At 33.8% G+C, this 60,948-nt stretch overlaps 4 protein-coding genes and 2 long non-coding RNA genes across 7 annotated transcripts; 3 read left to right on the forward strand and 3 right to left on the reverse strand.

Moving 5' to 3' along the window:
• The first annotated feature begins 22,640 nt into the window (after window positions 1–22,640).
• On the forward strand, window positions 22,641–30,695 carry LOC107944104 (disease resistance protein RPV1). Its single transcript, XM_041088965.1, has 5 exons — window positions 22,641–23,324; window positions 26,344–27,487; window positions 27,562–27,852; window positions 27,951–29,522; window positions 29,836–30,695. The coding sequence occupies exons 1-5, from the start codon at window positions 22,840–22,842 to the stop codon at window positions 30,469–30,471; spliced, it is 4,128 nt and encodes a 1,375-aa protein (XP_040944899.1). The 5' UTR covers window positions 22,641–22,839; the 3' UTR covers window positions 30,472–30,695.
• A 3,350-nt stretch (window positions 30,696–34,045) lies between these two features.
• Window positions 34,046–37,725, reverse strand: LOC107944102 (uncharacterized). Its single transcript, XM_016835159.2, has 7 exons — window positions 37,370–37,725; window positions 36,888–37,003; window positions 35,607–36,815; window positions 35,235–35,499; window positions 34,569–35,153; window positions 34,434–34,458; window positions 34,046–34,321 (listed from the first exon to the last, which is right to left on the reverse strand). Exons 1-7 carry the CDS (start codon window positions 37,723–37,725, stop codon window positions 34,046–34,048), a joined length of 2,832 nt encoding a protein of 943 aa, XP_016690648.1.
• Window positions 37,726–38,578: 853 nt separating this feature from the next.
• Window positions 38,579–39,211, reverse strand: LOC107909601 (uncharacterized). The gene is made up of 3 exons (XR_001687282.2): window positions 39,159–39,211; window positions 38,987–39,058; window positions 38,579–38,683 (listed from the first exon to the last, which is right to left on the reverse strand). It is a non-coding gene; the product is annotated as an uncharacterized lncRNA (long non-coding RNA).
• A 5,783-nt stretch (window positions 39,212–44,994) lies between these two features.
• On the reverse strand, window positions 44,995–46,215 carry LOC121214578 (uncharacterized). The gene is made up of 2 exons (XM_041088354.1): window positions 46,092–46,215; window positions 44,995–45,989 (listed from the first exon to the last, which is right to left on the reverse strand). The coding sequence occupies exons 1-2, from the start codon at window positions 46,213–46,215 to the stop codon at window positions 44,995–44,997; spliced, it is 1,119 nt and encodes a 372-aa protein (XP_040944288.1).
• Window positions 46,216–52,661: 6,446 nt separating this feature from the next.
• LOC121214761 (uncharacterized) lies at window positions 52,662–55,497 on the forward strand. 2 transcript variants are annotated; one of them, XR_005910500.1, is made up of 2 exons: window positions 52,662–54,479; window positions 54,790–54,929. XR_005910500.1 is itself a non-coding variant. In XM_041088969.1 (2 exons), the coding sequence occupies exons 1-2, from the start codon at window positions 54,429–54,431 to the stop codon at window positions 55,339–55,341; spliced, it is 603 nt and encodes a 200-aa protein (XP_040944903.1). In that variant the 5' UTR covers window positions 53,484–54,428; the 3' UTR covers window positions 55,342–55,497. The 2 variants fall into 2 exon arrangements, 1 of the variants encoding a protein (XP_040944903.1); XM_041088969.1 differs by having other exon boundaries at window positions 53,484–54,479; window positions 54,790–55,497.
• A 976-nt stretch (window positions 55,498–56,473) lies between these two features.
• On the forward strand, window positions 56,474–58,942 carry LOC121214762 (uncharacterized). Its single transcript, XR_005910501.1, has 3 exons — window positions 56,474–56,829; window positions 56,995–57,183; window positions 58,362–58,942. It is a non-coding gene; the product is annotated as an uncharacterized lncRNA (long non-coding RNA).
• The last annotated feature ends 2,006 nt before the right edge of the window (window positions 58,943–60,948 follow it).

The raw sequence follows: 60,948 nt of genomic DNA on the forward strand, positions 1-60,948 counted from the left end.
GGCTCTTGTATTTGGGTTTGACCATTTGAATATTGACTTGTGTTATAATAAAACTAGAGGAGTATATGTGTTTTAAGTAAATTGGTTTTGTTATTTGGATTTTAATGACTAAGTTGTATATAGAAATATAGTGATAAGTATATTAAATTCGGTCAATGTAAGTTATTGAATGTAAATGCATGATGTGCCGATTATGAAAAAGTGAATTTTAATTTATTTGATATTTTTGCTTATGATTTATGTGGCTACATATATGTTCGTTTTAAAATATGGAATAATTCATAAAGAGTTTATGTTAGCTTTATGATTTAAAATTTGATTGATTTAAGAGACTTGTTTATGTGTACTTGTAAATTGTTCGAATATGTGCTTCGTTTAGTAATGCATCGTAACCCCATTTCGGCGACGAATACGAGTTAGGGGTGTTATAGAATTAACAAAAGAGAGAAAGAATCAAATAATTGGGCATTAAAGCATCAACAATATCTTGTATTGTGGAATGTCTGGATGGAGTAGAAACCTCGGATGAATTTTGATCTTAATTTGTGGCCTTTGGTCGAATACCAAAATTGGTACTTCAAGAATGGGAAATTGTTTTTATATGGTGGGCAATTGATGATATCCCTTCACACATGCATTGACGAGGGCACCAATACCATCGACGGGGTCATCCGCCTTCTTCATTGAAACCCAAGCGATCTTATATACAGTTTGGGGGTAGTTCTCATCACCCAAATTTGGAGTTAGATAATTATGTTTCGGGGTTGTCTAGCTACGCATATGGGTCGAAGATTCTCGATTCCAATTCTAATCATCCGAATCTGAGATCATCAATGATGTTTGATATCTCTAGCCTATTACCATCTTAGTACTCAACCCCTCTTGGGTAAACCTTTCGGACATTTGATTTTTCGAATATGTTTAGAACACCTCAAGGTTCATCGATGGATGATGTGAATGATGTGCCGGGTTAGGGAACGCCAACGCTAGGCACCAAAATGATTTACCCTATGGACAATACCGTCGAACCATCAATTTTAGCCTACATAACATTATCTTTATTGCATGTGTTTTGTAGTTGTAATTCAAATTTTCAAGTTTGTATAATATATAGCTCAGACATTTTCTCTGTATTCCAAATGTAATATTCATTGAAGTGCAATCTTTTTAGTTTATAGTTGAACCTGTTTAAGCAATATCAAAATTTCATCATAATCAAATAAATTTTAATAAAACTAAAAGCATAACAAATTCTATGTCAAATGAAATATTACTTCAATTGATAATATTTCACATACATTTGAACATGGAGTACATTAATTCATATTCCACTCGATCAAGACGATTGTCCAATATGATAGGTTCGATACGGGTATTTAGTCTAATTATTACCAACTATTCTGCACACACCACAAAACTTGGCATTTGTTTTTTTTGTAACAACTCGTTTTTAGGAAAATTAGAACAGTGGTTTCGGGGCCACAAATCTAAGGTCGAGAAAAATTATTTTAATATTATTTTGTAATCTACAGCATGATATTATTGTTGTATAAAAATTTCGTTAAGAAATTTTACCGTTTATATGCTCAATTTGATGAAAAGGACTAAATTGCGTAAAGTGCAAAAATTGTGTTCTAATAGATAAAGGTATTAAATAGCTATATAAATTTAAAGTGGAGGTCCTTATGTAGTAATTAGACCATTAAAAGTGATAGTGGATCTTGGCAATATTGTTATTTTTAAAGTTAGGTAGGGTTAAAATGGTAATTAGGTAATAAATGAATAAATTAAATAAAACAAAATTTCCATCATCATTAGTCATCTTCTTCTACTGATTTTTCACAAAGAATGGGCTTGGGAGAACTTGAAATTTTCATCCAAGAAAACCCTTCATGTAAGTGATATTTTGTCCTATTTTTATTGATTTTTATGTTTTCGGGATCGTTAGCTTAACCTAGCTAACTAGGGGACTAATTTGAAAAATGGTTGAAATTCTAGGGTTTAACCATGAGAGAATTTTAGTTGTTTTGAAGTTTAATGGAGGAAAATGAATCTTTGATGTGAGTTAAACAACTTTTGTTAAGTGATTTTTGATGAAATTGTCAATTAGGGGTTAAATTGAGAAAATATGAAAATTGTGTGGTGAATGTGTAAAATTGTGAAATGTATCGACTGCTATAAGCATGTAAAGAATTCGGCTAGGCTTAGGTGTGGATGAAAAAGCATGAATTTCATTTTACGGGCCTAGGGACTAAATTGTAAATAAATAAAAAATATAGGGGCAAAATTGTAATTTTACCATAACATGATTTTTGGATTGAATTGTATAAATTGAGGTTTAAATTAATTAAATTTGATTATATAGATCAGGAAAAGAAATAGACAGAATTAAATTGGGGAAAGACAAAATAGTGGACTAATCGGTCGTTTTTCTCCATATGAATTTAAGGTAAGTTCGTACGTTTAATAAGCATTAAATTATATTTGATTTAAATGCTTTATTATTATATTCGTGATGATACGACTCCATGAAAATACTCAACAAAGTTTCAACGACTTATGGATCCCAGTTGAACCCTAGGAATAGATAGGATACAAATGACATGTCATTAGGGGTTACCGTGTTTTGGGTGTTGGTCTTGTACGTCCTACCGGTGGCTGAGTTTTTGGCATGTGTTGCAGTTAATTTACAGCTTGTGTGAGCAGACCGTGTAACTACGTCTTGACTGATAGCTTGTATGAGCAAACCCAGTTATGGCTCGAGAAAGAGCATTGATATGAGATATGAGATAGTAGTGGTTTTGACCACGTGTTGGCACACAATGTGCGAGATACCCGCGTATCCGATATTATTCCAACTGGTTCAACGGGCACAGTGTTGTTACGAGGATTATACGAGTTCGATACGAACTAGTACAGGTATTTATGTAAAATACAGGAAGTGATATATATTTGACATATGAATATATGGCTGACATGGTTGATGATATTGTGTTAGGCTTTTGGGCCAAAATGGAGTTGTTTTATACCTAAATTTTACTTACCTATGGTAAGTTTTATTTTTAGTTATACGAACTTATTAAGCTTAATTGCCTACTCTGTTTATTTTTCCATGCTTTAAAGTGTTTAAGAAGCTCGTACAGATTGGAAGTTGTCGGAGATCTCATCAAAATATCAAATGCTATTTTGGTACTTTCGACTATATATTTTGGTTAAATGGCATGTATAGGTCATTTTGGCTAATGGTAGCTTATATGTTTTATTGTGTTTTAGCCATTTGAATTGGCTTGTATTGTAGACATACTTTTTGTTATGTACATATGTAAATAGTCTTATTGTATGTGGTGTAATGGCTGCCATGTGAATGCCATGGTTGTGGATTGGTATTTTAGGTACCAAATAGTTGAGATTCATAAGTGGCATACATGTTAAGTTTTAGGCACAATGATGCATATATGTGTTTGACCATTAGGTAGATTTGGAGACATTTTTGACATGTTTTGGATGGCCAATTAAGGTGCCTATAAGTATCATGGTTGTATGTGATGTTATAACATGTTATATGCTTGATGTTGGTTGGTTTTGAATGCCTAATTATGTCATGGATATATACAAATTGTTGTGTTTAGGTTGGTACCAATTTGGGAGAGAAATATGGTTTGGAAAATGGCCTCTTTTTGTCCACACGGGTAGAGACACGGGCGTGTGTCTCAGCCGTGTGTAACACATGGCAAGGTGACACGGCCGTGTGTCCTCTGTAACTTCTATGAAAATAAGTCAGTAGCTTCACACAGTGTAGCGCACAGGTGTGTGGCTTGGTCGTGTGGCACAAGCCAGTATACCCTCCAGTTTTCACATGGCCTGACACACAGGCGTGTGGTCTGGCCGTGTGACCCAAGTCAACATGCTCACTAGTTTGGACACGGGTGTGGGTCGTCATTTTGAATGTCCACACAGCCTGGCCACACAGGCGTGTGACCCCCTACACCTTTGAAAATTTTCCACGTTTTTTGAAAAATTCATTGAGTACTCGATTTAGTCCCGAGCTATTTTTAATGTCTATATTGGGCCTGGAGGGCTCGTTTTAGGGACTATATGAATGTTTATAAATGGGTTTTGATTTGAATGTGAAATGAACATGAAATGTATACTTGTTTGATTGTAAGTTCGATAATGCTCCGTGTAACACCACTAACCTGTATTCGTCGCCGGGAAAAGGTTTAAGAGCATTTATAGGGTTTACCAATCTGACTCAAATATTTCATATTACTTCATATTGATATCAGAAATTAGTCATAAATTTATCATACCGTCCCTTATATGAGCCATCGAGGCCCAAAACATACATTAGAAACAAGTCGAGACTAAATCGAAAACTCAGAGAATTTTTCGTAAAATCTCAAAATTTTTTCTAAGGTATAGGAGCCACATGCCCATGTGGTCAGACCGTGTCACTCACACGGCCAAGTGACACACCTGTGTCTTAGGCCGTATGATATTTGAAGTAGGGCACACGGTCGTGTCCCCAACCCATGTAAGTCTCTCACTTGCAATACATTTAAGTGCAGGGGTCACAAGGCCAAGTCACATGCCTGTGTAAAAATTTCTAAGCATTCTGTTTTAAACTTTTAAGTTCCAGGGGACACACGGCCAGAACACACACCCATGTGTTTGGCTATGTGTCACACACGGGTGAGAGACACGCTCGTGTCGCTGCCCGTGTAGACAAAATAAGACCATTTCCAAGCCTTATTTTTCACCCAATTTCACCTTCCACCTATATAAACATTTAAACACATTCAAGAGTCAATTCAAAACATATAAACCTAGCCAAATTCAAGTCTTATGCATGACATTTTAATACCTATGATCAAATTTCCAACTTACCAAGATAGTCTAATGCTTATAAACATGTTTTACCAAATAAACTATCATAAACTAATATCCAATATACTTATTGATTTTCCTCATTCACCCCTTTAAACATATTCATCAAGCATATTAAGACTATTTACATATCAAAACATATAACTTAATGGTCATTCCAATGGCTAATTTCAACCAACATTACATTGTCATCAATGGTAACATTTAACCTACACATGCTATTATTGCAAAAATTAGTTTACTATTTATATATATACCGAAAAGTTTAGGGGATAGTGTAATGTAGCTCCGACCAGCTTCCAACCTTTATGAGCCTTATATAATAATGGGAAATTAACGGGAAATAAGACAGAGTAAGCACTTAATGCTTAGTAAGTTTGTATAACGGGAAATTAACTTGCCATTCATTTACTTATATAATAAACATGCATAATACATCCAAAGTAATTTTGGCAATTAGCCTAACACATATAACCTCAACAAACATGTTAGTCATGTATTTCATGTGAATAACAAGAATAAGGATGAGCTCATCAGGTATCGAGTTTCCAAGTATTTCATACGTATACAGATAATAGTTTCATTTTGATTTCACATGTTCTCATGTCAGAATTTCACCCGTTGAATCATTTGAAATCTGATGGATACTTTGGTAGTACACCTGAAGTGTACAATACCATAAATTCGTCAATTCATATTCGGGAGTGCATTTATGATCACTTAAACAGAAAGCTCTCAAGCACTATAACGGGAAGCTCATTGAGCCTTGTGACAGTAAGCTTATCCAGACAATATAACAGGAAGCTCACAAAGAGCCTATAACGGGTAGCTCCAAAGAATAATTAATGGGTAGCTCCGAATAGCAATTAATGGGAAGTACCTGATAGCCATATAACGGGAAGTTCAAGTGAGCACTAATCAGAAGCTGACAGAGAGCCTTTAATCAGAAAGCTCACGAAGATCCATATAACGGGACGCTCATAAGAGCTACGGTGTGCCCACAACACATGTAAGGTCACAACCGATCGGGATGCTCCGAAGAGCATTTAATGGAAAGCTCGCAAGAACACTATAATAGAAAGATTGATAGGGCTTATAATGGGACGCTCTTTTGAGCTACGGTACATCCGCAACATATGCAAAAACACTACCATTTTGGGAAACAGAACTACAAATATATGAGATCAATTATCTAAACGAGACTTATTTATTTATTAGAGATTTTTAGTTATGAGATCAATTACATACACATATATGAAATTTACACAATTTACATATTCAACAGTCAATATAAGCATATAAATATTCACAATTAAGTTACAAAAACTTACCTCTACAATTGTTCGTGACTTGTAAACTACAAATCCGACACTTTGTCTTTTCCATGATCTAACTCTGTTTCTAATATATCCAGATCTATACAAGTAAATTTAACGTAAATTTAATACAATTTGCATTCAATTCAATCCAAGTCACATCTTAGGCAAAATTACTGTTTTGCCCTTATACTTTTAATTAATGACGATTTCATCCCAATGCTCGGAAAATGAAATTCAAGCAATTTAATCCTTATCTCAAGCCTATATATTTTCATATATATATCAATAGCAGCCCATGAATTCAACAAATTTTCAATTTAATCCTGAATCATGATTTCATCCAAAATCATTTAATAAAATGCCTTTAAATATCCATAAACATCTCAATTTCATCATCTAATAACTAAAATCATATAAACTTATCAATGGTATCTTCCAAAAATTTCAAAAAATAAAAAACTAATGAAATGGTTAGTTGGACCTAATTGTAAAAGTCCCAAAACATTAAAAATTCAAGGAAAGAGCAAGAATTAAACTTACATGAAGAAAATATTGAAAAACTAGTTTAAAACCTTTTCAATGGCTATTTTAGAACTGAAAAATGATGATGAAAATGTTTAGAATTTTAACTTCCAATTTATTTCACTTATATTTGGCAAAATTTACAATTTTACCCTTATTTCACATCAATTTCTTGATTTTTCCATGCTTATGCTGCCTCAGCCATCTCATGTGGGTCTAATTTCCCTTTTAGTCTTCCTTGATTTACTATTTAGGCTATTTAATCATTATTTCTTTAATTAGTAAGTTTTGTACCTTTTTCAATTTAGTCCTTTTTAATTAATTAACTACCAAAACGTTAAAATTTTGTAATGAAACTTTAATACTACCTTAATGACACTCCGTAAATATTTGTAAAAATATTTATGACTCGGTTTATAAGACTAAGATCTTGATACCTCTTTTCTAAATCACTTAACCTAATAAAGCCTTATAAAACACAAATTACTAATTCAAAAATCTTTTAAAAACCACATTTAGCTCGTAAGTATTAATACTAAAAATTTATGAGCTTGTTTGCATGATTAGGTGGTCTAGAACCATTATTTTCGACATCACTAAAAATCAGGTTGTTACACCCCGTAACCCTGTTTTGACATCGAATACGAGTTAGGGGTGTTACATTTATTAGTATCAGAGCTACGGTTTAGTCAATTCTTAGAAAGTTTAAATCATGTTTTCATATAGTAATGGATTCTAACTGAACAGACTCTGATGATGTAGAAAGTAACATGCCGGCCTCCGTTCACGGAGTAGCGTCGTTTGGATTGAGACCCATATCTGAGGGTTGTGGAAGAAAGGCTAAGGAAGCTTTCTTTCAAATGATGAACGAGTGATTCACTAAGTTTATCTGAACTAATCCGACTGCTCAGCAACCTTCACCCCCACATTTTCCCCATTCTTATGTTTGTACGAATTTAGTGTCTAGTAAGAGTTTACCTGTTGAGTCCATTGAATTCGTGGTTAAAGTATCAAACCCCTAGGTCAGTATGTCTTAATTGATAAAGTTTGCAAGAATTGTCCTTTGATGACTCGGGGTTACAGTTTTTTAGCTGATTGGATGCTTTTACCGTTTGATGAATTCGATGTGATTTTGAGTATGGATTGGCTGACTTTGCATGGTTCTGTTGCACACTGTAGACGAAAGATTATTATGTTAAAATGTCAGAACGGTGAGACTTTTCGTATTGAATCTGATGATTCGAGTGGGTTCCCTATATTGACATCAGCTATGCTAGCCCAGAAATATGTGAGAAAAGGTTGCGATGCTTACCTTACATATGAACTAGATACTAAAGTTTCTAAATCGAATATTGAATCATGCCAGTAGTTTGTGAATATCCAAATGTGTTTCCAAAAGAATTACCCGGGTTGCCACCGATCAAAGAGGTTGAGTTTACTATTAAGTTAATACCGGGAACATCACCGATATCGATAGATCTGTATAGAATGGCTCCTACAGAGTTGAAAGATTTGAAAACTCAATTGCAAGAGTTAACAGATAGAAGTTTTGCATGACTTAGTTTCTCACTCTAGGGTGCACCAGCTTTGTTCGTAAAAAAGAAATATGGGTCAATGAGATTGTGTATTGATTATCGTCAGCTCAACAAAGTTACGATCAAGAATAAGTACCCATTGCAGCAAATCGATGATTTTTTTGATCAGTTGAAAGGTGCAACGGTATTTTCAAAAATTGATTTACGTTTCGATTATTATCAATTGCGGGTTAAAGATTCGGATGTACTGAAAATTACGATCAGGACTAGGTACGGGCTCTATGAATTTCTTGTTATGCCATTTGGGTTAACTACCGCTCCTGCAGTATTTATGAACTTGATGAATAGAATCTTCAGACCGTATTTAGACAGATTTGTTATTGTATTCATTGATGATATATTGATATATTCCTAAGGCGGGTCTGAACATGTCGAGTATTTGAGAATTGTGTTACAAACTTTACGAGATGAACAATTGTTTGCTAAGTTCAACAAATGCGAGTTTTGGCTCCGAGAAGTTAGGTTTTTAGGACACACTGTATCGGCGGATGGCATCAGAGTTGATCCGAGCAAGATTTCAGTGGTTATTGATTGGAAACCACCAATAAACATATCTGAGGTTAGAAGTTCTTTGAGATTAGTGGGATATTATCGGAGATTTGTAAAAGGGTTCTCAATATTATCTACACCGACGAAAGCATTTGAATTTGTTTGCTACAAAAAGATGTGAAGCATGAGTGGTTTGATAAATGCCAATAAAGTTTTAAGTAATTAAAAGCACTTTAACCGAATCACGAGTTTTAGTTCAGCCTGAGTCGGGTAAATAATTTGTAATTTTCAGTGATGCATCATTGAACAGTTTAGGATGTGTTTTAATGCAAGAAGAAAAAGTGATAGCTTATGCTTTCAAACAGTTAAAGTCGCATAAGAAGAATTATCCGACACACAACTTAGAGTTGGTCGCTATTGTGTTTGCATTGAAATGTTGGCGACAGTATTTTTTGGTGACAAATGCCACATATTTACCGATCACAAGAGTTTAAAGTTTCTGATGTCACAGAAAGATCTGAATCTAAGACAGCGTAGATGGCTTGAACTGTTAAAAGATTATGAGTTAGTCATTGATTACCATCTGGGGAAAGTGAATGTAGTCGCGGATGCTTTGAGTAGAAAATATTTATTTACCTTGAGAGCGATGAATACGTGATGGAATTTGTCTAATGATGGCTCGATATTAGCTGAATTAGAAGTTAAACCAATGTTTCTACAGCAAATCTACGAAACTAAAAAATGTGATAATGATTTGCAAGCTAAACGAGTACAGTGTGAGTCAACTTCTGATTCTGAATTTCAGGTCAGATTCGATGGCTGTTTATTGTTCCGAGGTAGAGTTTGTGTACCGAAGAATCCAGAGCTTATATGGAAAAATTTTGCGCGAAGCTCACAGTGGTAGCTTGTTTGTTAACCCAGGGAGTAATAAAATGTACAATGATTTGATACAGATGAACTGGTGGTTGGGTATGAAACTCGACATTTTGGACTTTGTGTCTAGATGTTTGATTTGTCAATAGGTTAAAGCTGAACATCAAGTATCGTCAGGACTACTACAACTAGCGATAATACCGAAGTGGAAATGGGATAGAGTTACGATGGATTTCGTATCGAAGTTACCCCTATCTTCAAAAAAGAAAGATGCTATCTAGGTTATTGTTGATCATTTGATGAAGTCTGCACATTTTATTCTAGTACGTACAGACTTCTCATTTTACAGATTAGCCGAGTTGTATATTTTTTATGTTGTCAGATTTCATGGAGTGCCAGTCTCCATTATTTTGGATAGAGATTCGCGACTTACCTCACGATTTTAGAAGAAGTTACAATAGGCTTTGGGTACGCGGTTGCATTTTAGCACTGCCTTTCACCCTCAAATCGATGTTCAGTATGAGAGAGTGATTCAGATTCTTGAAGATATATTTCGTTGCTATGTGTTAGAGTTTGAAGGCAACGGGGGAAATATTTACCATCGGTGGAATTTGTGTATAATAATAGTTTTCATTCGAGCATAAAGATGGCACCGTATGAAGCTTTATATGGTCATAAATGTCGAACTTTGTTGTACTAGACAGAGCTTAGCGAGAAAAAGATACAGTTGGTTGATTTGTTCAGAGACACTGAAGAGAAAGTGGAAGTGATTCGTGACAGTTTGAAAGCAGCTTTAGATTAACATAAATCGTATGAGGATTTGAAGCGTAAGGATATTGAATTCCAGGTTGGCGATAAAGTGTTTTTGAAAGTATTGCATTGGAAAAGAATTCTTCAATTTAGTCGCAAAGGAAATTTGAGTCCGCGATTTATCGGACCATATGAGATTATCAAAAGAATAGGGCTAGTGGCATATCGACTTGAATTACCGTAAGAATTGAAAGAGGTTCGTAATGTGTTTCATGTATCTATGTTACGACGGTAACAATTAGACCCTTCACATATAATTTCTCTGACAGAGGTTGATATTCAGCCCGACATATCGTATAACGAAGAACTAATCAGAATTATCATACGAGAGATTAAAGAGTTAAAAAACAAAAGTATAGCCTTAGTAAAGGTTCTTTAGCAATGTCATGGGATTGAAGAGGCTACTTGGGAACTCGAGGAAACTATGAGAAAACAATACCCTAACCTATTTTCTAGTAAGATTTTCGAGGACGAAAATTCCTAAGGGGGGAGAGTTGTAATTAGCCCGTTTTTAGTAAAATCAAAATAGTAGTTTCGGGACCACAAATCTGAGGTAAAAAAAATTATTTTAATATTATTTTGTGATCTACAGCATGATAGTATTATTTTTTAAAATTTTTATTAAGAAATTTTACCGTTTGTATGCTCAATTTGATGAAAAGGACTAAATCGCGTAAAGTGAAAAAAATTGTGTTCTAATACCTAAAGGTATTAAATAGCTATAGAACTTTAAAGTGGAGGTCCTTATGTGGTAATTAGATCATTAAATGTGATAGTGGATGTGCATGGCTTGGCAATATTGCTATTTTTAAAGTTAGGTAGGGTTAAAATGGTAATTAAGTAATAAATGAATAAATTAAATAAAACAAAATTTCCATCATCCTTAGTCATCTTCTTCCACCAATTTTTCACAAAGAATAGGCTTAGGAGAGTTTGAAATTTTCATCCAAGAAAACACTTTGCATGTAAGTGATATCTTGTCCCGTTTTTGTTGATTTTTATGTTTTCGAGATTGTTGTAGCTTACCCTAGCTAACTAGGGGACTAATTTGCAAAATGGTTGAAAGTATAGAGTTTTACCATGAGATAATTTTAGTCTTTTTTGAAGTTTAATGGAAGAAAATAAATCTTTGATCTGAGTTAAACAACTTTTGTTAAGTGATTTTTAATAAAATCATCAATTAGGGGTTAAATAGAGAAAATGTGAAAATTGTGTGGTGAATGTGTGTGATTGTGAAATGTATGGGCTGCTATAAGCATGTAAAGAATTCGGCTAGGCTTAGGTGTGGGTGAAATTGCATGAATTTCATTTTACAAGTCAAGGGACCAAATAGTAAAGAAATCAAAAGTATATGGGCAAAATGGTAATTTTGCCATAACATGATTTTTGGATTGAATTGTATATATTGAGGTTTAAATTAGTTAAATTTGATTATATAGATAAAAAAAGTAACAGACGGAATTAAATCGGGGAAAAGACAAAGTAATGGACTAACCGGTCGTTTTTCTCTGTACGAATTCGAGATAAGTTCATACGTTTAATAAGCATTAAATTATATTTAATTTAAATGTTTTATTATTATATTCGTGATGATACGACTCCATGAAAATCTCGACAAAGTTTCGGTGACCTATGGATCCTTGATGAACTTTAGGAATAGATAGGATACAAATGACATGTCATTAAGGGTTACCATGTTTTGGGTGATCCAATTCTTTGGACGTTTTTATTTTAATCACTCAAATTAAGCAAAAAACTTATAATTTAATCACTACCCATTAAAATTTTTTGGCAAACTTTTCCACCAATCAAATTTCTCCTTTATTCTTCTTTTTCTTTTTTGGTCATATTACTTTCTCTTCCTCCTTCCCTAACCCAACTTTGTTCCCTTCCCATGCCCCTGCTTCCAACACCCGACTCGGCCATATCACCCCACACCAATTCCTGATAACTAGAGACGCCTTCCCCTACTCTAGAACTACCCTCTGTTATGTTATATACATCTCATCATTGTTTGAATTATCTCCTTGAGGTTGTGCTGGTGGAGGCTTCATTTCTATTTTTGGTCCCTTTTTTTGCTTTGAACTTGATGGGCGTTGAAACCACCAAACATAATTCCTACAATTAAAATAACTCTAAATAGTAGTAATGAGTGGTAGTAGGGTCGAGTCCATAAAATATTGGTATTATAATCAACTTTCACGTTTAACTTGTGATCAGAATTTCTATCGTGTCGATAACCATGCCAATAATCGTGCCCACGACTCCAAACAAACTTGTTGAAAATTAAACAAATAAATCAAGAGAGTTTTGAAATGTTTAGAAATTAAATAATTGAAATAACATAAATAAACAATTAAATAAATTAGAAATAAAATTAAATTGGGAATTAAATTCGGATTTTGTAAACAGAGACAATAAGCTTTAGCCCTAGACTCGGTGGATTCCAGATTTTGAATTGATCCTCGAAAATTAATTTTCTCCTCCAAATAATAAGTTGGTTATAGTAGTTAAGAACGTCATAACCACCAATTCTTTCTCTCGTAGTTGATCTCGGTATGACCTGCAAACCAACCCTTACCGATTATCTAACCGAGATACGTGTGTTTCTGATTCAAGATTTTGATAGTCTTGCGTTCTGAAGAACCTAACTCGGATTAACGGCCTCAACCACGTGGGTTGTTTAAACCCGATCACTTCTCTCTTGATTTTTTCTCGGAGATACGAATACACCACGGCCGACTCATTTCCCCAATTGTCGGCAAACATGACTCCAACCCAACACACTTTTTGATTTAAAATCGAGTTAACTTTAAGGGATGAATTTGTCAATCTAGATACTTAGAAAAATAGTGAATATTGATTGAAAGGGTTTTTAGTATGGATAGGTATCTCACGATTCCTGACTGGAAAGAAAGCCAACCTAAAGCTAAATTAGATTTTAGTGAAGCATGGATTTAATCATGCTTTGGTTGGCTATGGAGTGGATTTGAATAAAAATAGTGAAAGTTGAGAAGGGAAGGGACTTGGAAAGTAATTAAACAAATTTTGCAAAAACAAGGAAATGGAAATGAAAGTAGCACTAGCTACCGACACTTGAATTTGGAAGGAAAATAATAATTCTTATTTAATTCCAAGTGAAATCAAGTGTCTTTTCAAGCTACTGTAAAGGCCCTATTTATATATATAATTTACTAAATTTGACCAAACTAACCACTACACATAATTAAAATTAAATAAAATTAAAATCAGATTTTCTTCTTATTTTAGTTTTCACAAAGTCAAAAGAAATCTGACGAGTCTTTGATTATTTCTAAGTTTTTGATTTGGTACCACTTTATTGACTGTGCTACAAATTGGTCCTTTTTTGCTTATTTTTTGACTCATAACATTCAAATTGCATTCCTGATAGAATTAAAACATAAAATCACTAATTTAACAAGGATCAATTCAAGAATTAACCGATTTAAACACAAAAAATAATACAAATTTAACATGTTATAAGAACTTTCATGGGAAAACAACCTCATTGTATTCCCTAGTCAAAACCCAAAATATAGGTGCCATCATTAAGGACAACAAGTTATTCTACAACACAAACTCCCAAGTGATCAACCCAAGGTTCATCACTATATGCTTTATGTAAACCGTTTCTGTAGCGATTGTAGCGAAATACGCAAATGCCCATAATATGCAATAAAAGTAAAAGCGGAATCACTAGCTACATACTCAATAGTACCACCCAAAATGATCAAAAGAGACATAAATGTGAGCTTTAAAGGACAAGGCTGCGTTCTAAAGGTTGTATAAGCCAAGGCAACCAAAAGAGGTTTCAATTATCTAAACACTATGAAAGTCTCCACATTGGCATGGTTCATGAAAGTTTTGGTAAATGATTTACATGTTGTGTGTTAATGCAATTATACATAAAAGTTGGTTGATTTCTTAGTTACATGGATTACATGGTTAAACATGTTTATAATTGTCATTTGAGGTGCCTAAGGGCATATTGGTTGTATGTGAATATACTACATGTTTAAGACCTGAAATTGCTTGTTTTAGATGCCATAATATGGCTTGTTTATATGCATAATGTTGATTGTAGGTTGACACCAAATTGAGTGAGAAATATGGGTTGTAAAATGGCCTATTTTCGTCCACACGGGCAAAGACACGAGCGTGTGTTTCAGCTATGTGTGATACATGGCCAGTTGACACGGCCGTGTGTCCCCTTTATCTTTTAAAGAGTGGAAGTTAATATATTCATACGGCTTGGCACACAGGCGTGTGGCCAAGCCTGAGAGTTACATGGGCACGGGCACGGGCTGAGACACGATCGTGTGTCCCTAATTCGAATATCCACATAGCCTGAGACACGTGCATGTCTATTGACCGTGTGAGTCACACGACCGTGTGAACCCTGCAGCTTTGAAAATTTTTAAGTGTTTCCGAAAAATTTTCTAAGTTTCTAATTTATTCTCGATTTGTTTTTAATATATATTTTGGGCCTCGAGGGCTCGTATAAGAGACAATATGTATGATTTTGATCGGTTTTTGACATGAATGTTATGTTATATGAAATGTTGAAATTTCTATCTGTTTGATCTGTAAACTCCGGTAATGTTTCGTAACCCGGTTCCGGTGAAGGATACGTGTTGGGGGTGTTACAGGCCCTCCTTTTGATGCCACTTGACACGTGCCCTCCAAGCATGGTGCCGCCAGTGAGTGCCCATCCACCCTTTTTTACCGGTAAAAACTCGTATTTTACCCGGTATAGGTGCTTGATACCGGCATCGCCATATATGACCCTTCCACCATTTAAATATTCTTTTAAAACAAATTATGGGCTAATGATGGAAATGATAAGGCAAAAAAAAATGTGTGGTGTCGCCACCCTTTCGAGCACCACCTCTCAGCACTGTTCATTTCATACTATTTTTGTAAATAATGCCATGAGGATACTATTTTGGTATTAAATTTTTTGTTTGTATTATCAGAGTAAAAAAGTCTATTATTTTGCTATTATAATATTACTATTTTGTTGATATTTTTTGATACTGTATAACTCCTATTTTATTATTAATTTTACTACTATTTTAAAAGTATTTACTTGCTAAGTTGCATCTATTTTAGTATTATTTAAGTTTTTTTAATATTCTCTATTTATTGGGAAATATTTATTTTAATGGTTAAAAGCAAGTCAATGAAGATTGTATCAATTTTAGGATTAAATTATAATATTATCATATACTAATTTATTTATTTTATAAAATTTATAGCACCAAACATGCCATTTTTCATGGATGGAGAAAAGTGAGATATGGGAAGACAGTTGCAAAATTTCTGGGAAGATATCCCTTTTTAAAAATATATTAATTGATAATGAAATAAAAAATATTTGGATAAATTATCTAATTGGTGATCCAATTCTTTGGACGTTTTTATTTTAATTACTCAAATTTAAAAAAAACTTATAATTTAATCACTACCCATTAAAATTTTTCGACAAACTTTTCCACCAATCAAAATTCTCCTTCATTCTTCTTTTTCTTTTTTGGTCATATTTCTTTGTCCTCCTCTTTTTCTAACCCAACTTTGTTCCCTTCCCATGCCCCTGTTTCCAACACCCGACTCGACCATATCACCCCACACCAATTCCTGATAACTAGAGACGTCTTCCCCTGCTCTAAAACTACCCTCTATTGTGTTATATACATCTCATCATTGTTTGAATTATCTCATTGAAGTTGTGCTGGTGGAGGCTGCATTTCCATTTTTGGTTCTTGTTCTTGCTTTGAACTTGATGGACATTGAAACCACCAAAAATAATTTCTACAATTAAAATAACTATAAATAGTAGTAAATAGTGGTAGTAGGGTCGAGTCCACAGGGATTGATATTATAATCAACTTTTGCATTTAACTTGTGATCAAAATTTCTGTTATGTCGATAATCGGGGCAATAGTCATGCCCACAACTCCAAACGAACCTGCTGAAAAATAAACAAATAAATCAAGAGAGTTTTGAAATGTTTAGAAATTAAATAATTGAAATAGCATAAATAAACAATTAAATAAATTGGAAATAAAATTAAATTGGGAATTAAATTCAGATTTTGTAAACAGAGATAATAATCTTTAGCCCTAGACTCGGTGGAGTCTGAATTTTGAATCGATCCTCGAAAATTAATTTTTTCCTCCAAACAATAAGCTGGTTATAACAGTTAAGAACGCCAAAACTGCCAATTCTTTCTCTTGTAGTTGATTCTGATACAACCTGCAAACCAACCATTACCGATTATCTAACCGAGATACACGCATTTTCGATTCAAATTCTGACAGCCTTGTGTTTTGAAGAACCTAACTTGGATTAACGGCATCAACTGCACGGGTCGTTTAAACCCGATCACTTCTCCCATGATTTGTTCTCGACGATCCGAATACAGCATGGCTAACTCATTTCCCCAACTGTCCACAAACATGACTCCAACCCAACGCCCTTTTTTATTTGAAATTGAGTTAAATTTAAAAAATGAATTTGTTAATTTCGATACTTAAGAAAATAGTGAATATCGATTGAAAGGATTTTTAGTATGGATACGTATCTCACGATTCCTAACCGGAAAGAATGCCAACCTAAAGTTAAATTACAATTTAGTGAAGCATGGATTTAATCATGCTTGGGTTGGCTATAGAGTGGATTTGAATGAAAATAGTGGAAGTTGGGAAGGGAAGAGACTTGGAAAGCAATTAAAAAAATTTTGCAAAAATAAAGAAATGGAAATGAAAGTAGCACTAGCTTTCGTCGCATGAATTTGGAAGGAAAATAATAATTCTTATTTAATTCCAAGTGAAATTAAGTGTCTTTTCAAGGTACCACAAATGCCCTATATATATATACAATTTATTAAATTTGACCTAACTACTCAGTATACATAATTAAAATTAAATAAAAATAAAATTAGATTTTCTTCTTATTTTAGCTTTCATTAAGTCAAAAGAAATCTAATGAGTCTTTGATTATTTTCAAGTTTTTGATTTGGTCCCACTTTATTGACTGTGCTGCAAATGGATCCTTTTTTGCCCTTTTTTGACTCAGCCTTCCAATTGCATTCCCATCAAGATTAAAACATAAAATCACTAATTGAGCAAGGATCAATTCAAGACTTCACCTATTTAATCACAGAAAATAATACAAATTTAACATGTTATAAGAACTTTCATGGGAAAACAACCTCATTGTATTATCCGGTCAAAACCCAAAATATAGGTGCCATCATTAAGGACAACAAGTTATTCTACAACACAAAACCCCAAGTGCTCAACCCAAGGTTCTTCACCTAATATAAACCGTTTCAGTAGCGATGGTAGCCAAATACGCAAATGCCCATTGTAACAGGTCAATTTTGACCTGGGTCTAAAGACCCAAAACTAATAAAAACAAATCCAATCCAGATACACAGCCTAAATTTTAAAACCATAACGGCCCAATATGGCCCAAAATCCAAATTAGCCCTAACCCAAAAATTAAACACAATCAGAGAAACCTTAGGGTTTCACTAAACCTTTTGGCACCGCATCCGAGCCCTGCCGCCGTACATCTTCTGCAGCCTTCCCCATGTGAGCCCTCGGCGCGCACACCGCCCAAAGCCTGGCAGCCTTGCACCAAAAAGAAAAAAGCCATGAACTTCGCCCTCGTCAACGTCTCCAGCTGGCCGAACCTGCAAGAAAAAGAAAGAAAGGACCACAAAAGCAAAAAAACAGCAACAGAGAACAAAAAACAGTAGTGTTTAATCGGCTATAAGAGCCGAATGAAATGTAATGAAAAGGGGGATTTTTGGTATCGAAAGATTCAGAAAATAAAAATGAAAAAAACTTTGAGGTGATTCCGATTTTTTTATTTCTGTGATTGTGTTGTTTTTTTTATTTTTATTTTTCGGTTTGTTTCTAAATACAAAAAATAAAAAGGGAAAAGGAAAAGCACCTAGGTTCGCCCGTGGGTCTTGTCGCCGGAATCCTCTTCCTCGTCGCTGAGGTTGGGCCGCGTGAGGGCGTGAGGTTTTCTTTTCTTTCGGCCGTTGAGGCCTAAGAGGCTTGACCTTCTATTTTAAAAAAAAAGATTAAAAAAGGGGTAGATTTCGCGTGGCTTCGACTGCCGCTTACGGCGACACTTTGATGGCAACATGCCGGAGCCGGCCGCACTAGGGTCTGAAACCCAGAGGAAAAATGAAAGGAAGAAATTAAAAAAAGGGGAGGGCGGCTGAAAAATGATTTTTAGGTTAAAGTTTTGTCATTTATATCAGTGCTCATATGACGTCGTTTGGGGCCTAAGGTTTAGGCGCCAAAACGGCGTCGTTTTAACGTTGACCCATGACCCGACCCGACGGCACCGAAGACCCGCGTGTTTTATAGCGCGTGGGAAATTTACGCATTTGGTCCCTTTTGTTTTATAGTGTTTTTCAAATCAGCTTTTATTTATTTTGAATTTGAACATACATTTTTGTTTTGTTTCATGTAGGTCCTGAACAATACGCAACGTTTTGGGGGCGAGGAAATATTTCCAATATGCCCCAATATAATCCGCATATTGCACTTTAAACCCCTCGTTTTGTTTATAATTCTATTATTTTCTTGTTAATTCAGATTTGATTGCGATTTAGTCTTTTTTTCCTAAAAAAATTTGTTTTTTTAATTAACTAATTTATTACTATTGCTTTAGTGGTATATTCAGTCATATTTTCTTATCTTACTATATATTATCACTTTGGGTTTTTATTCATATTATTATTATAATTTTATAACTTTTAATATACTTACTTATTTTTTATATACTTTATAATTTATATATACATACATACATTTTATAATATATATACATATATGTGTACATATTTTTATAATTTATTTATATATATGTATATATGCATGATTATATTTCTTTATATAATTTATACACACCCATGTATCTACATACATATGTAACTTCCATAAATATATATACCTATATATATTCTTTATATTTTAAAACATACCCCTTTTTTACATATATAGTTTTTATATTTTATAATTCGTATATACATACATATTTTTCGTATATTTTACAATTCGTATACATATATATATCCACATATATTTTTCTTTATACTTTATAATTTTAATATACATATATATACATACTAATATATCTTTTTATATTTTTATAATTTTATTCATTTTCTCTATTCATTTATTTATTTACGTTTTCATTAATATTTTAAAAGAATGTTTTAATTTCATTTGGTTATATACTTGTTATTTTGTATGTTATTGAATTGTCCTTTTTATTTATCTTATTTTTGTTGCTCTCGCTTGTATTATTTTTATACCATCGTATTCAATATTGTTTTGTAAGCATATTGACATCGTGTTTCATTTATATTATTTCGTAATTTTATTCAATGTATAAATTATGATTTTTTGAATAAGCAAAATCTCGTGTTTAGATTCGAGAAGGTCGTACTCTAACTTACGGGGTTTCGATTTTCACAATAAATCTAAATACCCGAATCTTTTTCTCAAGTTTTAAACGATTTCGGGAATTAAGAAAAGATCGTGTCCTAACTTACTGGGCATGATCCCTTTTTTAAATCCGAGATAGTTAAATATCTTTTAAATAAATTTTTTTTTGGCATTTATTCACATATCGGGAATTCAATACGTTGTGTCCTAACGCATTGGATATGATATGTTTTCTCGAGATGTGGATTTTTCTAAAAAATAATAAAGGCAAGATTCAATGTTTAGAATTTTGAGAAATTGTGTCCTAACGTATTGGGTTGCGATTTCTTCATCTGACTTAAACAATTGAATATCCTTTTAAATTTTATTGCTTGAGTTTTTTTGGAGAAGCTCATTTTTTGAGGAGGTGAAATATCATGCCCTAACTCATTGGGTATGGCATTTTCTCTCTCCAAAATGAGAGGGTCTTAACGTGTAATTTGATTTATACAAGTTTTATTTCAATAAAGAATCGTATTTTAAATCTCTTTAAAGTTTTTAATTCTCGACACTAAGACACTAAATAATCAACTAGGTACTAATTTTGGGCGTATCGAGGGTGCTAATCCTTCCTCGTGTGTAACCGACTCCCGAACCTGTTTTTCTGAATTTCATGGACCAAAATCGTTGTTTTAACAAAATCAAATCATTTATTAAAAACAACCACTTTTCGAGGTGAACCGATCACACCTCATCAAAAAGGATTGGTGGCGACTCACATATTCGTTTTCATTTTCAAAATCCAAGTCGACCTCATTTTATCAAAAAAATGGTGTCAACACCAATAATATGCAATAAAAGTAAAAGCGGAATCACTAGCTACATTCTCAATAGTACCACCCAAAATTATCAAAAAGAGACATAAATGTGAGCTTTGAAGGACAAGGCTGCCTCCTAAAGGTTGTATAAGCCAAGGCAACCAAAAGGGGTGTCAATGATCTAAACACTAGGAAAGTCTCCACATTGGCATGGTTCATGACGTAAAAATCCAAACTTGCCCAAAACCCACCCTAAAGCAAAAGTTAAGTAATGTAATGCAGTCAATAAACCTGGGTAATTGAATTTGGTAATTGCAACTTTGTTTATAACAGCGCGTAAGCTTGAACAAAATGCATAACCAATTACAAAACTGCTTGTAGCATTGAAGTTTTTTAATGGATTCAAATCTAATGGTTGACATCTAATGGTTGACATTTTGGTAACCCGGAAAGAGATTATAAATTTATTCTCAAAAAATAACTAACACCCAAAGTTAGGGTTTTTTACAAAATTATTATAAAAAATAAAAAATAATCAAAATCTTATAATTTTTTTTATTTACCAAAATATTATAATTTTTTTTATTTACCAAAATATACAAAAAAAACAGAAAAAAAAACCTGACAACAGCCTGATCAGGCCAATCACATTGGTGGCACCAAAGGTGCCAAAGAGATTGGCGGCACCAATGGTGCCAAAGGACTAAAATGTAACTTTCTGCAGTTTTAAGGACCTGACATGTAAAATTACCATTTTAATTTTTAAAAGTGAGTTGCTGCTTGCGCACTGAAATTAAAATGTAGCTAATTGCCTTCTAAGCCCTGCTTATTTATTATTTTTTATATTCCCCTTTAACTCACTTTTTTATTTAATAAACAAACCCTCAACCTATTTTTGTAGTTAAATAAGCTCTTAATCTATGATTTTTACTTGTAAAAGCCCTTTATTTTATTATTAAAGTAAATATATTTTACCTAAAGTAAAACTATTTAAAAAAGTAAAAACTAATTCGCATTTTATGTATTATTTTAATTTAAAATAGAGTTATTAAATGGGAATAGTTTATTAAATTAAAATAGAGTTATTACTTAATTAGAATTCTAAGCATCTTAATTATCATTTAACTAATATTAGATTTAATTAAAAAAATTAATAGAATACCAGGCATGCCTTATTGAAAAACCAGAAGTAATAATAAAACTGATCACCCATAAATGTAACTCAAATAGAAAAAATAAATTATAATTATAAACTATTCTCATCAAATTTAGTAAAATTTTTAAATAAACTATTCTCATCAAATTACCAAAATAATACATAAAATGTGAATTAGTTTTTACTTTTTTAAATAGTTTTACTTTAGGTAAAATATATTTACTTTAATAATAAAATAAAAGGTTTTTACGAATAAAAATCATAAATTAATAGCTTATTTAACTACAAAAATAGGTTGAGGGCTTGTTTATTAAATAAAAAAGTGAGTTAAAAAGGAATAAAAAGAAAATAATAAATATGGAGGGTTTAGAAGATAATTAGCCACATTTTAATTTTAGTGCGCACGCAATTCACTTTCAAAATTCAAAATAGTAAATTTGCATATCAGGTCCTTAAAACTGTAGAAAGTTACATTTTAGTCCTTTGGCACCATTGGTGCCGCCAATCTCTTTGTCACCTTTGGTACCGCCAATGTGATTGACCTGATCAGGCTATTGTCAGATTTTTTTTCTATATATTTTTTTAGTATATTTTAATAAATAAAAAAATTATAATATTTTAGTAAATAAAAAAATATAATATTTTAATTATTTTTTATTTTTTTTATAATAATTTTGTAAAAAACCCGAAACGTGTTCCTCACTTGGCCTCGTATTCCGAGTGTCAGTGTCACCAGTAAAAGGAGCGAATGTAATACTTTTCGTCTCATGGCTGCTTCAAATGAATCTGACCACCTTCTTTTTGCACGCACCGACATAGGTAATTAATGTTACTTAAGTGACACGGGTATTGAGTGGGATCGAAAAGCTAAAGAGGAGAGAGAGAAGAAATAAAATGGAGAGCGCCGGTGTAGTTTCAACCACAACTCCGACGTCTTTCAGGCTCCGATGGGACGTGTTCCTCAGTTTCAGAGGCGAAGATACTCGTCACGGTATCACCAACACCCTGTATTGCTCGCTTGTGGGAGAAGGCTTGCGAGTCTTTCGAGATGATGACGCTTTGAGACGTGGAGACGAGATCGCACCGAGTTTGGTGGAAGCCATCGAAGACTCGGCTTCTTTCGTTGTCATTCTCTCTGAAAATTACGCTACCTCCCGTTGGTGCCTTCAAGAATTGGCGAGGATCTGCGAGTTGCATAGCTGGAGCCGGAGACTGGTTCTGCCTGTGTTCTATGGGGTTGACCCCTCTGATGTTCGAAAACAGGGGGGACCTTTTAAGGAAGCCTTCTTTAGCCACGAAAACAGATTCGGAGAACAAGAGGCCAAGAAATGGAGGGAAGCCATGGCCAAAGTTGGCTCCCTTGCTGGTTTCGTTAAAAAGTAAGCGTTTCCCCTTCCATCTACTAATTACCTCAAATCTCTCGTGTTTCTGCAATTATTTTAATTAAATATTAAAGTAGATTACATTAGGGCTTTTGATATAAATTTAAGAAATTAAAAATCACACTACCATGCGAGTGAGGAAAGACTTATAATTTTAAAAAAATTAAGATAAAATTATAAAAAACTTAGGTTTTAAATAATTTTATTGAGATTTAAGAAGTTACAAAGATGAATTTAAATTTAGTGTTAATGATTGTTTTAGGTTTTTATTTAGTTAACAATCTATATTTCAAATTAATTCGCTTAACTGCCTTTCATACTCACAAATTGAAATTAATTGCAAATTTTAGCTTATAATTTAAAAAAAATTAGAAATTTTTGTTTATTATTAAGTAATTTATTGCATGATTATAAAATGAATTTAGTTAATATAAAGTGTTTATGAGCCGTGTTTGGCTGGATTCAGGAAGGACCTATGCATGGTATTAACTATTAATATAATGTATAGTTGCTTAAGTCTAACCCTCAAAAAATTTGAAATGATTGAAGTTTTTTTATTTGGAATTATCTTAAGTCTAATTTTTATCACTTTGCCTGGGTTATTCGTAACCGCATATTTACTATACAAACGTGGTGATCAGTTGGACCTTTGATTAATTAATTTACCTTACTTTTTTTAATTGACCCCTTTAATTCTTTAATTTTAATATAATCTAAGGAGGTCAAATTCGAATTGCTGTTCAATTTTTTTTTTTCAGTTTGGTGTAATTTTCGACCTAACAAGAGCGAAATCACGCTCTTTAGGATTTGAACTTATGACATTGGGTTTTGGTCCTAATCTATGAACATTAAATTTTGTTCAAAACCATTTATATTTATAAACGACTAACTAGATTCATTTAAGCCTATCTATATATTTTTTATTAAATAAAATATAGTTATTTTTAATTAATATTTAGTAATTATATATATATTGTCATCTTTTACTATCAATATTTTTTCCTTTTATTAAATCTAAACGTATACAATTAAAAAATTTTTAACATTTACATTATAGTATAATATATTTAAATTTTATATGATATATAAATTACTTAATATACTCATGGCCAATGTTTACCCCTTTAATAAGCCTACAAAACGTGGATGGTTTATAACTGGACTTGCTTCAGTAGATATCTTAGAAAATCAAAAGAAAATTTTATTTAATACATAAACTAAACTAAAATAAATAACATATCATTATCATAAACTTGAAAATATTCAAGTTGAGTCAGACTCTAGCTTTGAATGTTAGAGCTTGAGTTCGACCTATATTTTGAACAAATTTAATTTTTTTGCTCAAGCTCATTTTCAAGTTTAATATTTTTGTTCTAACCCTGTTCAAGTTTCGAGTGCACCTTTAAGCTTAGGTAGGTAGCTTGACCCTCAAATAGGTCTACTTAATAGTTTTAAAAGTTATTATCAATGATAATTATATTTTACTTTTGTTTTGTTTTTACTTTCTATTTCTTTTTAAATTATTTTATGCAGATGTATGTTAAATATTTAAAACTTCAATTTAATTTAATTTAATTATATATTAACATTGAAATTATTTTAGTTAATTTCTTTTCCATTAAAACTTTCTAAATAAAGATAACTAAATTAATTTTACATGAAAATTTAATAAATTAATATATAACTGATTTAAATATAAATTTAAAATATTTAATTTTTAAAATTAAATATATCTTAATGCCATTAATTTTTCATTATTTTATAATTAAAAATAGACAGAAAAAATTAGAACAAAACTAAATAATAAAAAGAATATAATCATTTTTTTATTTTAAACTTAAAGAGGGATAAGTGGGTGTTCTTTACACTAAATTCAAGAGGATAAGTGTCCTTTACCTATTTATTTAAAAAATAAATAACGATGTTATGTGTATTTATTATGATGTCATAATTATAATCTACATTTTAGCTTCAATTTGATGGGTTTTTTTTTTTATAAATTTATTAATAGAGATGATGAGAGTATAAATTTTATATGAAAAGGGTAACAAAACTTAAGTTGTTAGCTGATAGGTTGTTGAGACCTACAAAAATAAAATCTACTTAAATAAATGAAATTTTGTAGTTAATTGTGAGTAGGGTTGAATCCTCGGTAATAATTTTATTTATTTAATAAACAAGTAAAATAAAAATTAAATACAGATATTTGAAATTAAAAACTAAAATTAAAAAAAAGTAAAAAGAAATCGAAAAATAAAATATAAAACAATCTCTGTTTCATTCAAAGGTTTAATACTTGATACAAAAATGATTTCAATGCTTTTTAATAAATTGGTTATTGTTGCTGACGACTGTCTAGCAAGTTAATCTCTTTTTACCTTCTCGATAACCAAGACAATTATCATTAATTACTTTCCTTATTGACAAATAATCCTATAACAATCGTTTAGGATTTAATCTATCAATAGCATTGAGAACAAAATAAAAATCCAATTCTGACCAACAAACGTACAATCAAGGTTTATTTAAGTTAGATCGCACGCTCACACTACACGAACAAAGATGTAGTTCGTGACAAATATTAGAAATCAATCAATTGATTAAATACTTAATTGATAAGGCAATCATTTTAAGCTATCAAATACTGGTAAAATATTTAACAAACTTGAACAATTGTAATTAAACTAGAAGACATGCAAATACCAAACAACAAGGAAAAGATTAAGAATAACTCGAACTCACAAACTTTATAGAATCAAACTTCAAATAATTCTTTGACTAAAAAGGAAAAGTTTAGCAACCCATGAAGGCAATAAAACACAAAATCAAAATAAAATTAAGGGTGGTTCTGTTTCCATCTCCCAAACAAAAGTGCCATTGAAACCCCAGATTTTTTAAAAAAAGAAAGAAAGGCTCGACACATTTATCTGAGATGTCCCAAGTTTTCATTGCTGCAATAGTTTGATGCAACTCTTCTTTACGAAGTAGGTTCTTCTAACTTTTACGGTGCATTCAGGTTGGTTGGCAGAGATGAAAGGGAATTGATTCGGGTTCTGCTGAGAGAAGTTCTGCAACACGTGAAAAATACTCCTTTGGAAGTAGCAACCTGCGCAGTTGGACTGGATACGCGGGTGACAGAGCTAATAAATCTCTTAGGCGTGAAGTCCAGTGGCATTAAAGTTGTGGGGCTTCATGGGATTGGCGGGATTGGGAAGACAACCCTTGCCAAGGCCGTCTTTAACAAGATACTCGTACACTTTGACCACCACAGCTTTATCTCAAATGTCAGAGAACTTTCAAAACGAGGAGATGGTTTAGTATCTCTCCAGAAAAAACTCATTGGTGATCTCGGTCCCACTGGTAATTTTCATCTTCCTGCGGATGAAGTCGATGCTAATGCCTCGAGAATCAGAAAGATTATTAATGAAAATTTTAATGAAAAAAGGGTTCTAATTGTCCTGGATGATGTCGACCAAGAAAACCAACTGAATGCACTAGGACTAGGTGCAAGAGTCAAATGGATAAATGATGTCAGTATTCGGATCATTATTACAACAAGAAATAAAGGAGTTTTAAATGAATGTTATGTAAATTGGACTTACGAGGTCAGGGAATTGCACTTTGATCAAGCACTAGAACTTTTCAGCTATCATGCGCTCAGAAGAGAGAAACCAACAAAAGAGTTTGAGCAATTGTCCAAGCAACTTGTAGCTCTCACTGGGAATTTACCTTTGGCTTTGGAAGTGTTCGGTTCGTTTTTGTTGGACAAGAGGAAGGTAACAGAATGGGAAGATGCTTTGAACAAGTTGAGAGATGTTCGTCCACACAAGCTTCAAGATGTGTTGAAGATAAGCTTCGATGCGCTAGACAGAGAAAATCAACGCATATTCCTAGATGTAGCCTGCTGTTTTCTCGATTTGCATACCAAGAGAGAGGACATAACTGATGTATTGAGAGGATGTGGTTTCAATGCTGAAATAGGGTTAAGAGTTCTTGAGGAAAAATCACTGATTAAGTTCACTGAGGGCGATGGTCTTTGGATGCATGATCAACTTAGGGACATGGGAAAAGAGATTGTGCAAAATGAAAACGACGATCCTGGAATGCGCAGCAGGCTCTGGGATCGAAACCAAATCATGACTGTCCTGCAAAATCACAAGGTATATTATATATAAGAAATGTCTTGCATATTTGATACTGTCGATACATTACTTCGTTATACTATTGACAATAGGGAACAAGAAGCATTGAGGGTATTGTAATGGACATGAAGAAAGTCGAGAATGGGAATCAGGTGGTAGTCCATACAGAACCATTTAAATCAATGGTTAATCTAAGATTGCTTCAGGTGAATCATGTGAAACTGGAAGGAAAGTTCAAATTTGTTCCTCATGAACTCAAGTGGCTTCAGTGGCAAGGATGTGCATTGAAAACTCTTCCTTCTGATTTTTGTCCTCAAAAGCTTGCTGTCCTTGATCTCTCAGAAAGCAAAATCGAAAAGCTATGGAGCTCTTACTCTAACAATGTAATGAAATATCGTTATATATATACACACTGTCTACTTTCTTCTGCTTGTAACTAGCTAGTTTGTGGAAATATATAAGCAATATTTGTTTGTTTCAGGTTGCTGAAAACTTGATGGTCATAAACCTGCGTGGTTGCCCTCATTTGGCTTCTCTTCCTGATTTATCAGGACACAAAAACCTGCGAAAGATTGTTCTTGCGTATTGTGTAAAACTGATAAACATTGACAAGTCAGTTGGTACTTTAATTTCCTTGCGCCACTTGGATATGACAGGCTGTTTAAACCTTGTTGAATTTCCAAGTGATGCCTCAGGGATGAAAAACCTTCAAACCCTTGTCCTCACCGATTGCTCCAATTTGAAGGAATTACCGGAGGACATAGGCAGCATGAGGTCACTCAAAGAACTATATGTTAATCGAACTGGCATCGAGAAGCTGCCAGAATCTATTTACCGTCTCGAGAAACTTGAAAAACTGAGCCTAAATCGTTGCATACATATCAAACAGTTGCCAAGATGTGTAGGAAAGCTAGCTTCTCTGAAGGAACTTCATCTTGATGGATCTGGATTACAAGAATTGCCTGATTCTGTTGGATCTTTGGAGAGCCTGGAGAAATTAAGTTTAATATCTTGCGAATCATTGACTGCAATTCCTGATACTGTTGGCAATCTCAACTTATTGAAAGAGTTGTTCATAAAGGGTAAAGCAATCACAGAGTTGCCAAATTCTATCGGTTCTTTATCATATCTCAAGTGCTTGAATGTTGGAGGCATACAGATGCGGAAATTGCCAGACTCAATTCGAGGACTGGTTTCTTCAGTGGAACTTGAAATAGAAGGCACATCAATTACGTGTCTCCCAAGTCAGATTGGTGATTTGAGATTACTTGAGAGGCTTGAGATATTGAATTGCACTTCACTTGAATCTCTGCCAGATTCAACTGGGGGCTTGTTGGCTCTCACTTTTATCAAAATATCCAATGCCAGTATTACTGAGTTGCCAGAGTCTTTTGGGAAGTTGGAAAATCTCATCGAGTTAAGATTGAACAAGTGTAGAAAGCTTCATAAACTTCCATCCTCAATGGGAAATTTGAAGTCATTGCATCATTTGTATATGGAGGAAACTGCTGTGACAGAATTACCAGAAAGCTTTGGCATGCTCACATGTTTGATGGTGCTGAACATGAGAAAGGATCCCAACAAGCAAGAGCAACCAAATTCATCATTTGTAACGTTGCCAGCATCTTTCACGAATCTCTTATCGCTGCAAGAACTTGATGCTCGGGCCTGGAGAATATGTGGTGAAATCGCAGATGATTTTGAGAAGCTGGCAACAATAGAGATTCTGGATTTGGGTAGCAATGATTTTTATAAACTACCATCAAGTCTAAGGGGACTGTCACTTCTAAGAGATCTCAAGCTGCCCAAATGTGAAAAGCTTCAGTCCCTGCCTCCACTTCCCTCTAGTTTGGAGAAGTTGGATCTTGCAAACTGTATATCATTGGCGACATTATCTGATCTTTCCAATGTAAAGGGCTTACAAGAATTAAACCTTACAAACTGTGAGAAATTGGTAGATTTGCCAGGCCTTGAGTCCTTAACGTCCTTGAGAGAATTGTACATGAGTAACTGCAGTACCTGCGCTTCAGCAGCAAAGAAAAGACTCTCTAAGGTTAGTTTTCTTTCTTTTAGAAAGTTTATATTTAATGCACCTTCAGTTTATTAATCTTGGTATATTTATAATGGCAAAACATCTTTTTATAATCTTTCCATGTAGTATATTTATCATCTCACCTTAATGTTTAGATTCAAGTTTCAAGATAAAAACACACTAATTAATATTTTTCCAATTTTGTGAAGAACTTAAATATGGTATAAATAGATATTATATATAATATTTTTTATTGAGTTTTTTCAAATAATAATTAGCAAATAAATCACGTTTGGGATGGAGCTTTTGAATATTGATGCAACTAATTTTGCAGGTTTATCTCAAGAATCTGAGAAATCTAAGCATGCCTGGAAGTAGAATTCCAGATTGGTTTACACAAGATATGGTTACCTTTTCAAGCCACAAAACCCGTGATCTCACTGGGGTGATAATCGCGGTTGTTGTTTCCATTAACCATCATAATCCAGATGAGCTGAGATACCAACTGCCTGTCGTGCCGGACGTTGAAGCACAGATCTTCAATGGCGAGGAGGCAATAATGACCACTGCATTGAACTTAATTGGGGTACCTAGAACCAACCTAGACAATGTTCACTTGTGTCGATATCCCTTGGTTTCCATGTTGAAGGATGGTTTTAAGATTAAAGTGACCAGGCGAAACCCGCCCTACGTACCAGGCATAGAGCTGAAGAAAGCTGGGATTTTTCTAGTTTATGAAAACGATGATGATTATGGTGGCGATGAAGATTCACTGGATGAGAACCAGCAGTCTGTATCAGAAAAATTAGCCAAGTTTTTCAGCTCTCTTGAAGAAAATGATGGAATTGATCACCAATCCAACTGCAGCCATGAAATAGAAGAAGAGCTTCAACTCCCAAGTAAGAAACAAAAACGTCGCCCAATCAAATCGTGCTGCAGTTGGTGCGGGAGGTTAAGCGTAAAATCATGAGAGATTTCTGTTATTTCACTTCACTCAAGTTGAACGCAGTATACATTCTTAGGATCCATTTTGATGGATAATGAAATAGATTTTAGTGAGTTTAAAGACGAGGGTGACAATAAAATTAGTTATGGGCATATTCAAGCCCTAAAGTAGCAACTTTAATCCTATAACATAACCTAATTATTTTTCACTCAGGACTATTCAATAAATTAGATTTTATATATTCGATATATTTGATCTGTTAATAACTTTATGATCTAAAAAAATTCAACTTTAATTAGCGGACTCAATTGAGCGGTTGTTTATATTAGGATATTTACCCCATAACATAACTTAATTGTTTTTTCACTCAAACTATGCCAACTTGTTCTTGTGATTAGAATAAAAGGACAATTACGAATCAATCTATCTTTATTAACTATGTATTAATTTAAATATTAGATAAGGGGCCCTTCTTGAATCAAAATAAAAAATAATACTTAAGAGATGATTTTCTCTTATCTCTTAAATCGAAGAATGAATAAATAACAAAACATGAAAACTAAAACATAAACTTTAATCTTATAATCTTATACCCGAGCTTGATTTACCCCCTAAGCTAATTAATTTCTTAGCTATTCATAACAAAAGATTGACTAAGGAAATAATAAAGGCTTTATTCACAATTTAACCCTTGAGCTATACTTATTTTCCCACATTGATACTTAAATATTTTTTATATCAATTTGATATTTGAGTTTTGCATCATACTCGTTTTGATACTCAAAAGTTAATAAAATAAAAAAAGTCAAATCAAAATATGTCACATCATTGATGACATGGCACATTGATCAAGTTGACTTGGTATTGACTAACATTGACCCTGTATTGACCCACGGTGGTCTACGTTGACCGAGCATTGACTAATCTTTGACCCTCTTTGGCTTAGGTTGACAAGCAATTGATGGGTAAAAAATCATTAAAAAGTATAAAAGAAATATTTAAAATGAAAATAGCTTGTAAAAAATTATTTAAAAAGATATGAACATATATATAAATTATTTAAAAATATTTAAATACTACCAAAAAAATCTTTAAAATTGTACAAAAATGGTTAAAAATGAATAATTTCCACGGATATTCACTCCTTTTAGTTTCCATGGTGATAATAATTACTTTTAATGAAATATTTTTGCAAACACGTACAATACATTAAAATTATAAGTGTAGATTGTGGTTTGTGATACATCTAACCCAATCCCTTCTTTCACCGAATTTTCTTCGTTTAGTGAAACGGAGTATATTGTACGTAATTTTCAAGTCATTAGAAGAAATTATTATCAACATGGAAATTAATAACTTTTAAAGAATGTTTACAAAATTTTATTATTTTATAATTTTTACAAGTTTTTAAAAATATTTTTTATAATTTATAATTTTTTTATAAGTCAGCATTGGTCAACAACAAGTCAACTTGCCACATCCCCAATTAACTTGCCATATCATTGATCAATGTGTCATGTCACTAGTTAACCTACCATGTCATTGATGACATGGCATGTTTTGATTGACCATCCTTTTTAACATAATTAGTTTTTAAATATCAAAACGAGTAACGCTGCAAAGTTCAAGTATCAAAATGGGATAAAAAATTTAAGTACTAATGTGGAAAAACGGATATAATTCAAATACTAATTTGTGAATAAAGCCAATAATAAAAGAAATTTTTTGTCGAAAATAAAACACAAAAGCAAGTTAAAAGGAGAGTGAGTCTCTCTCGCCAAAAAAAGATTCAGGATTAAGGGTCAGTTATCAATTGTTATTGGAGTTAATAAATGTTGTGGAAAAGTGCAGTTTGTTAAAACATTTTGTATTGCGGTAAAAAATTGGGATGGGGAGTTAAAATGTTTATTTTAGACATGATATGGAAAAGTAAAAAATAATTAATTTAAATTATATTTAAATAATTTAATATACCTATACATGGAATATAAATTTTAAATATTTTTAAGTAATTAATATAAATTAGTTGTAAAATTAATGATGCATAAAATATTACAAAAATTTAAATATAATGATAAATAATATTTAAATAGTTTAATCTAAGTAATGATACATAAAATATAAATTCTAAAATTTTAAATACATTTTAAATAACTAATATAAATAAGGATATTTTGATAATTTTATTTCAAAACACAAAAAATCATAAGTAACTAAATTTCAATTTTTAAGCTTGAATAGAAAATCATTTTTCAATAATAGTTTTAACCTCAAAAGTTAGGTGTTCTTCATTACTTCTAATGTTAAAAAGTACTTTTAGAATTCCAAACACAATCAACAACAAATCTAAAATTTTGTGTGTCTCGTTTCAGTGTCTCACTTCCTCCTATATATATAAGAGGAGTTACGATCCTATATATAAGAGGAGTTACTATCCAACTAATCTTCTACACAATAAAAATAATGGTAAACTTAATTTATAGTTGGTTTACATTTTAGTCACTTAACTTCAAAAAGTTACAAAATAGCCACTGAACTATTCAAAAAAATTTATTTAAATCACTGGGCTATTAAATCTTTTTTAAGCCCAGTTAGAGAGCTCCAAGTGACGATTCGATGATCGATATAGTTGATCAGTACCCATCAACGAGTAGAACATACCTTAGATTCAAGTCGATCTAGCGGTCAGTGTTGAAGATTGGGGAACAAAACAGTTTAGATTTTGATTCGTAGATTCGTGATGTTCAAACTATCATTTTAATTATATTTAATTTGGTAAAATATTTTTATTACGTTATTAAAAGTTATTTATTAATTTGTGTAAATATATATAGATGGTTAGAACATCATTGGATTCAAATCTTGTTTTATAATCAATAAATTTGAAATCGGATATCGAAATCTGCATCCTTGGTTGCAGGAAGTAAAAGGTTTCAGTCGTTTGAACTTTGAATGTGCCACTTTTTCCTCTTGGAAAATATAAATATGGCAATCATACTAGTTTTCCCTTAAACCAATACCCATCAATAGTATGAAGTAGGGAAAAATACTGAGAAGAATGCAGAAACTCATCATGTAATTTGTTGTTTAGGATTATAACTGTTACTAGCTCAGGGAAAATAAAAGATAACAGTAAACTGGCTTTATTTATTTATCACAATTTCAACTTTTTAACTAACAAGACACTAAAACAAAGTTGATTCAACATGTTAGCATCAGACAGTAATTCTGAACAAGCAACTTTCTTGTACACCCAATGATAAATCATTCTAGGAGATTCTGTTCAGGTATTAGTACAGACAAGGCTGACATTTCATATATGTTGGTGATTAGAACTCGAACTTTGATGGTTGATCGAGAGATTTGAAGCAGAAAGAAGAGAAAGGAAGTTTTAAGATAGAAAATAATTGAAGACTAGAATTAATAATTGATTTGCACCTAAACGGTTTAAATACAAAATATTCAAGACTAAAAATAGAAAAAAGAGGTTCTAAAAAACTGCTAAAAATCTGGTAACAATATACCAAACAAATCAAAAACTAAGCTCCTAAAGTCAAGGAGAATTATTAGCAACAGAACAAATTAAATGGCAGCAATCTTAAACACATGATCTCAACACTCCTCCTTGTTTAGATGCTGCAAACTCCAAGTTTCTTCCTGAAGCTTTCAAACTTGCTAAATGCAATGGTTTGGTGAAGATATCTGCAATTTGATCTTCAGATTTGCAGTAACAAAGAGACACATCACCACTCTTTTGAACTTCTCGAACAAAAAATAACTTGATGTTGAAATACTTAGTCTTCCCATAAAAGACTGGATTGTTAGAGATTGCAATGGCAGCTTGGTTATCAACTAGAATCTCTGTGCTTTGCTTCTACTCCATGTTTAGATCAACAAGAATCTTCCTTAACCAGAGAGCTTGGTTAACTATTGTTGTTGCAGCCACAAATTCTGCCTCAGCAGTGGATTGAGCTACAGATTCTTACTTCTTCGAGCTCCAAGAGAACATGCCTGATCCAAGGCAAAAATAATAACCAGAGGTACACTTCATATCATCAATTGAGCCACCCCAATCACTATCAGAGAAACCAATCAAATTCAATTCCCTGTGCTTTAAAAACTTTGCATCTCTCATGTGGGTCTCATTGGGACAATGCATGAATCTGGAGAGAATACTTACATCATTCAAGATGTCGGGTCTGGTTGCTGCTAAGTACATTAGACAACCTACTAAACTCCTGAACTCAGCTTCAATGACTTTGGCAGAACCATCATCTTTGATTAGCTTCTCTTTTTGATTCATAGGAGTACTCATTGCTTTGCAATCTTCCATATGAAATTTTCTAAGTATCTCCTTTGCATACTTTCTTTGACAGATGAACACTTCATTTTGGTTTTGTTTGATCTCAATGTCAAGGAAATAAGACATCAGACCAAGGTCTGTCATTTCGAAGACCTTTTTCATTTCCAATTTGAACTGATTAACTTGATCGATATTGCTCCCTGTAATCAATAAGTCATCTACATAAACAGAAATGACTAAAGTGTTTGTACCTTCATGCTTGACATACAGTGTGAGCTCAAATTGACTTTTTTGAAAACCAAGACCCACCAAATGATCATCAATTCTGCTATTCCATGCTCGTGGAGCTTGTTTTAGGCCATACAGAGCCTTCTTCAACAAGTAAACTTTGTCTTCATTGTCTCTGCTTATAAAACCTTCAGGTTGCTCGACAAATATTTCTTCTTGCAAGACTCAATTTAGGAATGCAGATTTAACATCTAACTGAAAAACTTTCCAGTTCTTTTGTGCAGTAAGAGCAAACAGCAACCTTACAGTGTTAAGCCTGACAACAAGTGCAAATGTTTCTGAATAATCGACTCTAAAGACTTGTGCATATCCCTTCAGAACAAGTCTTGCTTTGAATTTGTTAACTGAACCATCGGGATTTAGTTTCGTTCTGAACACCCATCTTACTCCAATTATCTTTCTGTCCAGAGGTCGATCAACCAACTCCCAAGTTTTTTTTTCTCGATCATCGAAAGCTCCTCCTTCATTGCAGCCATCCAATGTTGACTGTTTTTTGCATCATGATACCCTGCAAGCTCACAAATAGCCATGTTACATCTTTGGTAAATGTTGAAGAGCAGCCTTGTACCTTTGACAGGTGCATCATCAGCCAAAACATCTTGCCCTTCATCTTCAAGCTCTTCTAATGTGTTGCCAATGGTAAAATGATTTGGTGCACTATAAGTTTGGTTCGTCTTGGTCGAGCCTTCCCAATTCCATTGCTCATTTTCAACAAAGTAAATATCTCTGCTCACAATAACACGTCCAGTGTGTGGTTGAAAGACTCTGTAAGCTTTAGATACAGTGCTATACCCAACAAAAATGCCAGCTTCTGCCTTTTTGTCAAGCTTATCACGCTTGACCTGTGGAATGCAAGTGAAACACAGGCAGCCAAACACTCTAAGAAACTTTAAAGAAGGTTTGTAACCATACCAAGCTTCAAATGGCGTCTGATCCTTCACAGCTTTTGTTGAAATCCTATTTTGTAAGAACACAGCAGTGTTTGCAACTTCTCCCCAAAAGCCTTTTGGAAGATTCTTCTCATGAAGCATACATCGAGTCATCTCCATTATTAATCTGTTCCTCCTTTCACTGACTCCATTTTGTTGTGGAGTGTATGGCGCCGTCAATTGATGCTCAATTCCAGCCTCTTCACAAAACCTATTAAAGGTTTCTGAAGTGTACTCCTTGCCATTATCAGATCTTAAAATCTGAATCATGCATCCACTTCCATTCTCAACTCTAGCTTTGAATTTCCAGAACACACCAGCAACTTCTAATTTTTTCTTCAACAAAAAAATCCAACACATTCTTGTTAGATCATCGATAAAGGCTATGTAATAGAGGTTACCATTTAACGAAGGCGTTCTCTGAGGACCACAAAGATCAGTAAAAACAAGCTGTAACTTCTTCGAGGCTCTCCAGGCTTGTTTAGGAAAGGGTTGTCTATGTTGTTCCCCAAATTTGCAAGCTCGACAATGAGGTAAATCATCATCAATGTCTGTAAGTCCTTCCACCAGATTCTTCATCTGCATTTGAAGTAATCCTCGATGGTGAATGTGCCCAAGTCTCTTGTGCCAAGTCTCAGTAGCACTAACTCTGGATTTAAAAGTCATCTGCTCATTTTCCATTGGATTAAGAGCAAAAATTTTTCCCTTCATTTTGACATTGAACAAGCCTTTGCCATTAGCATCTTTGATCAGGCACTGCTTATTGTGAAATAGCACTTTATAGCCTTTATCCAATAACTGACCAACACTTAAGAGATTTTGATCAATTTTAGGTACAAACAAAACATCTGAAATGAATTTTGTACCTTCATAGCTTGTAATAGCTACTGTGCCTTTTCACTTGACTTCCAAGTACTCACCATTTCCAATCCTCACTCTTTTGACTTCAGTGTTTCTCAATTCCTCGAAGAGCTCCTTGTCATACGTCATGTGATTTGTGCACCCACTATCAATTAACCAGCTCTCACTTGATTTTCTGCCTGAGAAACAAGTAACCACGAACAATTGATCTTCTTCTTCTTCTTCTTCTTGATCAGCTACCTATGTATTTACTTCTTGCATCTGGCCTTTCACCTTGCAAATCACTGCTTCATGTCCAAGTTGATTACATTTGTAGCATTTGGCGTCAGGTCTTTTCAAACATTTGAATGGTGGATGACCTTTCTTCTCACAATAGTGACAAGGTGGGTAGGATTTCTTGACACCTTCTCTTTTGCTCTTTTGATAATTGCCTGATGAATTTTCTCCACTTGTCGACTGGTTCTTAAATTTTTTCTTCTTTTTATACCTGTTGTTGTCTTGATGCTTGATAGGTAAGGCCCCTTCTATCACTCCCTCTTACCTCATGGATCTTCTTTGCTCTTGTGCTTGTAAAGCATTCAAGAGCTCTGCAAGAGAGATCTTTGACAGGTCTTTGGTGTTCTCCAGAGTAGTAATGGTGGCTTCAAACTTCTCTGAAATAGTGATCAGTAGCTTTTCTACGATTCTAGAGTTGTTCAACTCAGAACCAAGCAATCTCACCTTGTTGGCAATGCTGAGAAGTCTGTCAGAATATTCTTTCACTGACTCAGACTCCTTCATCTTCTGTAACTCGAAATCCCTGATTAGATTCAGGACTTTCAATCCACGAATCCTCTCATCTCCTTTATACTCAGCCTTGTGGTAATCCCAGATTTCCTTTGCTGATTTCAGAGACATTATTCATGTGAAAATTATTTGAGACACAGCTGCAAATAAGCAAGCTTTTGCCTTTAATTTCCTTGTCTTCTTTTCTTTTTGTGCTTTAATCTGTGCCACAGTAGGATTTGCTGGAAGAGGTGGGACCTCGTAATCCTCTTCTACAGGTTTCCAAATATCTAAAGCCTCTAGGTAAGTCTCCATGCGAACTGCCCACATCTGGTAATTGTCTCCATCGAAGACTGGTGGTACAGCAACTGAAAAACTGGACCCCCTTCTATCTTAACACGTAAATAACCTCACAGATCCCTCAAGAAAATAGCTCTGATACCAATTTGTTGGTGATTAGAACTCGAACTTTGATGGTTGATCGAGAGATTTTAAGCAGAAAGAAGAGAAAGAAAGTTTTAAGATAGAAAATAATTGAAGACTGGAATTAATAATTGATTTGCACCTCAACGGTTTAAATACAAAAAATTCAAGACTAAAAATAGAAAAAAGAGGTTCTAAAAAAATTGTTAAAAATCTGGTAACAATATTCCAAACAAATCAAAAACTAAGCTCCTAAAGTCAATGAGAATTATTAGCAACAGAAAAAATTAAATGGCAGCAATCTTAAACACACGATCTCAACAATATATGAAGAAAAAGAACACATTCTCCCAAACACAACAATCAAGATGTTCAGGTACTGACTTTAGCATTCTTTTAGAGCTCAATGCCTCATGTTGAGAATGAAAATAGAGTGTCTTTCTGGTTTTACCAGGATGTAATATGCTTCTTTGGGTTTGACTGAAGGAGAGGATTCATTGGGAAATTAATGTTCTTATTGCTGATTGACAATGAACTATTGAGATTATGTTGTTCTTTTGAAACCACCACGAATATGCAACCACTCTGGTGATACACCGCGAATGTATTCCCTCGTTGCTTGTGGACCAAATGCCATTCCAGTAGCATCAAACGTTTGTTGGCCATACTGAAATGACAAAGCAATTGTTATAGCAGATGTAAGTCTGGGGAAAAAGAAAAGAATCTCCTCAATGAAACATTCCAAAGTTTTTCCCCCTAACATGGTCAACGCTGCTGTTGAATGGAATTATTTCATTCAACACAAAGCAGTTCAGGGACTACCTAAGCAAGTTCGAGATGACTTGCAAGCATCTAACTTTAGAAAACTGAAACTTCAACATAGAAAGCATGTGTATATGGTAGCAACTAGAAAACATAAATTGAAGTAATTAAATAAAACAACAAAGTCAACAATAGATTAAATACTAACATCTTTAAGAGGAAATACTTCAATGGTAGGATTCATTCTTGAATTAACTGCTTCAAGCTTCATTGACAAGAACTGCAACAGCAGTAATAATATTTCAGAATAAAAGTTCGAGATTACTGGGGGCAAAATGTAAATTAAATACAATGATAGATAAGCAGAAGGAAACACACACCTCAACCTGACCCTGTAGTGATTGAATGTAATTGATTATCTCATCAAGAACAAAAGCCTTGCCAATGACCTGAGTCCAATAAACGGCTTAGTATGCGGCGTAAATATGCCATGCTCAGGCAAACTGAAGAGAAATTTTGATATGGTTTCAGTCATCGACCATGTCACCACATAAGTTATTGATGGGTGTCCAATCAACCAATATAAACCTACGCCTTAGTTTGCAAATTATGCAGTATAGGGAGTAGGATCGATCCCTCAGAGACTGGTTTACTGTAAATTGTTGCTCGCTTGACCAGATTTATATTGGGGCAGCTGTCGTGCCCAAGACGTTCGAGGGGATAAAAATTTGAAAACCTGAAATTAACAGAAAAATAACGTCAAAAGTAAAACTTGAAAACAGAATAATAAAAACCGTGAAATAAATATTAAGAAAAATTAATTAGAATGAGCTCAGCTTTAGACACGAATTTTCTTCGTTTTTGAATCGATCCTCGAAATTGGATGAACTCCTCTTTTCTAATAAGCTAGTTATAGCTACCAAGGACGCCTCGGGCACCAACTCTTCCTTGTGTAAATTAGTTATGGAACGTCCAATAACTAACTCTTACTGATCGAACAACCACGAAACTTTCATGATTTAGAACTCCGGCAGCTTTGCGTTCCAGAAGAGCCTAGCTCGAACCAATGCCCTCAACCGCGTGGGACATTTAAATCCGGTTACTACTTCCCTTGACGGAACCAAACAACAATCTCCATTTGGCACGCCAATGTGTTCACAGAAAACCGATTAGAAACGTTCCTTTCGGAATTCCAACTGTACGTCTAATCTCACTAAATCAAACGACGTCTTTTTTGACATAGTGTTGATCTGACTTTATGAGCTAACAAAATCATACTCTTAATCCGGAGAAGTATTAAGTACTGGAATTTTAGGAGTTAAATGGCTCGGGTTCGTAACTCACGGGTTTTGACGAGGCTAATTTTGGCCTAAAGCTGAAAATGGGTTTAGTTAGCTAAGGTTTGGGACATGTTGGTATTTGATAAATTTAATAAGGTAGAGAGGGTGAAAAGATAGGTGATGTGATTGAGTATGGGGGTTGGAATATATTAAAGTGGGGTGGTTTGAAAATAGATTTTGAAAAAGGAGTTGTAAATGATAAATAGTAACAAGCTGGAAGTTTTGGGAATTGAAAGTTAAAGAAACTAAAAACAATAAATAAATTTGTGAAAAGTTGAAAATAAAGGTGAAATGGATGGTTGGTTACTGGAACTAATAAATTGAAGGAAGACAAACTAAGAAATAACAAAGGCTACGTGAGAAAGGAGAGAATTGAGAGATAAAAGCTAAAATATTTTTTGATTGATGAATTAATGAACAATACAAGCTCTATTTATACTAGGGGATTTACTAAATTAGGAGCTAACTAGTCATAGGAAATCAAGGAAAAATAAAAATAAAAATATTCCATGACAAAAAATATCCCAAAATAATCTCCCCCACTAAGTCAACAAAATTTCCAGCTAATTAATATTGGAAAAATTCTACTTTGGCCCTCCTTCTTTGCTTCTTTCTTTAATTTGGCCCAATTGTTTCTTTTTTCTTCTATTTAGCCCCAAATTGCATTCCTGCACAAAATTCAATAAATATGGCTAAATTAGTGGTGCATTCTCATAAATTAACCAATTTAATTACATAAAATATGTAACTTTAGCATTTAATCAAATCCCCCCTACTTAGCTTATGCTAGTCCTCGAGCATTTTGTATGTTTCTGCAAAAGGAAAAATTTCCTCCAAAATAGGACTTGACCCTCATAGATTACACAATTCAACAATTTAATCATAGCACATTAACATCTCATATAACCTAGCCTAATAAGTAAGTAAATATATTTCAGAATTTATGAGAGCTTGATAGACTTACCTTTCATTTTATTATTTTATTTATTTATTTTTGTACTTAGGACATTATCGAATTTTTTGATGCGAGGCATGATGACAACCCAAGCACCATGTTTCGGTTACTCAATTCGGACATCTCTAAGCGGGTTATTTCGCCTTACTCATGATAACTTGTTTGCGGAATGAGTGCAAAGAAATTGGGCAGCCACACGAACCTTTTTACGCGAGATGTAATGACAACCCAAGCACTACATTCCGCTTGCTCAGCCCGATGTACAACCCCAATTTTTCACTCTTAACATTCGTATCAGAGGAGTGTTTTTTTTTTGCATTCAAAAATTTGACATATGATAAAAAGTAGGCAGTCAAGCAAACTCTTAATTCCCAAAAATTTCTTACCTACGAAGTTTAGGTTATTGAAAAGTTTATGTGTAAAGAACTAAATAGCTAAATAGGTCAAACCATAAGTGTACCATCCCCAATTTATCAAAAGAAAAATTTTACCTTTTACCGAAAACATGCAGAAATAGCGATGACAGATAAGCAAATTAGAACCAATTTATATTTCCTCCCCCTACTTATTTTACATTGTCCCAATGTAATTTAAAATATAAAAGTAAAGATAAGTAGGAGAAAGAGAGAAAAAGAAACTCCCCATGTATTTCAACGTCGTGGAGGGCGGTCTCGTAGGTAGAGTGGGCCTTAACTGAAAAAAGAATTTTGTGGGTTGACATGTGGAATTTAATTTTGTCTTGGAATGTTTTCCTGCAAAAATAAAAAATGAAAATAAAATAAAATAGTAAAAATAAATAATAATAGGAATTTTTTTTCAAATTTATTAGCTAAGCTATAAACTCGAGAAATAAATTATTAAAAACCAAGATTACGAGATTTGGTAAAACAGTTGTGATAAATGCACCAAGTAAGTTCCCAGGAAAGAGAGGTGAGTCACAATGGACATACTTAAGTACCAAGTCTTTCCTTAGGCAGAACTAATCCTTGACATGCATTTTCATTTTTCATTTTACCAAAAATTTTATTTGCATAAAGGAAAAGAAAATTTGGGTTGCCTCCCAACAGCGCTTTGTTTAACGTCTTTAGCTCGACGACCTGTTACTCAAATTCTGGGCTCATCGAGAACAATCTCCTCAATCGTGTGTGTTTGAAAATTCTCGTAGAAGGGTTTCAATCGTTGACCATTCACCTTAAAGCACTTCCGGGTTTCTTCGCTTTGAATTTCCACTGCACTATTTGAGAATAAATTAGTGATAGTAAATGGACCTATCCATTTGGATCGAAGCTTACTAACGAAAATTTTTAAGGTAGAGTCGTATAGGAGAACTTTTTGTCCTATTGAAAACTGCTTCCTAGTGATCATCGTATCGTGGAACGCCTTCGTCTTTTCTTTATAAACTCAAGCATTTTCATATGCATCGTTTCTAATTTTCTCGAGTTCCTGAATATCCAACTTTCGAGCTTTTCCTGCGGTCTCCATCTCCATATTACACTGCTTAACTGCCCAAAATGCTTTATGCTCTAATTCGACCGGGAGATGGCACAGTTTACCAAAAACAAGTCGATAAGGTGACATGCCTATTGGTCCTTTGTAAGCTGTCCTATAAGCCCAAAGTGCGTCATTCAATCTCAAGCTCCAATCCTTTCTGTTTGGTTTAACAGTCTTCTCCAAGATGGACTTCATTTCTCGATTCGACACTTTAGCCTGTCCGTTTGTCTGTGGATGGTAAGCGGTAGAAATTCATTGAGTCACTCCGTACTTCTCCACAAGTGCACTTACGAGCTTATTGAAAAAATGAGTTCCTCTATCACTGATTAATGCTCGTGGAGTTCCATACCTGGAAAAGATAGAACTTTTAAGAAAGTCAACCACAGTTTTAGCATTATCATTACGAGTGACTTTCGCCTCTATCCACTTAGAAACATAATCAACAGCTAAGAGTATATAAAAATTACCAAAAAAAGAAATAAAAGGACCCATAAAATCGATGCCCCACACATCAAAAATTTCGCAAATATGAATAGGAGTAAGGGGCATCTCATTTCGACGACTAAGGTTACCGACTTTTTGGCATCATTCACAGGTTTTATAGAATAAGAAGGCATCACAAAATATGTTTGGCCAAAATAGTCCACACTCGAGAATTTTATGTGCGGTACGTTTAGGTCCAAAGTGTCCTCCACATGCATAAGAGTGACAAAAAGTTAAGATAGACTGTACCTCTGTTTCTGCTACACACCATCGGATTACCTGGTCGGAGCAATGCTTCCAAAGGTAAGGGTCGTCCTAAATGTAATATCGAGCATCCTTTTTTATCTTATCTTTTTTAGACCTTGGTAATTCCGAAGGAACAGTACCTGTAACGAGATAATTTACTATGTCTGCGTACCAAGGATGAACCGCATTTGCTGAAAATAGGTTTTCATCTAGGAAGTTGTCTTTCAATGGTGTGTCGTCTACTGGAATTGGTAATCGACTCAGATGGTTAGCTACTAAGTTTTCGCATCCCTTTTTATCTCGAATTTCAAAATTGAATTCTTGCAGAAGTAGAATCCACCTAATTAGTCGAGGTTTTGCCTCCTTCTTCCTTATCAAATATTTCAAAGCTGCATGATCAGAAAATATAATCACTTTAGTTCCCAACAGGTAAGATCTAAATTTATCTAAAGTAAACACAACAGCTAACAATTCTTTCTCAGTGGTTGTGTAATTGCTTTGGGCAGCATCTAGTGTCTTCGAAGCATAGTAGATAACATGAGGCTCTTTCCCTATTCTTTGCCCAAGAACAGCTCCCACACTTCGATCACTTGCATCACACATGATTTCAAACAGAAAGTTCCAATTCGGCGGTTGCACTATGGGAGCAGAGACCAATTTTTGCTTCAGTACGTCAAATGCATATTTACAAGTTTGGTCAAATTTAAATTTTTTATCCTTCTGTAACAGACTGCAGAGCGGTTGCACGATCTTCAAGAAGTCTTTTATAAATCGTCTGTAAAATCCTGCATGGCCAAGAAACGAACGAATTTCCCTCACAGATGTTAGGTAAGGTAATGAGTTAATAATATCCGTTTTTACTTTATCGACCTCAATACCTTCTGAGGAAACTATATGACCTAAAATTAATCCTTTGTCAACCATGAAATGACATTTTTCATAATTTAAAACAAGATTAAATTCTAGACATCTTTGTAATATCTTAGCAAGATTATCGAGACATCCATTAAAAGAGTTACCGTACACTGTGAAGTTATCCATGAAGACTTCAATGATTTTCTCGACGTAATCAAAGAATATGCTTACCATGCATCTCTGGAAGGTGGCCGGAGCATTACAGAGTCCAAACGGCATTCGTCTATACGCAAACGTTTCAAAGGGGCACGTGAAAGTTATTTTGTCTTGATCTTCAGGCGCCACCGGAATTTGGAAAAATCCTGAATATCCATCGAGACAACAATAACGGGTCTTACCAGCTAATCGCTCGAGCATTTGATCGATGAAGGGAACTGGGAAATGGTCCTTCCGGGTAGCCGCATTCAACTTTCTGTAATCGATGCAAACCCTCCATCCATTCTGGACTCGAGTAAGAACTAGCTCTCCAGACGAATTTTTCACCACTGTCACGCCAGTTTTCTTGGGCACGACATGAACCGGGCTAATCCAATCACTATCAGAGATCGGGTATATCATCCCCGCATCCAACAATTTCTGAATTTCCTTTTTCACTGCCTCCATCATGGGTGGATTAAGGCGCATCTGAGCATCTCTTTTTGGTTTCGTGTTATCTTCGATGGAAATTCTGTGCATACAGGTGGATGGACTTAGCCCTTTTATGTCGGCTATTGTCCAACCAATAGCCTCTTTATAATCTCTCAGAACTCGAACTAGACTTTCCTCCTCGTCTTTGGTTAGTTTGTTTTACACTATTACTGGCAAGGCGTCTTTCTCTCCCAAAAAGATGTACTTGAGGTGGTCCGGTAATGCTTTAAGCTCCAAGGTTGGTGGCTGCAAAATCGAAGGTAACATTTTAGTTTGGGAAGGTAGTAGTTCAAATTGGTTACCTTGATTTGTCAACGATGGTTGCGTCTCCAAGTGTTTGACAATTTCGCGCAACGGATCTTCTATAACTGCTAACTCCTCGAGACGACTTAAAACATCCATGTCAATGCTTCTGTAAAAGACAGTTTCTAATTCATCAAAGTCATGATATTCAGAATAATTTTGAGTTAAACAATCTATACTATCGATACTGGAAATATTTGATAACGAGTTAGGATGACTCATGGCTTCGTAGGCATTGAATTTCACGATGTCGCCATCAAACTCCATTGTCAACGTTCCACTCTGAACATCAATTTTTGCGCTTGCGGTACTTAGGAATGGCCTTCTAAGCAAAATATCAGACGAATTAGTTGAGTTATCGTCCTCCATATTAATAATGTAGAAATCTGTAGGGAAAACTAATTCGTTAACTTTAACAAGGACGTCTTCAAGCAACCCTTCGGGATAGATGACTGACCTATCTGCCAACTGGATTATTACTCCTGTCTTTTTCAAAGGACCCGCGTTAATCAACTTATATATAGGATAAGGCATAACATTAATGGAAGCCCCTAAGTCACACATGGCTTTCTTAATGCCTACATTACCTATCTCACAGGAAATAGAAAACATACATTGGTCCTTGTATTTAGGCGGAACTTTCTTTTGCAGTACTGCGGAGGCATTTTCTCCTACATTTACTCTTTCGTTACCTATTAACCTCATTTTGCTAGTGCACAATTCCTTGAGAAATTTCGCGTAACGAGGGATTTTTTTGATGGCGTCGAGCAAAGGGATATTCACCTCCACTTTCCTGAACGTTTCAAGGATTTCTTTTTCTTCCTTTTCTTTCTTATCTTTCGCGAGTCTCCCTGGAAAAGGAGGTGGCACCACAACTGGTTTCTGAATTTCTGATTCTGGTCTGGCTTTTGGATCAGAGATCTATTTTTCCTGTTCGTTTTCTTGCCCATGACTTTTGTCTGGAACTGTTTCCAGAACTTTTCTGCTACGAAAAGTTATTGCACTTGCATTCTGCCGAGGATTCGGCTCTGTCTGGGAAGGTAATTTACCTTGAGATTCCAAACGATTAACTGCCATCGAGAGTTTACTAACTTGATTAGTTAACTTCTGAATTGATGAATCTGTCCTCTATTGATATTTTACAGCGTCGACGGCAAGTCTTTCCACAATAGCTTCTAGAGATGTGCTCGGCTTGGGTGGCAGTTGCGGTGGTCTTGGTTGGTACGATAGATTATATCGGGGGTTAGTTCCGTAACTCAAGTTAGGATGATCCTTCCACCCAGGATTGTAACTGTTGGAGAAATGATCATAACATCTTTGTGGAGGTCCCGAAAAACTTTCGACAGCGTCGACATATGTCGTTGAATTTTCGTTAAGGATTGGGCACAAATCCGTCGGACGTTCAAACGTAGTACAAATTCCACACAGTTGGGTCCGATTCTTCTTTTCTATAAGCATAGATTGAACAATATTAGTAAGCTTATCCAATTTATCTTCTAAGGATGAAACATTTACCCCATTAACCCGTCTTGTGGGTTCTGAATTCGGGAGATACTGTTGAGAATTTGCCACCATGGTGGATATCAGTTCTCTTGCCCTTTGAGGAGTCATATTGACAAGCGCCCCCCACTAGCCGCGTCAATCATTTTCATTTCCATAGGGAGCAAACCCTCGTAGAAATACTGAAGAAGTGATTGCTCGGTCAAACTGGGTTGAGGACAACTTGCACACAGTTTTTTGTACCGTTCCCAATAGTCATAGAGCGATTCACTTTCTGTTTGGCGGATTCCCACTATGTCTCTCCTAAGTTCAGCTACTCGTGATGCTGGGAAAAATCTGTCAAGAAAAACACGTGATAAGTCATCCCACGTTGTAATAGAACCTGGAGGTAAGTAAAATAACCATTCTTTTGCTGTATCAACTAAAGAAAAAGGAAAGGCCCGAAGTTTAATTTCATCTTCGGTTACTCCTTGTGGTTTAATGCTTGAGCAGACCATGTGGAACTCTCTCAAGTGAGTGTGTGGATTTTCATTCTTCGAGCCTCGAAAAGTGGGCAAAAGGTGGATCAGACCTGACTTCAGCTCAAATGGGGTTTCTCCGGCTGGATAGTTGATGCATAACGACGTTTGCTCGTTGGGAGCTGCGGCTAGCTGACGAATGGTTCGGTTCGCCATCCTTTCTGGTTCGCCGAGGTTGTCTTCTACTTCTTTTGTTTCAGGAAGTGGTTCGGTCTCAGGATCAACCACTTCGACTTGTTTCCCACGTCGAATTACCTCTGCACGAATAGCTTGTCTCAATTTTTCAATGTCGGTTTCTAAGAGCCCTTGTCCTATCTCAACCTCTGCTTTACTTGCACGTTTAAGAGCTTCTGTCTCTTTTCGTCATGCTCGTGCTGATTTTTCGATCACTGGGTTGTATTCGAGATCTTTGGATGAAGATCTGGTCATGAAGATAATTTAAACAATTATAAGTGTTGCCAGTCCCCGGCAACGGCGCCAAAACTTATGGGTGTCGAATCCACCAATATAAACCTACGCCTTAGTTTGCAAATTATGCAGTATAGGGAGTAAGGTCGATCCCTCAGAGACTGGTTTACTGTAAATTGTTGCTCGCTTGACCAGATTTATGTCGGGGCAGCTGTCGTGCCCAAGACGTTCAGGGGGATAAAAATTTGAAAACCTGAAATTAACAGAAAAATAACGTCAAAAGTAAAAGTTGAAAACAGAATAATAAAAACCGTGAAATAAATATTAAGAAAAATTAATTAGAATTAGCTCAACTTTAGACACGAATTTTCCTCGTCTTTGAACCGATCCTCGAAATTGGATGAACTCCTCTTTTCCAATAAGCTAGTTATAGCTACCAATGACACCTCGGACACCAACTCTTCCTTGTGTAAATTAGTTATGGAACGTCCAATAACTAACTATTACCGATCGAACAACCACGAAACGTTCGTGATTTAGAATTTCGGCAGCTTTGCGTTCTAGAAGAGCCTAGCTCGAACCAATGCCCTCAACCGCGTGGGACGTTTAAATCCGGTTACTACTTCCCTTGACGGAACCAAACAACAATCTCCACTTGGCACGCCAATGTGTTCACAGAAAACCGATTAGAAACATTCCTTTCGAAATTCCAACTGTACGTCTAATCTCACTAAATCAAACGACGTCTTTTTTGACTTAGTGTTGATCTGACTTTATGAGCTGACAAAATCATACTCTTAATCCGGAGAAGTAATAAGTACTGGAATTTTAGGAGTTAAATGGCTCGGGTTCGTAACTCACGGGTTTTGACGAGGCTAATTTTGGCCTAAAGCTGAAAATGGGTTTAGTTAGCTAAGGTTTGGGACATGTTGGTATTTGATAAATTTAATAAGGTAGAGAGGGTGAAAAGATAGGTGATGTGATTGAGTATGAAGGTTGGAATATATTAAAGTGGGGTGGTTTGAAAAGGGATTTTGAAAAATGAGTTGTAAATGATAAATTGTAACAAGTTGGAAGTTTTGGGAATTGAAAGTTAAAGAAACTAAAAACAATAAATAAATTTGTGAAAAGTTGAAAATAAAGGTGAAATGGATGATTGGTTACTGGAACTAATAAATTGAAGGAAGACAAACTAAGAAATAACAAAGGCTACGTGAGAAAGGAGAGAACTGAGAGATAAAAGCTAAAATATTTTTTGATTGATGAATTAATGAACAATACAAGCTCTATTTATACTAGGGGATTTACTAAATTAGGAGCTAACTAGTCATAGGAAATCAAGGAAAAATAAAAATAAAAATATTCCATGACAAAAAATATCCCAAAATAATCTCCCCCACTAAGTCAACAAAATTTCCAGCTAATTAATATTGGAAAAATTCTACTTTGGCCCTCCTTCTTTGCTTCTTTCTTTAATTTGGCCCAATTGTTTCCTTTTTCTTCTATTTAGCCCCAAATTGCATTCCTGCACAAAATTCAATAAATATGGCTAAATTAGTGGTGCATTCTCATAAATTAACCAATTTAATTACATAAAATATGTAACTTTAGCATTTAATAAGTTATCAATTTACCAATAAGCAGAGACAGATACAGCAAACCAGGGACTAGTTTTTTAACATTTAGTAATTATATATATATTTTTTGTCATCTTTTACTATCAATATTTTTTCCTTTTATTAAATCTAAACATATACAATTTAAATTTTTTTAACATTTACATTATAGTATAATATATTTAATTTTTATATGATAAATAAATTACTTAATATACTCATGACCAGTGTTTACCCCTTTAATAAGCCTACAAAACGTGGATGATTTATAACTGGACTCGCTTCAGTAGATATCTTAGAAAATCAAAAGAAAATTTTATTTAATACATAAACTAAACTAAAATAAATAACATATCATTATCATAAACTTGAAAATGATGGGTCAATTTGAGTCAGACTCTGGCTTTGAATATTAGAGCTTGAGTTCGACCTATATTTTAAACTAATTTAAATTTTTTGCTCAAGCTCATTTTCAAGTTTAATATTTTTGTCCTAACCCTTTTCAAGTTTCGAGTGTACCTTCAAGCTTAAGTAGGTAGCTTGACCTCAAATAGGTCTACTTAATAGTTTTAAAAGTTATTATCAATGATAATTATATTTTACTTTTGTTTTGTTTTGTTTTTACTTTTTATTTCTTTTTAAATTATTTTATGCATATGTATGTTAAATATTTAAAACTTCAATTTAATTTAATTATATATTAACATTGAAATTAATTTTTTTTTATTTTTTTACTTTTATATTTTAGTTAATTTCTTTTCCGTTAAAATTTTCTAAATAAAGATAATTAAATTAATTTTACATGAAAATTTAATAATTTTATAATTAAAAATAGACAGAAAAAAATAGAACAAAACTAAATAATAAAAAGAATATAATCATTTTTTTATTTTAAACTTAAAGAGGGATGAGTGGGTGTTCTTTACACTAAATTCAAGAGGATAAGTGTCCTTTACCTATTTATTTAAAAAATAAATAACGATGTTATAATTATAATCTACATTGTAGCTTCAATTTGATGGGGTTTTTTTTTCTTATAAATTTATTAATTGAGATGATGAGAGTATAAATATTATATGAAAAGGGTAACAAAACTTAAGTTGTTAGCTGATGGATTGTTGAGAACTACAAAAATAAAATCTATTTAAATAAATGAAGTTTTGTAGTTAATTGTGAGTAGGGTTGAATTCACGAAGATGAGTAATAATTTTATTTATTTAATAAACAAGTAAAATAAAAATTAAATAAAGATATTTGAAATTAAAAACTAAAATTAAAACAAAGTAAAAAGAAATCGTAAAATAAAATATAAGACAATCTCGGTTTCATTCAAGAGTTTGATCATTGATACAAAAATGATTTCAATGCTTTTTAATAAATTGGTTATAGTTGCTGATGATTGTCAAGCAACTTAATCTCTTTTTACCTTCTTGATAACCAAGACAATCGTCATTAATTACCTTCCTTATTGACAAATAATCCTATAACAGTCGTTTAGGATTTAATCTATCAGTAGCATTGAGAACAAAAAAAAATCTAATTCTGACCAACAAACATACAATCAAAGTTCATTTAAGTTAGATCGCACGCTCACACTACACGAACAAAGATGTAGTTCGTGACAAATATTAGAAATCAATCAATTGATTAAATACCTAATTGATAATGCAATCATTTTAAGCTATCAAATACTGGTAAAATATTTAACAAACTTGAACAATTGTAATTAAACTAGAAGATATGCAGATACCAAAGAAAAAAGAAAAGATTAAGAATAATTCGAACTCACAAACTTTATAGAATCAAACTTCAAATAATTCTTTGACTAAAAAGGAAAAGTTTAGCAACCCATGAAGACAATAAAACACAAAATCAAAATAAAATTAAGGGTGGTTATGTTTCCGTCTCCCAAACAAAAGTGCCATTGAATACATAAACCAAAATTTTTATAGATTTGTTTGATAATTTTCACGTCAAACTTTCAGACCGTTTTTTACACCTTCCTGATTTTTTAGGCACTTCGAATTATTATGGATCTAAAACGGAAGTCTATAACTCAAGTTATGACTAAAATACTGAAACTACATTGTATTAAAAGTCCAAATCGCAAAAACTTGTCAAAATTATACTTTAAACTCATTTTTCTCTAATTATTCTCTAAATTTATAATAAATAAAATATAACCATTAACATTATCCAAGAGAATGCCTTTACTTTATCATGAATGAAAGATACTGGTTGGCAATTAGAATACCTATAAAGCTGTAAATTATATTAGAGTAGAAATCGAAACCCCAGATTTTTTAAAAAAAGAAAGCAAGGCTCGACACATTTATCTAAGATGTTCCAAGTTCTCATTGCTGCAATTGTTTGATGCAACTCTTCTTTACCAAGCAGTGATGAAAGGGAATTGATTCGGGTCCTGCTGAGAGAAGTTCTACAACAAGTGAATAATACACCTGTGGAAGTAGCAACCTACGCAGTTGGACTGGATACGCGGGTGACACAGCTAATAAATCTCTTAGACGTGAAGTCCAGTGGCATTAAAGTTGTGGGGCTTCATGGGATTGGCGGGATTGGGAAGACAACCCTTGCCAAGGCTGTCTTTAACAAGATACTCGTATACTTTGACCACCGCAGCTTTATCTCAAATGTCAGAGAACTTTCAAAACAAGGAGATGGTTTAGTATCTCTCCAGAAAAAACTCATTGGTGATCTCTTCGGTTTCACTGGTAATTTTCATCTTCCTGCGGATGAAGTCGATGCTAATGCCTCGAGAATCAGAAAGATTATTCATGAAAAAAGGGTTCTAACTGTCCTGGATGATGTCGACCAAGAAAACCAACTGAATGCACTAGGACTAGGTGCAAGAGTCAAATGGCAAAATGATGGCAGTATTTGGATCATTATTACAACAAGAAATAAAGGAGTTTTAAATGAATGTTACGTAAATCGGACTTACGAGGTCAGGGAATTGCATTTTGATCAAGCACTAGAACTTTTCAGCTATCATGCGCTCAGAAGAGAGAAACCAACAAAAGAGTTTGAGCAATTGTCCAAGCAACTTGTAGCTCTCACTGGGAATTTACCTTTGGCTTTGGAAGTGTTCGGTTTTTTTGTTGGACAAGAGGAAGGTAACAGAATGGGAAGATGCTTTGAACAAGTTGAGAGATGTTCGTCCACACGAGCTTCAAGATGCGTTGAAGATAAGCTTCGATGCGCTAGACAGAGAAAATCAATGCATATTCCTAGATGTAGCCTGCTGTTTTCTCGATTTGCATACCAAGAGAGAAGACATAATTGATGTATTGAGAGGATGTGGTTTCAATGCTGAAATAGGGTTAAGAGTTCTTGAGGAAAAATCACTGATTAAGTTCTTTGAGGGCGATGCCCTTTGGATGCATGATCAACTTAGGGACATGGGAAAAGAGATTGTGCAAAATGAAAACGACGATCCTGGAATGCGCAGCAGGCTCTGGGATCGAAATGTCTTGCATTTTGATATTGATACATTACTTCGTTATACTATTGACAATAGGGAACAAGAAGCATTGAGGGTATTGTAATGGACATGAAGAAAGTCGAGAATGGAAATCAGGTGGTAGTCCATACAGAACCATTTAAATCAATGGTGAATCTAAGATTGCTTCAGGTGAATCATGTGAAACTGGAAGGAAAGTTTAAATTTGTTCCTCATGAACTCAAGTGGCTTCAACGGCTAGGATGTGCATTGAAAACTCTTCCTTCTGATTTTTGTCCTCAAAAGCTTGCTGTCCTTGATCTCTCGGAAAGCAAAATCGAAAAGCTATGGAGCTCTTACTCTAACAATGTAATGACATATCGTTATATATATACACACTGTCTACTTTCTTCTGCTTGTAACTAGCTAGTTTGTGGAAATATATAAGCAATATTTTTTTGTTTCAGGTTGCTGAAAACTTGATGGTCATAAACCTGGGTGGTTGCCCTCATTTTGCTTCTCTTCCTGATTTATCGGGACACAAAAACCTGCAAAAGATTGTTCTCGCATATTGTGTAAAACTGATAAACATTGACAAGTCAGTTGGTACTTTAATTTCCTTGCACCACTTGGATATGACTGGCTGTTTAAACCTTGTTGAATTTCCAAGTGATGTCTCAGGGATGAAAAACCTTCAAACCCTTGTCCTCACCGATTGCTCCAATTTGAAGGAATTACCCGAGGACATAGGCAGCATGAGGTCACTCAAAGAACTATATGTTAATCGAACTGGCATCGAGAAGCTGCCAGAATCTATTCACCGTCTCGAGAAACTTGAAAAACTGAGCCTAAATCGTTGCATACATATCAAACAGTTGCCAAGATGTGTAGGAAAGCTAGCGTCTCTGAAGGAACTTCATCTTGATGGATCTGGATTACAAGAATTGCCTGATTCTGTTGGATATTTGGAGAACCTGGAGAAATTAAGTTTAATATCTTGCGAATCATTGACTGCAATTCCTGATACTGTCGGCAATCTCAACTTATTGAAAGAGTTGTTCATAAAGGGTAGAGCAATCACAGAGTTGCCAAATTCTATCGGGTCTTTATCATATCTCGAGCGCTTGAATGTTGGAGGCATACTGAGTTGCCAGTATTACTGAGTTGCCAGAGTCTTTTGGGATGTTGGAAAATCTCATCACGTTAAGATTGAACGAGGGTAGAAAGCTTCATAAACTTCCATCCTCAATGGGCAATTTGAAGTCATTGCATCATTTATATATGAAGGAAACTGCTGTGACAGAATTACCAGAAAGCTTTGGCATGCTCACAGGTTTGATGGTGCTGAACATGAGAAAGGATCCCAACAAGCAAGAGCAACCAAATTCATCATTTGTAGCGTTGCCAGCATTTTTCACAAATCTCTTATCGCTGCAAGAACTTGATGCTCGGACCTGGAGAATATGTGGTGAAATCCCAGATGATTTTGAGAAGCTGGCAGCGATAGAGATTCTGGATTTGGGTAGCAATGATTTCTATAAACTACCATCAAGTCTAAGGGGACTGTCACTTCTAAGAGATCTCAAGCTGCCCAAATGTGAAAAGCTTCAGTCCCTGCCTCCACTTCCCTCTAGTTTGTAGAAGTTGAATCTTGCAAACTGTATATCATTGGCGACATTATCTGATCTTTCCAATATAAAGGGGTTACAAGAATTAAACCTTACAAACTGTGAGAAATTGGTAGATTTGCCAGGCCTTGAGTCCTTAACGTCCTTGAGAGAATTGTATATGAGTAACTGCAGTACCTGCGCTTCAGCAGCAAAGAAAAGACTCTCCAAGGTTAGTTTTCTTTCTTTTAGAAAGTTTATATTTAATGCACCTTCAGTTTATAAAGCTTGGTATATTTATAATGACAAAACATCTTTTTATAATCTTTCCATGTAGTATATTTTATCATCTCACCTTAATGTTTAGATTCAAGTTTCAAGATAAAAACACAGTAATATTTTTCCAATTTTGTGAAGAACTTAAATATGGTATAAATAGATATTATATATAATATTTTCTATTGAGTTTATTCAAACAATAAATAGCAAATAAATCACGTTTGGGATGGAGCTTTTGAATATTGATGCAACTAATTTTGCAGGTTTATCTCAAGAATCTGAGAAATCTAAGCATGCCTGGAAGTAGAATTCCAGATTGGTTTACACAAGATATGGTTACCTTTTCAAGCCACAAAACCCGTGATCTCACTGGGGTGATAATCGCAGTTGTTGTTTCCATTAACCATCATATTCCAGATGAACTGAGATACCAACTGCCTGCCGTGCCGGACATTCAAGCACAGATCTTCAATGGCGAGGAGGCAACAATGACCACTGCATTGAACTTAATTGGGGTACCTAGAAGCAACCAAGACAATGGTCACTTGTGTCGATATCCCGCATATCGTCCCTTGGTTTCCATGTTGAAGGATGGTTTTAAGATTAAAGTGACCAGGCTAAACCCGCCCTACGTACAGGGCGTAGAGCTGAAGATAGCTGGGATTTTTCTAGTTTATGAAAACGATGATGATTATGGTGGCGATGAAGATTCACTGGATGAGAACCAGCAGTCTGTATCAGAAAAATTAGCCAAGTTTTTCAGCTCTCTTGAAGAAAATGATGGAATTGATCACCAATCCAACTGCAGCCAGTAAGAAACAAAAACGTCGCCCAATCAAATCGTGCTGCAGTTGGTGCGGGAGGTTAAGCGTAAAATCATGAGAGATTTCAAGGCGTGTATGCCTATTTCTGTTATTTCACTTCACTCTAGTTGAACGCAGTATACATTCTTAGCATCCATTTGGATGGATAATGAAATAGATTTTAGTGAGTCCAAAGACGAGGGTGACAATAAAATTAGTTATGGGCATATTCAAGCCCTAAAATTGTAACTTTAATCCTATAACAGAATCTAATTGTTTTTAGCTCGAACTAGTCGATAAATTAGATTAAATATATTGAGCGGTTGTTTATATTAAATTATTCACCCCATAACATAACCTAATTGTTTTTTCACTCGAACTATGTTGTTCTTGTTATTAGAATATAAGGACAATTACGAATCAATCTATCTTTATTAACTATGTATTAATTTAAATATTAGAAAAGGGGCCCTTTTTGAATCAAAATAAAAAATAATATTTAAGAGACGATTTTCTCCTATCTCATAAATCGAAGAATGAATAAATAACAAAACATGAAAACTAAAACACAAACTTGAATCTTATAATCTTATACCCGAGCTTGATTTACCGCCTAAGCTGATTAATTTCTTAGCTATTCATAACAAAAGATTGATTAAGGAAATAATAAAGGCTATATTCACAATTTAACCCTTAAGCTATACTTGTTTTTCCACATTGGTACTTGAGTTTTGCATGTTTTAATACTTAAAAGTTAATAATATAAAAAAATACCAATCAAAATGTGTCACGTCATTGATGACATGGCACATTGATCAAGTTGACATGGTATTGACCAACATTGACCTTGTATTGACCCACATTGGTCTATGTTGACTGAGCATTGACCAATCTTTGACCCTTTTTGACTTAGGTTGATAAGTAATTGATGGGTAAAAAATCATTAAAAAGTATAAAAGAAATATTTAAAATGAAAATAGCTTGTAAAAAATTATTTAAAAATATATGAACATATATATAAATTATTTAAAAAATATTAAATATTGTAAAAAAAATCTTTGAAATTGTACCAAAATGGTTAAAAATGAATAATTTCCACGGATATTCCCTCATTTTAGGGGGCGTTTGGTTGGGGGGAATATGCATGCATTCCACCCTAATCTGTGGGCCCACCACCAAACGGGCGTTTGGTTGCCCGTAATGTTATTACGGCCTGATTCGGATCCGCCCCTATTACGCCCATTGGCTGTAATAGTCATTCCACCCATTCAGCAACGATTAGGGATTCCGCCCGCGTTTCTTATTTTTTCCCATTGTTTGCCCTCATCAAGCTTCCGATTCTCCCACGTTTCCCTTCCGATTCGGTTCCATCGATTTCTGCTTCTTCTTCTCGTACAATTTTTTTCTTCTCGTTTGTTTCTTAAAATCGATTTTTTTCCCTTCCATTGATTTCTGCTTCTTTTCTTCATTTTATCAAGAACAAAAAACCGATTTTTAGAGGTAATGTATTTTCACTCTTTGCTTAAAACTGATTTCCAGAGGTAATGTTGAGTTCTGTTTATTTGCATTTCTTGAAATTTGTTGGAGTTCATGTTTTGGTTTCTGTATTAAGTTGGATTGTTTAAAACCTTGCTGGTTTTCAGTATACTGCTCTTCTTTTGATAGGAACAAGTACCAATTGGCTCTGCAGAGGTTCGGGCTATTTTCAGCAGTGGTAGTGGTCGTGTTACTGGATGTATGGTAACAGAGGGAAAGATAGTGGATGATTGTGGCATCCGTGTCAATTGAAATGGTCGCACAGTCCATGTCGGTGTTCTTGATTCATTGCGAAGGGTTAAGGAAATTGTTAAAGAGGTATGTTGTTGATTAATAGTACTGTTTTTTTTTCTTTGTTCACATTTCTATCATCAGCTCTCTTTAATATGAAATTTTAATACATGCTGACTCTTCCAGTAAACTTTTTCATGTCTTTCTCATAAGTACCTGCTGGCATATTGGCTAATACAGATAAGTATGTGAATATTATCTAATAATTGTGCTTGGGAGGGTTTGATGAGTTTGATATGCTGCCTAGTAATTTGACATAAAGATAAGAGAAAAAAATCAAAATAATGGATAAAATTGCATATAAAGAGATCCGCAACCAGAAGTTTCTATGTTGAAATTTAGATGGGAGATCATCATATATTTGATTAATAATAAGTCAAGTTTAGCTAAGCAGTGGGATGAACAAAATATTGAATTCTTTGTACTTGTTTCCAACTTGGATTATATGAAGTGTGGTAAGGTTTGTTTTGTAAAGATAGCAACCTGCATTGACGATTTTCTTAAAAGCTAGGTGATCCTCAACTGAAATTTTGAATGATAGACTGAACTTATGTTCATCTTTGATTGCCTTTGTGGTTGGAAGTGTTTTGCCTTCGAGTGTACTTTTGGATCCTTTCCCCAACCAAAAAAAGTGTTTTTTTTAATTTATTTTAGTATGAATGGTATGATTGACAATTAGGAATTTTCTTAAATTTAAAAAGTGTTTTTTAAATCTATTTTCTTTACTATACTTTCTATAATAATTAGGAATTTTCAGTTTCACAGGATGCCAAAGATAGATTTTGATTATAGTATATATATTGTAGCAACAGTAGATGCATCTAATTGTAGTGGGCTTCTCCTGTTCATTTGTCTGATGAAATGGTTCTAATTCAATGCCTTGGAACATCTTTTGATCTTAGTCTTTTACTTGTCAGTGACCTAATCTTTGTCCTGATTTTTGTAATGTAAGATTCACTGGCATTGCTTTTAATGCCTTTGCCTTGGTTTTGTTAATCCTTTTCATTATGTTGAGAAATGTTTATGGAAGTTACTTCTATTACATGAAGTTTAATGTTTGGTAAAGTTGAATTGTGGTCTTGTACTTCTAGATCATGTTTGAAGATGCTTTTTCGAGAGAGACTAGGTCAATTATCATGCAAAATGACTATATCAGCATCAATATCTTCAGCTTTCTTACTAAAATTGTATGGTTGATAATTTAGGGGATGCAGGAATTCTCCTTTGTCTCATATTTAGTTGATAATTTTGTGGACTGGTAAATGCTGGTTTGGAGTGTGGTATGGGAGTGGAAGATTATGATTAATGGCAGGAAGGAGATATTCTTGAGGCCTTCAACACTGTTCAAAAGAAGCGAACACTTGAAGAGGCATCTGCTTCAATGGCAGCCGCACTGGAAGGAGTAAGAGTTGAGTTGTAGAATGACACTGGCTTCAAAACTCAGATCATTTGGTTTTCTTGATGGAATCAAAATTTTCATAAAAGAGGCAAACCACCATGTAGTGTGTTTACTGCTGCTTTGGCCATTGCTCAATGTGCATTGATATAAGAGATTTTGCCTCATGCAACTTATTTTGGAATGTAGCATGTTGAGGTTTGTGGACATGCAAATTTTTGCCATTGTTGTTTTATTTTTATTTAATGTATGCTGTATATATTAACATCTCATTCCAGCTTTGCATTTGGAAAGACTGGATAGTTAGTTACATATTCCACAGGATTCATTGTAGAAAATACCTTGGAACATTTAACCCAAAATGGGGAAAAAGGAATATAGTTGGATAAATGTGGGATAAGGTCTTGAAACTTGCTGGGACAATCTGATGCATTTTCTCATCCTGTGAATCTGTATCTGTGAGCAGAGTTTAAAAAGAAAAGACAGGATTTAACCATCGGTCGTGAACTGGTGGCTCATCTCATTTTGGTACTATATCGATGGGTAAATATATTTTTTAGTCCTTATTTTTGGTTTTAATGTTCATTTTGGTACTTATGTTTTTTATGGTCGTATTTTGTTTCATTTTGGTTTCATCATTTCAACCATTCAAGGAGGATCGGCAATTGGTTTGAGTATAAATTATTAAATTTAAAAGGTTTTCATTTTTGTTTAAAATTATATATTTACCTCCGATTAAACAGTTCAAACAAATAAAAAAAAAGGTTTCTACTCAAATGTATTTGTTTTTGACTCAATATTTAAATAAAAAATGTTCTTACACCAACATTATAAACTTTTTTAATATACATTTATTTGACAAATTAATTGCCAAAATATATTTTTTATGAAACATGAAATCGGGCTGTTATCTTTTTAAAAAATGTCGTATACCTTCTAAAAGAGTAAATTAATTTTTAGAAATATTTCTTTTTTGAATGAAATTTATTTTTCATCAATTTTTAAAATCTGCAAATAAAATAGACTCTAAATCTTTAGATAATATGCTATTTTTTATAAATATAAATATTTTTCTCACAAAATATAATTTTTTATCAATTTTATTTTCATATAAAAAAATGAGTTTTTACATAAAATGATTTTTTATTTTTTAAATTATATTTTATAGTATTATATATTATGATTTTATTAAATTCATATAAGAATATTTAATATTAAGAATTTTATTAAATTATATATTTTTATTAAATTATATTTAATAATAATTATGTTAAAATATGATTAAATTATTTATTATTTATATTAATAATCTTATTAAAATTTAATAACAATAACAATAATCATCTGCCTAAAAAATTCTGCTAAGGGTATTCTAGTCATTTTAGTTTTTTTCCTTATGCTATTACAACATCATTCCATTCAACCAAACAAAATAATACTATTACAGTTCTATTCCATTCCATTCAACCAAAAAATTGAATTACTATCACGCCTCTATTCAATTACAGCTCTATTTCATTACACCTCTATTCCATTACAGCTCTATTCCATTACAGCGAACCAAATGTGCTGATGTAGATTGTGGTTTGTGATACATCTAACCCAATCCCTTCTTTCACTGCATTTTCTTGGTTTAGTGAAACACAGTGTATTGTACGTAATTTTAGAAGAAATTATTATCAACATGAAAATTAATAGCTTTTAAAGAATGTTGACAAATTTTTAATATTTTTATAATTTTTACAAGTTTTTAAAAATATTTATTTATATTTTTTAATTTTTTTACTAGTCAATCATTGGTTAACACCCGGTCAATGCAGGTCAACATTGGTCAACACCAAGTCAACTTGCCACATCACCGATTAACTTTGCCATATCATTGATCAATGTGTCATGTCACTAGTTAACCTACCATGTCATCGATAACATGGCACGTTCTGATTGGTCATCTTTTTTAACGTCGTTAGTTTTTAAATACCAAAATGAGTAACGGTGCAAAGTTCAAGTATCAAAATGGGATAAAAAAATTTAAGTACTAATGTGGAAAAACGGATATAATTCAGAGGCTACTTTGTGAATAAAGCCAATAATAAAAGAAATTTTTATCGAAACTAAAACATGAAAGCAAGTTAAAAGGAGAGTGAGTCTCTCTGGCCAAAAAAAGTTTCAAGATTAAGGGTCAGTTATCAATTACTATTGGAGTTAATAAATGTTGTGGAAAAGTGCAGTTTGTTAAAGCATTTTGTATTATGGTAAAAAATTGGGATGGGAAGTTAAAATGTTTATTTTAGACATGATATGGAAAAGTAAAAAATAATTAATTAAATTATATTTAAATAATTTAATATACCTATACATGGAATGTAAATTTTAAATATTTTTAAGTAATTAATATA

Source organism: Gossypium hirsutum, chromosome D02, assembly GCF_007990345.1.
Source record: "Gossypium hirsutum isolate 1008001.06 chromosome D02, Gossypium_hirsutum_v2.1, whole genome shotgun sequence".
NCBI classification, from domain to species: domain Eukaryota; kingdom Viridiplantae; phylum Streptophyta; class Magnoliopsida; order Malvales; family Malvaceae; genus Gossypium; species Gossypium hirsutum.

Excerpts from the sequence above, each read along its gene's own strand:
- LOC107944104 (XM_041088965.1), top strand. The coding sequence starts at position 22,840 with ATGGAGAGCGCCGGTGTAGTTTCAACCACAACTCCGACGTCTTTCAGG. Across the intron at positions 27,488-27,561 it reads CTGTCCTGCAAAATCACAAG|GGAACAAGAAGCATTGAGGG; the intron begins GTATATTATATA and ends TATTGACAATAG. Across the intron at positions 27,853-27,950 it reads GGAGCTCTTACTCTAACAAT|GTTGCTGAAAACTTGATGGT; the intron begins GTAATGAAATAT and ends TGTTTGTTTCAG.
- LOC121214578 (XM_041088354.1), bottom strand. The coding sequence starts at position 46,215 with ATGGCAGTTAATCGTTTGGAATCTCAAGGTAAATTACCTTCCCAGACA. Across the intron at positions 45,990-46,091 it reads GGAAACAGTTCCAGACAAAA|GGAGACTCGCGAAAGATAAG; the intron begins GTCATGGGCAAG and ends CTCCTTTTCCAG.
- LOC121214761 (XM_041088969.1), top strand. The coding sequence starts at position 54,429 with ATGAGTAACTGCAGTACCTGCGCTTCAGCAGCAAAGAAAAGACTCTCC. Across the intron at positions 54,480-54,789 it reads CAAAGAAAAGACTCTCCAAG|GTTTATCTCAAGAATCTGAG; the intron begins GTTAGTTTTCTT and ends CTAATTTTGCAG.
- LOC107944102 (XM_016835159.2), bottom strand. The coding sequence starts at position 37,725 with ATGTCTCTGAAATCAGCAAAGGAAATCTGGGATTACCACAAGGCTGAG. Across the intron at positions 36,816-36,887 it reads AAGAGTGAGGATTGGAAATG|ATGTTTTGTTTGTACCTAAA; the intron begins GTGAGTACTTGG and ends AATTCATTTCAG. Across the intron at positions 34,459-34,568 it reads ACCCACATGAGAGATGCAAA|GCATGTTCTCTTGGAGCTCG; the intron begins GTTTTTAAAGCA and ends GCCTTGGATCAG.